General features: G+C 43.0%; 1 protein-coding gene across 1 annotated transcript; it reads left to right on the forward strand.

The window, feature by feature from the left end:
* The first annotated feature begins 18,219 nt into the window (after positions 1–18,219).
* Positions 18,220–24,937, forward strand: CCT5 (chaperonin containing TCP1 subunit 5). The gene is made up of 3 exons (XM_053779558.2): positions 18,220–19,245; positions 24,160–24,340; positions 24,538–24,937. Exons 1-3 carry the CDS (start codon positions 18,235–18,237, stop codon positions 24,666–24,668), a joined length of 1,323 nt encoding a protein of 440 aa, XP_053635533.1. The 5' UTR covers positions 18,220–18,234; the 3' UTR covers positions 24,669–24,937.
* Positions 24,938–52,724: the final 27,787 nt, after the last annotated feature.

Here is a 52,724-nt window from a genome sequence, read left to right on the forward strand (position 1 = left end):
TGGATACAAGCAAAAAGTCAAGATGCGACCTTCCTCCCTCAACTTTTTGTTAGACCTCCAGATCTTACAAAAATAAAAGTTAATAAATAATTGTAGTTCATTGTGATGTATTATGTTGTTTTTACTGCTTAAGACTGTAACTGCAACAGATACATTTCTCGCCTTAAATTGTGGGTGCTGGTGTTTGTCGATGATTGTGAAGAGTGTGGAGAGTTATGCTGTAGTTCTACTGGGCTGAGGTGGATCGTAGAGGTTCTGGTACTGAAGTCAATGGTTGTACTGGAGTGTGCATAAATTCTGTAGTGGATTTCTGTTCTGTTTTACCCTACAGTACATTATACAACCGACGGTAAGGTATCAGCTGCTCTAGACACAGTTTCAAGGTCCTCTTTAGTGAAAAAAGTCTTAACTTTGTCATTCAGTCAGTCAAGTCACTAAGATCAAAACACAATTTACAAACTCAACTAGCTTGTAGGAGAGAAGTGGAACTGAACACATTTCATGAAGCTGGGATAGTGGTGTCAGGGAATGGCAGGGGATGACGGGAGGTGTCTCCCACTGACCCACAAGACAGCTGCTTGAGGTAGGGAATGGCCGCCGCCACTTGTCACATAATGACATATTTTATTCATTCTAGAGTGTATATCAGGTTTTTATGTTATTTATATTGTTTATTATGCCACATTTGATGAATTGTGATAGATAAATAAGCCGTAGAGTTGATATTAGTGTCATATTGAAGTATTTTTGTCCTGCCTCCCAGAGCAGGAATTCCGCTGGAACGTATTAATGGCATTTCAATTACTAATTTAAATGAGGAAAATTGACTCTGCATATGAGCAGATCGTGATACGAGCAAGGTCACGGAACGGGTTAAACTCGTAGGCCGAGGTTCCACTGTATTATGCCTCGCTTCACAGCATTTCGCTTTATGGCGTTCCGCTAATACGGACATTTCAAATTATGGCCAAACCTCGCTATATGACTCCCCCCACCTGATTTTCTAATGTGGTCACTGCACCCTACCCGGTTTGTTTATTCTCCTTGAGCTCTGTGAGCACCACGTCTCTCCATTATGTCCGGAAACCCCAAAATTTCAAGGGGTTTTTAACCCCTTGACTGTCACAACCCCAAATCCTGGTGTCGCAAAATTTAAAAAAAAAAAAAAAATTCTTATGAAATGGTAGAGAATCTTTTCCCAACTGTAATGACACCAAAAGAATGAAATTTGATGGAAAACTGATGGAAATACGCTCTCGCGAAGTTAGCAACCTCGGCGATATTTACGAATCGGCGATTTCGTCCACTTTGAGCCCTATTATTGGCAAATTCCATTGTTCCAGTCGACTAAACTCATACCTATTTCTTTAGAACTCCATTTTTTCTATCGATTGAGTACAAGAAACTGCCCATTTACCGATTTCAAATACTCAATAACGTGGTCAGAAATTTGCAATTTAGTCAATTTCACGAAAATTAAAAATTGACAATTTCAGAATGAACAATGCAGACATTCCTGGCCCTAAAATAACATTTTCTTTGTTCATCAGTCACGTCTCCAGGCCCCTCTGATATTACTCTTTGCTTTCTATTTTGAATTTTTATTCAAACAAAAAATAGATTTATTGTTATGCAGACTACTGCAATACTGTAAAAATTGTATAAATAATGTCAACCCATTCATGACTGCATATTAGAATGGCTACTTGGACATTTATTGGAAAATGACATCATATGTTTACTTTTGAACATCAGCAAAAATCAAACATTTCCCCTACTTTGAGCTCCATTTCAAGGTTCTTTTCATAGTGAAACTAATCAAAAATCACCTCTATTTCTATAATATGTTTTCCATTCTATCAAATGAGACCAAGAAAACGAGAATACATCTATAAATACTATACAAAAATAGACCACAAAGTCTGCATTTTAATTAAAAAAACGGTCGAGTTTTTTTTTCTCGTTATGCACTGCGTGCTGCAGGATTTTTTTTATATGGTGCACACTGACCACACAGGCCCATTCTCTCATATGTGGGCCTACCAGCTTTCTCCTGCTTGATTTGAAGCCTCTAGAATTTGAGTATATATATGTCAAACACGGTGGCTCGTAAGACGTGTATATACGACCGAAACAGTCAAGGGTTAATGAGGAAACGTTTCGCCACACAGTGGCTTCATCAGTCCTTACAAAGGAGAATCATGAACAGGAGGAGTTTGAGGTAATCAGTCCCTCAGCATTGAGTCACTGTAATCAGTTCATCGATCTTGAAAAGAATAATGGACTGATTCTTTTCAAGATTGATGGACTGATTACATCGACTCAAGACTGAGGGACTGATTATCTCTAACTACTCCTGTTCTTCACGATTCTCCTTTGTATGGACTGATGAAGCCACTGTGTGGCAAAACGTTTCCTCAATCAAGATACCCAAACGTTGCACATGTATCTAATTTATCAACCTGTCAGTTCTCTGAACCATTCATCTACAAAGGCTACAATGCCAGCCAGTGATAAAGTGTAGCAAGTAAGTTAAGCGATTAATCAAGAGAGAAACGAAAGCACGAAACTAACTCTCCAATGTTATTGGAGGTATATAGGGCTGCTGACAACACCGTCGTCTCTGCTGCTGCATTCACCACCACTATGTAGGGCTTATGCTTTCAGTAGCCCTTATACACCCAACAACAACAACAACAACACAACACCACTCGTGACATACTTCATGATATTTTATTCATTTTAGTGTGTGTCATTTTCTATGTTATTAATATTGTTTATGTCATATTAGATGAATTGTGATAGATAAATAAGCCATAGAGTTGATATTAGTGTCATATTGAAGGATTATCTTGTTCTGTCTCCAAACACGCTCCCCTGCTGCCGCCACAATTCCTAACATACGTAATGACATAATGTATTTTATTCATACACCAACAAGTGACTTCAATAAAGGTAAGTGTGATGTTATTGTTTTATTCTTCATGTCTCATTATTTTCTGTGTTTATAAGTCTATATTTCATGTAAAAAAAATTTTTTAGCTTTTGGTCTGGAACGGATTAATTGGGTTTACATTATTTCTTATGGGGAAAATGGTTTTGCAAATCATCAATTTCGCCATTAGTCACGCTCTCTGGAACGGATTAATTACGAAAATGAGGGTCCACTGTACTCTGATAATTATACTTGTGTATACCTGTACCTAAATATACTTGCAGACTGTGCTGGCATGCAGGTACACATTAAAATCTATTAAGTGTTTTATGTCTCAAGACACCATATTAGTACTAATGATGATGATAATGCTCAGTAATAATCACCGAGTCTGATTAAATGTTGTATATTACATTAATACAGCCTTTCTTACAACAAATACTACTACTCACCCAACATTAAGGCTACAAATATTTTATGGTAAGTAGTGAGTGTACTGTGTGTGTGTGTTTAACTTTTTTTGTTGCTTTTTAATACCTAGTTCTATTGCAAACTTCATAAATGTTAGTGTAAGCTTGTTATCTAGTACACCTACCATCCGACTTACGACCTACTCGACTTACGACCACTCGACTTATGACCGTGTTTTTTATGCTAAATTTCTGGGAAATAAACAACTATTTGTGTAGTACACAGTGTTCATCCTAAACCTTACAGTATAAAATACAGTACTAACAACATAAAAAGTAAAGTAAAACATGAAATACCAAAATAAACAATAAAATAGTCATTACAAAAATATTTTGTTGATATTCAGTAGTAAAGTTCGACTTACGACCATTTCGACTTACGACCGGTTTCTCGGAACCGAACTTGGTCATAAGTCGGATGGTAGGTGTATTTATATGCATTTATAATTGGAGAAAAAGGGCGTTCCACTTTACGGCGATTTCCTCTTTACACCAATAGCCTGGAACCTAACCTGCCATATAAATGGGACCCTCCTGTATGCTTATTGTCGATATAAAAAAAATTTTTCCTCTGTATTCCTTGAACTGTGTATATCAAAATATAAAGATACTGGAAACAAAGGGCCAGTAACACGTTTTCTGCTTGCATGTAATAGAGAATTAAATTTTAAATAATTTTTTTTCCTGTATGTAGTACAGATGTTAACCCTTTTGATGTCTGTCATGGAGGCCAGGATCTCTGTAGTTTCATGTCCTGAGCTCAGCTCACTCTGATGAACTGTGAGTGGTACGTTTTGGCCTAGATATGAGAGTAGGGGTCTGTGTGGTGAGTGTGCACCATATAAAATGAGAAAATCCTGAATTCCTCCCCCCCCCCCCATGGTGAATGATGGGAAAAACAAAACTGAGACTGGTGTTTTTAATAGCTTGATATTGAGCTCAAAGCGGCAGAAATATTAGATTTTTGCCAATATTCCAGAGGACATGTCCTCTTCAAGGGGGGCTCCTTGGCGTAGTGAAGAGGCTCTTGGTCTGAGGAATTAGACCTATCGGTCTTCTTCCTCAGACCGAACCTAATTACCCCCCAATCTCCCCTCCCCTATCCCATCCTCCCCATCCTCCCCTTTTTCCTTTCCTCCTCCTCCTCCCCACTCCTCCCTTTTGCCCTTCCTCTTTTTGTCCTTTGGGATTTCTCCCACAGGCGCGCTAGTTCCTAGGTAGGAGAAAGGATACCGGGGTCCATCCCATTCCGTTGAGGTTCTTAGCGGTGGCGTAGTTTGCCGTGGAATCTGGATCGCCTGGGGATGTCCCGATCCCTCTCCGGTATCCCGGAGTAGCTTTGGGTGTCTTTCGGGCGACGAGTGTATCTCTGGAAGCCACCTTTCGGATTCCGGGGGTGATGGCCGAAGGAGGTATGCTTTGTGGCGGATATCCGGCCGCCCTCTCTTTTGTCCACCGAGGTAGCTCGGCAGATGTGAGGTTGCTATCCCGGATTGTTAGTTTACTAGCATGATGGGTAGGGTATGGCACGGGTTCCATGCTGCATCTGCGCTACTTGCGGTGCTGAGGTCCTCTTGGGCGCGGAGGGAGATTTCTGGCCCTTTCATTCCTCCTAGGACCTATCCCTCCCCGGTCCCCCCTTTTTTTTCTTTTTATTTTTATTTTCTTTTCTTTCTTTTTTTTCTTAAAAACAAAAAGAAAGAAGTAACCTAACCATGGCAGCCCTAGTCCATGAACCTGGTACCCCCGGGCCCCTTCTTGATACCGCACCCCGTTCTGACCCCGCCTCGTCTTTGGACCACTCTTCAGACATTCCTCATGCCTCTGTACCTATTGCCGGTGCTGTTTCCTCACCCGCTTCAGGTACTGAGGCCTCGACTGACTCCTTCGATTTATCGGACCTTCGCTCTCCTCTGACTATGCTTCCGGCCTCTCCCTCTACGGTGCGGCAATTTTCAAATCGCCGACCCGTTCCACGTCGGACCAACTCTGGTCCCACACCTAAACGTCGACGACAATTACCTGCTGATACTTCTCCACCTTCTCGTTCTTCTCAGAAACGATCGACACGTCCTTCACTACCTTTCCACGCTCAGTTTCAGACTGAACAGTGGACTAAATTCTTCACTTTACGACCAACTTCCTCTACTGCCTATCTTTCTGACCATAGTATTGGCAAGGCACTCCTACGCCATGTTGGTAAAGATATTTCTTTTCATGCTCTTAAGAACGGTACGCGCATCATTACCGTACAGAATGCTACCCAGGCTCATGAGCTCTCTCGTCTTTCCCATATCGATACTGTTCCTGTCACTCTTGAAAAACATCATTCCCTCAATTCTTGTAGTGGTACCGTCATTCTGCCCCATACCATAGTTCAACAAAATTTCCAGACATGTGGCACTGACATTCTAGAACAGCTGGAACTCCAAGATCTCCCAATCCTCAAGGTAGACACTTACGTTCTTCCTGCCCGTGGGCGGAGACGATACCCTAGCAATGTGGCTCGTTTAACTTTTGACAGCCGAGAACTCCCATCCTCAGTTTATATAGCAGGACATCGGTTACAAGTTCGAAAGGTGATCCCTACACCACAACAGTGTAGAAATTGCTGGCGATTTGGCCATCCAGCGAAATATTGCAGATCTATCGCCGAATGCCCAGTCTGTGGTGCCGATGACCATTCTAATACGTCTTGCAATCGATCTCCCTCTTGCCTTAACTGTCATGAGGCTCACCCTTCGTACTCTCGCCGTTGTCAGGTCTATTTAAACGAGCGGGAAATCCGTTACCTCAAAGAGACAGAAGGTCTCCCTTATGCCATGGCAGTTTCTCATCTCCGCCTCCAAGGGAGACTCCCACGTGTTTCTTATTCCCGTGTTTCAAAACGTCCCCCCACTTCTAGTATCCCATCTTCTACACCCACCTCTGTGGTTACCTCTCCCATAATCACTCCTGTATCTAATCCTTTTGCTGTCCTCAGCTCAGACGTCCCTACTTCAACGCCTCAGTCTAATCTCGCTTCTTCGAGTTCTCTCTCACAAGCCTCAGTATCGACGAGACCTCGTACGACACCACCTCCCAATCGTCCCTCTCCTTCTCAAAAGTCAAAAAAAAGGTTCGGTAACACCTCCTACCCATCTTCCACCTCCTCATTTTACCCTCCCTGTCTCTGTCCCTAGTTCTTCCCCTCTCACTGGCTCAGTTACAAGTGCAGAGGTTCACCCTCCTCCTCGTAATGTACCTTCCTCCCCTGTTCCCTCCCAAGTTTCTTCCTCTTCTGCCACCTCCCAGGTTCCTGCCTCTTCTGTCCCCTGCCACGCTTCTCCAGTTCCCTCCACCCTTTCGCCCCCCCCTACCTTGGTACAGTCCAATACAGTTCCAATCTTTACTCATCCTCCCCCTACCATTCCCAATATTGTCTCCCATACGACATCTCTGAATTCCGAAACACTTGAAGCAATCTCTGAATATATTGCAGAGACCAAACCATCAATGGACACTGATCCACCTTCCGCTCTTTCTCTCTCCTCTGCTCCATCTGCGCAACTCCTTTCTTCACAGCGCACCGTTCCTTCGCTGCTTGAACATTTTCCACTGCCTCCGCATGTGGACTTTTCTAACCCTTCTAGTCCGTAGGAACCCTTACCTGCGGATTTCAAGTATCTTTATCATTGCTAATCATGGCCTTTTTACAGTGGAATATACGCGGCCTCAGGGGTAATCGGGGTGAGCTTCAGATGTTACTCTCCCAGTTTGCCCCTGTTGGTGTTTGCTTACAGGAACCAAAATTACACTCTGCTGTTATTTCTCACATCTCAGGCTATAATTTATTGTATTCTTCAGATCCTTTTCCTGATGGGACCTTTAATGAAAGTGCCCTTCTTCTCCGCACTGATATTCCGTACCATCAGCTATTTGTTCATACTTCGCTGCATTACACAGCAGCCCGTATCCACTTACATAGGTGGTATACGCTCTGTTCTTTATATCTCTCTCCTTCTCGGGCATTATCTATTCCGGATTTTGCCTTCCTTGTTTCGTCATTACCGCCACCGATTCTGTTACTTGGAGATTTTAATGCCCACCATTTCCTCGGGGGGGGGGGTCTCACTGTGATTCCCGTGGAATTCAGTTAGAGGCTTTTCTTGCCACCCACCCCCTCCATGTTTTAAATACAGGTACTCACACTCATTTTGATCCTCGGGCTCATACTCTCTCTTGCATCGATCTCTCAGTTTGCTCTTCCTCCGCCGCATTAGACTTCACTTGGTCTGTTCTCCCGGACTTACATGACAGTGATCATTTCCCAATCATTCTTACTTCCCCTTCATATTCGCCACCTCTTCGCACCCCACGCTGGCAATTTAATCGGGCAAATTGGAACCTTTACTCACACCTAACTGTTTTTAAAGAGGTTCCTTCTTCGTCCTCCATCGATGAGCTTTTACACCTCTTCTCATCCTCCGTTTTCACCGCAGCTTCTCATTCTATACCCCAAACTTCGGGCAGGCATTCTCAGAAATGCGTGCCTTGGTGGTCTCCTGCTTGTGCTCGTGCAGTACGTTTGAAACGCGCTGCATGGGGCAGGTACCGGTACAATAGAACCACAGAGCGACTCCTTGATTTTAAACAGAAGCGTGCGATCGCTCGCCGTGTTATCTGTGACGCTAAACGCACTTGATGGCGAGATTATGTCTCCCATCACCTCTGCTTCCTCTATGAGTGCAGTCTGGAAAAAAGTACGAAAATTGAGTGGTAAATATTCTCCTGACCCGACTCCTGTTCTGCGGGTTGCCGGTGTTGATATAGCAAACCCACTAGATGTTGCCAATGAAATTGGCAATCATCTGGTCCGTATTTCTCAGGGACTCCAGCTATGCCCCTCATTTCTTTCCTCAAAGTCTGCCATAGAGTTAGCACCCTTGGACTTTTCTTCTCTCAGAGAAGAACAGTATAATGTGCCTTTTACACTTCAAAGAACTGGAGGCAACACTCTCAGCTTGTCGATCATCGGCAGCTGGGCCCGACGACATTCATATTCGTATGCTACAACATTTACATCAGTCAGCCCTTGCAGTCCTATTACGCCTTTACAATCTTATTTGGTCACAAGGAGTTCTTCCACAGCTGTGGAAATCTGCCATTGTTCTCCCTTTCCGCAAACCAGGCACTACGGGACATGAAACCTCCCACTATCGTCCCATTGCTCTTACCAGTGCAGTTTGCAAAGTAATGGAACGCCTAGTAAATAGACGTTTAGTGTGGTATTTAGAGACACACAACAGTCTCTCCACTCGTCAATATGGCTTTCGTAAGGGACGTTCTACCATAGACCCCTTACTACGCTTGGATACGTATGTTCGTAATGCCTTTGCGAATAACCACTCAGTTATTGCCATATTTTTTGACCTTGAGAAGGCATATGACACAACTTGGAGGTATAATATTTTAGCCCAAGCCCACTCCTTAGGCCTTCGAGGCAATCTACCATCCTTCCTTAAGAACTTTTTAACTGACAGGCATTTCCGTGTTCGGGTTAATAATGTGCTCTCCCCGGACTTTATCCAAGCTGAAGGTGTCCCCCAGGGATGTGTTCTGAGCACAACACTTTTTCTCCTTGCTATTAATGATTTGGCCTCTAGTCTTCCATCAAATATTTGGTCATCACTCTATGTTGATGACTTCGCTATTGCCTGTGCAGGCGCTGACTGTCACCTCCTTACAGTTTCTCTCCAACATGCAATCGACCGTGTTTCCAATTGGGCCACCACACGTGGGTTTAAATTTTCCAGCACTAAAACCCACCAAATCACTTTCACTAGACGCTTTGTCATCTCCGATCATCCTTTGTACCTCTATGGCTCCCGTATCCCTGAACGTGATAGTCAAGTTTCTGGGCCTCCTCTTTGATCGTAGGTTATCCTGGAAACCTCACATTACCGCTCTGAAGGCAACTTGTCACAGCCGGCTGAACCTTCTTAAAACCCTTGCTCATCTTTCGTGGGGAGCTGATCGTCGAACCCTCCTTCGCCTACATTCCACCCTTATTTTATCGAAACTTGATTATGGTGACCAGATCTATTCAGCGGCATCTCCTGCTACTCTCTCTAGCCTTAACCCCATTCATCACCAAGGATTACGTTTATGCCTTGGTGCTTTCCGCTCTTCCCCTGTCGAGAGCCTCTATGCAGAAGCGAACGTTCCATCCTTATCCGATCGCCGTGATGCCCATTGCCTGCGCTACTATGTACGCTCTCATGATCTCCGCAATCCTTCCATTTATAGAATGGTCACTGATATTAGTAGACATTCTTTATTTGTTCGCCGCCCCTGTTTACTCCGTCCCTTCTCTCTTCGCCTTCATTCGCTCTTGTCTTCTCTTCAACTACCACCTTTCTATGTACATGTAGCATCTCACTTTTCCCTACCCCCCTGGGAAGTTCCAGCTGTTCGAGTCTGTTCTTTCTCCCTCCCTTGCTCGAAAGCCCAACTGTCTACGGTCGCTTCCCGCTCTCTTTTTCTTGACCACTTTCACTCTCATTCTCATGCCATTGCTGTGTACACAGATGGCTCTAAGTCTTCTGACGGCGTAGGATTCGCAGCAGTGTTTCCGGACAGCGTCGTACAAGGGCATTTACTATCTTCGGCTAGTATTTTTACTGCTGAATTATATGCCATCCTTACAGCACTTATCCGTATTGCATCTATGCCTGTGTCATCATTTGTGGTTGTCTCAGACTCCCTTAGTGCTTTACAGGCTATACAAAAATTTGATACACCTCACCCCTTAGTCCTCCGTATCCAACTTTGGCTACGCCGCATCTTTACCAAGCATAAAGATATTGTTTTTTGTTGGGTCCCTGGTCATGTTGACGTACAGGGCAATGAACAGGCAGACACTGCTGCGCGGTCAGCAGTACATGACCTACCAGTTTCTTATAGAGGTATTCCGTTTACGGACTATTTTGCTGCAATATCTTCCCACCTTCACACCCGTTGGCAACAACGTTGGTCTACTATGCTCGGCAACAAACTTCAGTCTATTAAACCGAGTATAGGTTACTGGCCGTCTTCTTATCACCAGTGTCGAGGTTGGGAGACTACTCTCTCCCGTCTTCGCATTGGCCATACTCGTCTTACTCATGGATATCTCATGGAGAGGCGTCTTGCTCCTCTCTGTGAGAATTGCCAAGCTCCATTATCAGTCAGCCACATTCTGTTGGACTGCCCACTTTATCAACGAGCACGCAGAATTTACCTCTGTCGTCGTCTTCGCTCCGCTGCTCTCTCTTTACCTTCCCTTCTCGCTGATGGACCCACCTTTCATCCGGACTCTCTCATTGACTTTTTGACAACGACTGACTGACTTCACAAATTCTGATACCTTCAGCCCTTTCTACTTCAATCTCTTGCTACCCTCTACCCCCGTACTATCCCCTGCCCCGCTGTTTTCTGTAACCTGCTGATCATCCCCCCTCCCTTCTGCCATCCAATTCCCTTGCTTCCTTCCCTACCCTGCAGCGCTGTATAGCCCTTGTGGCTTAGCGCTTCTTTTTGATTATATTAATAATAATAATCCAGAGGACATGTAAGGACTCCCCTACAAACCCCAGTCTGTTTTATGGGATTTGAATAGGTTTGATTCAGTTATTGGGATGCTGTAAACCATGAGCAATCTTCCCTGGTTATATTTTATCTGAGACATAGAGTAAGTCTGAGAAATAGAATTTGTAAGCTAATTTTGATGGGTAGCCAAAGGTTAGCAGATTCTCCACACCCCCTCTCATCCACAGTGTAGCTTGTGTACAGCTGACTGACACATTTTAAGCTTGTCAAGGCTAACCTGTTGATCACCTGGTCAACAAGGATGTTGGTGCTAGTGGCCTGCAGGCACAAATCATATCTTGCCTGTAGAGATCTCTGATAGTTTTGATGGTAATAATTTAATGGAGATTTTAATGATGCTGGTTATTTTAACTTTGCATGGTAGTATTTAGTTTTGTTTTATTCTTGTTAGTTTTTGTTTGTATTTCTCCTTGCTTTTATATTTACACTCACCATCTGACTTACGACCTGTGCTACATACGACCACTCGACTTACAACCATGCGTCTAGCAGCAGGGCTGCCAGACACGTGGTCAGACACGGCAGTATAATGTGATCCTTTATTGACCACGTTTCACCCACACAAGTAGAAGTAGTAGTAGTAGTTGTACATGCGTGATAAATGGTTTTGAAAACCGACAAGTTGAAGATTGAGACACTTATGCAACACATGGGAATCTTTATTGAAGAAATGTCTTGCCACACAGTGGCTTCATTAGTCCAATACAAAGCAGAAAGGTGTAAGGAGATGAGGAGCTTGAGGTAATCAGTCCTTCAGCCTGGAATCGGTGTGTTCAGTCCATCGCTCTTGTAGAACACATCGATTCCAGGCTGAAAGACTAATTACCTCAAACTCCTCATCTCCTTACACCTTTCTGCTTTGTATTGGACTAATGAAGCCACTGTGTGGCAAAATGTTTCATCAATAAAGATTCCCATATGTTGCATAAGTGTCTGTCTTCAGTTATACATGTGTTGGAAAAGTCAGCTGGTACATGAGAAAGAAAGGTTACAAAAGTTATGGCTTGGGTAGCATAAAAAATAGGTTGGGCAAATGTGTATATGGATGGATTTGAGAAGTCTATTACATAAGAACATAAGAAAGGAGGAACACTGCAGCAGGCCTGTTCGCCCACACAAGTAGAGGTGGAAAAGTCAGTTGGTACATGAGAAAGAAAGGTTACAAAAGTTATGGCTTGGGTAGCATAAATAGGTTGGGCAAATGTAGAAAGGAGGGACACTGCAGCAGGCCGGTTGGCCCAAACTGGGCATGTCCTTTTGTAATGGCAATTATGCAATGGTAGGGTTTACCGTTTTCAGGAGGATTCTTGCTAAGACTTCAGATATGATGAAGCTGCCTTTGTTTTGTTTAATTGTGTTAGAAATGGCAATTAATGCTGAAGTATGTGAGATCACTTTTATTGGTAGGTTTCTGGTAAACTTGAAATCTCAGATTGTTATTTACATTGTGAATAAGAACATCCAGAAAAGGTAGCTTGTCATTGGACTCTTCTTCAGTAGAACAGAACAGAACAAAAGGCAGCTTCATCATCTCTGAAGTCTTAGTGAGAATCCTCCTGAAAACAGTAAACCCTGCCATCACACAATTGCTACTACATAAAGGACATGCCCAGTTTGGGCCAACAGGCCTTTTGCAGTGTTCCTCCTTTCTACATTTGCCCAAACTATTTTTTATGCTTCCAAGCCATCGCTTTTGTAACCTTTCTTTCTCATGTACCAGCTGACTTTCCCACCACGTGTATAACTACTACTATCCCTATCGGCAATTTCCTAAGGTTCGACTTGCGTCCATTTTGACTTGCGACCGGTTGGTTGGAACCAAGCTCAGTCGTAAGTTGAATGGTACTTGTATTTCCAAGAGCTGATTGAGCTACACAGAACTTTCTACAAATATCAAATCTACCTGTATACTCGTATCTGAATATCTTGAGTCCCTAAATTGAATAGAAATGACAATAAATGAATGAATAATAGGCTCAAATATCTTTCAGGGCAAAAACGAATTTATAGGTGCATCAAAAGAGGTGAAGGTCATCTTATGAATCAATATGTTGACATTAAGAGGGACATTAAAAAGGGGGATAAGAAAAGCTAAACGGGACTACAAAATTAAAGTTGCTAGGGATTCGAAAACTAACCAAAAGGTTTTTTCCAGGTTTATAGAACAAAAGTTAAAGAAAAGGTAGGTTTCCTTAAAAGTAACTGGGCATCTTACTAACAACGAGATCCAAATGTGCTCAAATTTCAATAATTATTTTCTGTTTTCACATGGGAAGACACTAGCAATATCCCAGTAATTAAATTTTATAGTGGACCTGAGGATAAATTATGTAATATCACAGTCACTAGCGAAATGGTTATGGGACAATTAGACTGACTGAAACAAAATAAATCGCCGGGCCCTGATGAGCTTTTTTTCAAGGGTTATTAACCCTTTGACTGTTTTCGACGTATAAATACGTCTTACGAGCCAATGTTTCTGACGTATATATACTCGATAATTCTAGCGGCTTCAAATCAAGTGGGAGAAAGCTGGTAGGCCCACATGTGAGAGAATGGGTCTGTGTGGTCAGTGTGCACCACATAAAAAAAAATCCTGCAGCACACATTGCGTAATGAGAAAAAAAAAAACTGATCGTTTTTTTGGAATAAAACGCCGACTTTGAGGTGTATTTTCGTATAGTATTTATCGTTGTATTCGCGTTTTCATGGTCTTAGGTGATAAAATGGAAAACATATTACAGAAATAGAGATGATTTTCATTACTTTTATGATGAAAACGACCTTGAAACTGAGCTCAAAGTAGCAGAAATGTTCGATTTTTACCAATGTTCAAGATTAAATAAATCACACCACACGTCCAATACACGTCAACTGGGGAGTCTAATATTCTTTCACTAGTGCACTGATATTATTTATACCATTTTGACAATGCAGTCGTCTGCATAACAGTAAATTTTGTATTTTTTTGTATGAATAAAAAATCAAAATAGAAAGCAATAATAATATAAGAGGGGCCTAGAGATGTGACTAATGAACAGAGCATATGTTATTTTAGTGCCACGAATGTCTACCTTGTTTATTCTGGACCCTATTTTGAAATTGGCATCTTTTTTATTTTGCGTGAAATTGGCCAAATTGCCAATTTCTGACCACCATATTGGGTAGTCCAAATTAGTAAATGGGAGGTTTCTTGTACTCAGCTGATAGATAAAATGGAGTTCTAAAGAAATAGCTATGAGTTTGGTCAACTGGAACAATGGAATTGGCTGAAAATTGGGCTCAAAGTCGGCGAAATCGCCGATACGCATATGTCGCCGAGACCGCTAACTTCGCGGGAGCATAATTCCACGAGTTTTCGACCAAATTTCGAACTTTTGGTGTCATTACCATCGGGAAAAGATTCTCTATCATTTCATAAGAAAAAATAATTTTTTTTTTTCAAAAATTGAGCGACAGAATGACAGTTTCAGAGAGGGGCCTGAAACAGTCAAAGGGTTAAGGAATGCAAAATGGAACTCTGTGTACCATTGACTAATATTTTTAGTTTACAATATCTCTTCAGTCAGGTGTAGTGTCTGATATGTGGAAGATGGCCAATGTAATTCCTATTTTTTAAGCAGGGGACAAGTCGTTACCGTCAAATTACCGCCCAATAAGCCTAACCTAAATTGTAGGCAAATTATTAGTCAATTATAGCTGATAATATAAGAAGCCATCTTCATAAGCATACATGTAATTTGATTAATGATACTCAGCATGGATTCACGAGGGGCCATTCCTGCCTAACTAATTTACTAACTTTCTTCAGTAAAGCTTTTGAGGCCGTTGATTACAATAAAGAATTCTATTGTTTATTTTGGAGTTTAGTAAGGATTTTGATAGAGTACCACATCAGCGACTTTAAGAAAGTGGCAGCTCATGTCATTGAAGGAAAAGTGCTGTCATGGATAGTCATGGCTCACCAATAGGAAGCAGTGTGTGCATAAATGGGGTTGTCTGAGTGGGGATCTGTAACAAGTGGCGTTCCACAGGAATCAGTTTTAGGCCCGTTGTTGTTTATGATGTATCACAATGACCTTGACGCAGGAATTACTAGTAATATGAGCAAGTTCGCTGATGACACAAAGATAGGATAATCGATTCAAACGTAGATGTCACAACTTCAGGAGGATTTAGATGAACTCGGTTTGTGGTCAGAAAAGTGGCAGACACAGTTCAATGTAGATAAGTGCAAAGTTCTAAAGCTTTAGAATGTTCATAACCCTAGCACTTACCAACTTAATTATGTAGAACTTAGCCGTACAGAATGCGAAAAGGACTGAGAGGTCGTGGTAAGCAGCAACCTTAAACTAAGACAGCAATGCCTAAGTGCGCGTAATAAGGCAAATAGATTATCGGGATTAATATCAAGAAGTGTAAGCAACAGAAGTCCAGCAGTTATACTACAGCTTTATACATCATTAGTAAGGCTTGGCTAGATAATGCAGCTCAATTCTGGTTTCCATATTACAGAATGGATATAAATTTGTTAGAAAACAGTTAGCGAAGAATGACAAAATTAATTCATAACATTAGAAATCTTCCGTATGAAGAAAGATTGAGGTCTCTTAACCCTTTTGAGGGTCGAGAGGCCCTCTCCTAAAACTTGTTCTCAGGGTCGAAAATTTTTCAGAAAAAAAAAAATTATTTTTTCTTTTGAAAAGATAGAGAATTTTTTCCTGATCATAATGACACCAAAAGTATGAAATTTGTTGGAAAACTTGCGGAATTATGCTCACGCGAAGTTAGCGGTCTCAATGATGTTTATATATCGGCGATATCGCCGAATTTGAGCCATATTTTCGGCCAATTCCAGTGTACTAGTCTACAAAAATCATAACTATTTCGCTAGAACTCCATTTTTTCTATCGAATGAGTACAAGAAACCACCCATTTACTGATTTCAACTATCCAATAAAGTGGTCAGAAATTAGCAATTTTGCCAATTTCACACACATTTCAAAAGATGCCAATTTCCAAATAGGGTCCAGAATAAACAAGACAGACATTCTTGGTACTAAAACATTTTCTCTGTTCATTAGTCATGTCCCCAGGCCCCTCTTACATTTCTTTTGCTTTCCACTTTGAATTTTTATTCTCACAAAAACTAGAAGATTTACTGTTATGCAGACTACTGCATTAGTGTAGAAATGGTATAAATAATATCAGCGCACTTGTGAAAGAATATTAGATTCACCAGTTGATGTGTATTGGACGTATGGCATGATTTGTTTACTTTTGAACTTTGGCAAAAAATCGAACATTTCTGCTACTTTGAGCTCAATTTCAAGGTACTTTTCATTGTGAAACCAATCAAAATCATCTCAATTTCTGTAATATGTCTTCCGTTCTATAAATTGAGACCAGGAAAACTAGAGCACAACCATAAATACCACATGAAAATACAGTGCAAAGTCGTCGTTTTAAACCAAAAAGTGTTTTTTTTTTTCATTGCGCACTGTGTGCTGCAGGATTTTTTTTATACTGTGCACACTGACCACATAGACCCATTCTTTCATATGTAGGTCTTCCAGCTCTCTCTCGCTAGATTTGAAGGTGCTAGAATTTAGGCGTACTAGTACGTTAATAACCCTGGTGCGCAAGCCATACTAGTACGTCAGAAACCCTGAAAGGGTTAAATTATTCACTTGCAAGACGAAAAATGAGGGGAGACGTGATGAAAGTGTTTAAGTGGAAGATGGGTATTAACAAAGGGAATATAAATGAGGGTTTGAGGATATCTGTCCAAGAGAGAACCCACAGTAATGGATTCAAATTAGATAAGTTTAGATTTAGAAAGGGTATAGGAAAGTATTGGTTTTGAAATAGTGTAGTTGATGAGTGGAATAGTCTGCCTAGTAGGGTTATTGAAGCTAAAACATTGAGTAGTTTCGAATTTAAGTTGGATAATTACATGTGAGAGGGGTTGGATTGGAGTGGGACTTACACACGAGGTAGTGCTTATTGTTAGGGTAGAACTTGCATGTGAGTTAGAGCTCATTGTTAAGGTAGAACTCAAGTGAGTTGGGCAAATATTCTCTTAGTGAGTTGGATTTGTGAAGGACCTGCCCAGTATGGGCCAACAGGCCTACTGCAGTGTTCCTCCTTTCTTATGTTCTTACTAAAGATTGGGAACCCTCATATGAGGAATAATAGATTAATTATATATGAATCTGATAACACGAGAACTAGGTATAAATGTTTAATTACAGGAGGGCCCCGCCTTACAGCGCTTTGTTTACAGTGTTTTTCAGTTCTACCCATTCTTCATTTATTCAGACTTCGCACAATAAATATATTCACAACTTACTATAAGTTAAGGAAAAAAAATTTTTAAGGTAAGTAACATGTGTACTGTGTATGCATTTTTAGGCTTCTCTTAATACATGATAGTGTAAACATGTTATCAGGCTTTTATATGTATTTGAAAGTTAAAAAAAAAAAAAACTTTACAGCAGTAGCCCAGAGCTTGACCTGATACATAAGCAGGGCCTGCCTGTATGGAGAGAGAAAAAAGTGGTATAAATGTTGGAATTAAAACCTGGTTAAGAATCAGTGGGTTTTTAGCGATAATACACCTGGAGGTGAGGAGAGAGAATGTTATGTAAAGTGAATGTTTAATGGATTTTGAACAAAGAATAATTGTTTTGAGGTACTTGATGCTGAAATGATAATGAAAATAGTAAGGGAAATGCCAAGAATGAAGGATATTGGGGTCTTTCAATATAGTGTCTAGAAAGATGTTTGACAAATGGCAATGTTCTAAAATGAATATTAAGAAGTATATGAGAGTGCTACATAAGTACATACCAGTAGTGTTGGAAATAAATGGTATAAAATACCGACAGAATGGAAATATGAACACATATGCAGTATAATGTGATCCTTTATTGACTATGTTTTGCCCACACAGTGGGCTTTTTCAAGTCACAAACAGGATCACATTATACTGCAAATGTGTTTATATTTCCATACCAGTAGTGTTACTGGTCAGCACTTCTCCAGTCCCTTCTTCTGGTCACCCTATTTGTCAACTTGTGTAAATTTTTTTTTGTGCACTGATAGAAGGGATCTCATTATTGTGTTAATGCAGTAAAATAATATGACTTGTAATAATATTTTCTGAATAATTGAAATAGTACTACTTCGAAATTATTAATGGTCTGTTTTATTTACTTTTCAGTGTTAGCTGGGGCATTGTTAGAAAAAGCAGAATACTTGTTGGACAAAGGCATTCACCCAATTCGAATTGCTGATGGTTATGAATTAGCTGCTAAGAAAGCCATTGACAATTTGGAAAAAATTGCTGATGAATTTACTGTTGACACAAATAACTTGGAACCCTTAATTTTGACTGCTATGACCACACTTGGCTCAAAGATAATTAATCGTTGCCATCGGCAGATGGCAGAAATTGCTGTGAATGCTGTAATGGCTGTTGCTGACATGGAAACCCGTGATGTGAATTTTGAGCTCATTAAGGTGGAAGGGAAAGTTGGTGGTAAACTGGAGGACACTATGCTTGTGAAGGGTGTTGTCATAGATAAAGACTTTTCTCATCCACAAATGCCAAAGGAATTAAAGGATGTAAAGATAGCAATTCTCACTTGTCCATTTGAACCTCCCAAGCCCAAGACAAAGCATAAGCTTGAAGTAAGTAGTGTAGAAGAGTACAATGCTCTTCATAAGTATGAGCAACAGCAGTTCATCGATATGGTGGATAAAGTAAAGGGAGCTGGAGCTAATCTTGCTATTTGTCAGTGGGGCTTTGATGATGAAGCCAACCATCTTCTTCTTCAAAAACAACTGCCTGCTGTACGTTGGGTAGGTGGACCAGAGATTGAACTCATTGCCATTGCAACCAATGGTCGAATTGTTCCTAGGTTTGAGGAATTGTCACCAGAAAAACTAGGGACCTGTGGAAAAGTGCGTGAATTGACATTTGGAACCACCAAAGATAAGATGTTGGTTATTGAAGAGTGCCCTAACACTAAGGCTGTGACTATCTTCATCCGTGGAGGAAACAAGATGATTATTGAGGAAGCTAAACGCAGTATTCACGATGCACTATGTGTGGTGAGAAATTTGGTGCGAAACAACAAAATTGTCTATGGAGGTGGTGCTTCAGAGGTTTCATGTGCCTTGGCAGTATCAGAGGAAGCTGATAAAGTAAGTAATTTTTTAATATGTGATAAATAATTTTCATTCACTTGGAAGTCTGGAGAAAATAAGTCATAATGGGACAGTATTTTCATAATTTTGTTTTCTATAAAATTGCTTTTACTGTCTACCTTGAAGTAATCATAAGTCTGACTACAGGGTAAATTAAGGTTGACAGTTGAATGCACTTTTAATGAAAATAAATGTCTTTGAAACCTAAAATAAAAGGGGGGGGGGAGGTTTTTGAAAATGTTCTTTTAGTGTGAGGAGAAAGGACTTGTGTATTGAAAATTGAGTAACCCTACTCAGTTTTGACATTACTCTTACAGTCGACCCCCCCTTTACCCCTCCAATTCTTGGAGGTTTTAGGAGGCCTAAATACACACGTAAATGATACAGTATAATTTAGTGTGCCCTATGCAAAATAATCCAAATGTTTCTCTTAGACACTTGAGATAATACAGTAGACCATTGGTTAGCACGCAACATGTTAACATGTTTTTGCGTCAGCATGATTACAAAATTGTGGCATATTTTCAGTGAACACGCTGCATTATACACAGTCGAGTCTCTCAGTTGCCACCCCCACATCCACAGCATAGATAAGGTGGCAGGGCCTGCCTAGCTCTTCTGTACCTGTTTGCAAGGGGCATGAGATTCCAGAGGGGTGTAGGTGTGGTGGTAGGGGGAAATGGTAGGATTCATAGGATAAGAAATTTCACTGCACTTTGCAAACTGTGCCAATCACAAATCTTTCTTTCAACACACCGGCCGTATCCCACCGAGGCGGGGTGGCCCAAAAGGAAAAACGAAAGTTTCTCCTTTTACATTTAGTAATATATACAGGAGAAGAGGTTACTAGCCCCTTGCTCCCAGCATTTTAGTTGCCTTCTACAACACGCATGGCTTACGGAGGAAGAATTCTGTTCCACTTCCCCATGGAGGTAAGAGAAAATAAACAAGAACTAGTAAGAAAATATTAGAAAACCCAGAGGTGTGTGTATATATATGCTTGTACATGTATGTGTAGTGTGACCTAAGTGTAAGTAGAAGTAGCAAGACATACCTGAAATCTTGCATGTTTATGAGACAGAAAAATGGACACCAGCAATTCTACCATCATGTAAAACAATTACAGGCTTCCAATCACAAATAACAACGGTTAATCCTTTGAGAGTCTAGACCCCCCAATCTTAAACTTGTTCTTGGTGTTTTTTTTTTTTCTAGTAATTACACCAAAATTTGATGGAAAACTTATGGGATTATGCTTTTTGCAAAGGTAGTCTCGACGGTATTTACACACTGGTGAATTCGCCCACTTTGAGTCTTGTTTTAGGCCAGTTCTATTATTCCATCTGACCAAACTTGTGTATTTTGTTGTATGCATTCCATTTTTTAATTTTTATTCACAAAAAATATTCTATTATTTGGGCTACGACATTATTGTAACTATAAATGTCAGTGCATTTGTGAATCCACATTAGATGGGCCAGTTAGACATGTATAAGATAGGTAACGTGATTAGTGTCCTCTGGAATATTGACAAAAATCAAACATTTTCACTAATTTCTCACTTTCAAGCTACTTCCTGTACTGAAACCAGTCAAAATCATCTCTATTTCTGTAATATCTTCCATTCTATCAAATGATACCAAGAAGCTGAGAATAAAACCATAAAGACCATCTGAAAATGCACTGCAAAGTTTCTATTTTAATCCTTTCAGGGTCCAGATCCCTAATCTCAATTGTGCTCAGGGTCAAAGAATGAAAAAAAAAAATCTTAAAGAATTAAGAGCATATTTTTGTGGAGGTAATAAAAAAAAAATTCCCATCAATATTTACTGACACAGGAGTGTGAGGTTGACAGTAAATGACCAGCTGACGGTAACATTGGTGACTGCCACACGTTCTGTATTAGTTTAATTTTATTATAGGTTTTTCTTTGCTTTTCTAATGTTTTTTCCAGTAACTATTGTGGCCCATGAGACCAGTATAATACACAGTGTATATACAGTAGAGCCCCATAATCCGCAGGTTTGGTTTTGTTATCCGTGGTTTACAGTGGCCCAACAATAACCTTTAATTTTGCTTAATGGCCACAAAGTGCATGCTGTAGATTGTCCATCCCAATTGTAACAACTTCATCACTTTCACTGTCTGTTTCTGCTGTAGGGCCACATGATTTACGCAGTCCCCTGGAAATAGAACATGGCACACTACCAGACCGCAAGTGGCATCATATAAATAGATGCTTCACTGATGAATATTCTTCACTTGCTACTCGAATGGTCATCAAGAGCTGGGAAATAACAATCAATATCACTCGTTAGCATTGCTCATGTGTGAGCATGGCAATGGGAAAATATAAGTTTACTCTTATGGCATGGTAAAACTGAACATGAAGTAAACAGACCAGTCCCAGAGGTGGATGGTGAGGGTCATTGGGGTTTTCAACACTGTCCAGCATTCTGAGTGTCGCTTTGTCACTAACTCCTCAAAACCATAGAAAACATCATTTCACCTCCATCAGTATTAGAACTATCTCTTGGGAAGAGAAGATTCCCAGTTTGCTGGGAAGTGAGGTTTTTGTTACTGTGAGGCAGGGTGAACATAGGGTACTGAAGATGACATTCCCACAATGCCATGCCAGCACCCCAATTTTCTGTTTACTTCTTACACTAACCATGCAGACCCATTCTCTTATATGTAGACCGACCAACCTTCTCCCCCTTAATTTGAAGCTACTAGAATTTAGGCATAGCTCAATGGCACAGACCCCTCACTTCAAAGCTGTAGTACCATGACACCCTAAAAGGGTTGAACCATACACATGGTCAGTTTTTTTTTTTTCCATCATGTACTGCATGTGGCAGGATTTTATTTTTATATGGTATTTGAAGCATGGACCAATTCTCTTATAGGCCATAATTTTGCCACTCACAGCTTCGAGTGAGCTGAGCTCGTGCTGTAGTTTTATGGCACATACCCTGAGCTCATGGCCATTCGTTTTCACTAGCCAGCATGCACAAAGAAGCTAGAAATTTTATTTGCACTTTAAATAATGCTGTTTTTGTGAATTTTGTAATGGTTTCAAGGGTTTTGTCTACCATTTTAATTACTTAACCCTTTGAGGGTCCATCCTGTAGTTCTATGGCTTTGAAGCCAGGGCCTAAGCCGTAGTACTACATCATGAGTTCAGCTCGCTCAAATAAGCTGTGAGTGGGAAAATTGGGCCTTGATATGAGGGAATGCATCTGTGGTAAGTGTGCACTATATATAACAAGTCCTGCAGAAGGCAGTGCATAATGAGGGAAAAAAAAGACTGCGACTTTTTGGATTAAAATAGATTTTGCAGTGTATTTTCGTATGGTTTTTATGGTTGTATTTGTGGTTTCTTGGTCTCATTTGATAGGATGGAAGATATATTACAGAAATAGAGATGATTTTCATTGGTTTTAATACTGGAAATAGCTTGAAATTGAGCAAAGTTGCGGAAATGTTCGATTTTTTGCCGATGTTCAAGAGTAAACAAATCATGTCATGTGTCCAATACACATCAGCTGGTGGGTCTAATGTGCATTCATGAATGCCCTGATGTGTATACAATTATTACAGTATTACGTAAGAGTAAATCTTAAATTTTTTGTGTGAATAAAAATTGTGAAAACAATAAAAATGTAATTCGTGTGTAAAGCCTGGAAACATGACTGATCAACAGAGGAAATGTTATTTTAGTACCAGGAATGCCTGCATCGTTTATTCTGGACCCTATTTTGAAATTGGAGTATTTTGAACTTTGTGTGAAATTGGCCAAATTACCAATTTCCGATCACTGTTGGGTAGTTGAAATAGCTGATTGGGAGATTTCAGTAGATAAAATAGAACACATACAAGCAAAATAGCTAGGAATTTGGTCTAATGGACCAGTGTAATTGGCTGAAAATAGGACTCGGTGGGCAAAATTGCCGGTCCATAAATATTGCTGACAGCAAAATTCGTGAGTGCAATTTTTTTTTTTTTTTTTTAACCCTGTTGGGAATTTTCAGGTTGGAGGTGTGGACCCTCAAAGGGTCCACACCCCTGAACTGGTGGTGGTGCAGCTCTTATTACTTCACTTTAAATATCCAGATATTTACAGCAAAACAAAATGCTGCACATGTTAGACATGTTGATACATTATGCATGAGGTTAGTGGCAAGTGGCTGTCACCCTGCCCTCATACAGTGGACCCCCACTTACCAACGTAGATATGAACAGAAGGAATGGTTCACTGAGCAAAAATTTTAGTGAATCATATATTCTCAAAAAAGCCCATGTTGTAACTTAGGATGGGAACCAGAACAGTATATTCAGTGTGCAATTCCCATTAATTTTTTCATTGAAATTTAAAGAATGTGTACTTGCTACCCAGCCCCCCATCACAATCACTCATCCCACCATGATGGTTGCACCAAACTAACATCCCCACCTATCCTCAGTGCTTATGCACCAAAATAACATCCCCTCCCCCTCCTATCCTCAGCACTTGCACCAAACTAACATCCCCTCTTCAGTTTCACTAAACCAACCAGAGCCTGAAAGTAGGTGCCTTGATGCATGTGAGGGCATATTGTTCTAAGGAATTGGACCTCTTTCTCTTCCTTAAATTGAACCTGATACCCTTCCATTTCCCTAGGCATTGTAGGCTCCCCCCCCCCCCCACACACACAGACATGCACAATCCACCACTCCAAACCTTCCTACCCCTCCACCTTCTTACTCCTGCCCCACCATTTCATCCACCCTCACTAGTATATGTCAGTGTGTTTTCTTTAGCATACAAAATGTTATTAGGCCTGATTGAAACTAGGCCATGGGATTGTTAATCCCTAGGACTACTGATATAAAATCAGTTTTCTCATTTTTTTTTTTTTGTTCGATCAGATCTCGACTCTGGAGCAGTATGCATTCCGTGCCTTTGCTGATGCTTTAGAGAGCATTCCACTAGCTCTTGCTGAAAACTCAGGTCTCTCCCCTATCCACACGCTAGCTGACTGCAAAGCCCGACAAGTTGCAGAAAAAAACCCATCTTTAGGCATAGACTGCAATAATAGGGGAACATGTGGTTAGTATTAATTCCCAAATGTTCAATTAGTTTTAACATTCATTTATGAATTGTCATTTTGTCGCTTGTTGTGCAATAGCATGTTGAATTTGCGTGGAAACAGAATATTAAATTTGTTGAATTTGATACATAAAATAATTTGATACAATGACAATTTAGTGTTTCGCAATCATGTATCTGGTATATGTATTTTTCAGATATGAAGGAACAGCATGTGATTGAGACCCTGCATAGCAAGAAACAACAGATTCTTCTGGCCACTCAGCTTGTGAAAATGATTCTTAAGATTGATGATATTCGCACTCCTGGTGAATCTCTACATGCTTGATTTATTTTTTTTTTTCTTGAATAATGTCCTTTACATCATAAGCTAATATTGTACATTAATTTTTCTTTTCTGTGATTTAATAATAATCACAAAGCACTAAACCCATGAGAATGCATTCACAAAATATCAAATGTAGGACACTGCAGTTACAGGAAAGCCTTAAAGTTTGGGGGTTCTTGGTCAAAACCATAAATGAGGCTGGAATTTTTTTTTTTATAGTTCTCATGCAATTTGCTTGTCACGAGCAATTTAATAAAACACTAAAATCACTTATTTTTTATGTACACCTAAGATTTTTTTTAACAATATTACCTTTGCAAATTAGAGGAAAAAAAAAATAGCCTACTTTGGTAAAGAGCTTAAAATCATATCTGTTTCTGTAATATATCTTCCATTCTACCAGACAAAAAAAAAAAAAAAAACATACAAAAATACACTGCAAAGTTGCTGTTTTACACCAAAAAAACATGCTGGATTTCTTTTATTCGTTGGAACCATGGGTAAGGCTAAAAGAGTTATAACAAATTAAAAAAAAAAAAAATTGGTATCACTTTTGCAACAAGTAGTGCCACCAAACAGTAGCAGCAGGTCGGTGTGGCAACCCTGGAAATTTGAAATTATGCTAGTCAAAATTAGCGCTGGATTAGTGATGGCTGGTCAACCTGTGGCAAGTTATTAAATGTTAGTTTTTTAATAGGATAGTGAGACTTAGGGTGTGTAGGAGAGGGAACATAAGAATGGAGGAACACTGCAGAAGGCCTACTGGCCCATGCAAGGTAGATCCTTATCAAAATGACCTCTACCTTAAGCTACCCAAGAAATAACTCCCGTACCCAATGACACCAATCAAACCCAGCCCCTCCCACTCATATTTGTCCAGTCTCTTCTTAAAGCTACCCAAGGTCCTAGCCTCTTATCACCCCATTGGGAAGACTGTTCCACGCACCTACAACTCTGTTAGAAAACCAGTACTTACCTATGTCCTTTCTAAATCTAAATTTATCCAACTTAAATCCATTATTTCTGGTTCTTACCTGGTTCGACACCCTCAGTACTTTATTAACATCTCCCTTGTTTATGCCCATCATCCACTTATACACTTCAATGATATCTCCCCTCATTCTACGCCTCTCCATCATTATTATTATTATTATAATAAAAAAGAAGCGCTAAGCCACAAGGGCTATACAGCGCTGCAGGGCAGGAAGGAAGCGAGGGCATCAGGTGGCAAAAGGGAGGTGGATGAGTAATAGGTTACGGATAACAGCGGAGCAGTGGATGGTGAAAGGGTAAAGGGCAGCAAGAGACTGAGCTAGAAAGGGCTGAGGGGAGTGCGTAAGGTATCATCATCAGAGTTTGTGGAGTAAATTAGTCGTTGTCAAGAAGTCAATGAGAGAGTCAGGATTAAAGGAGGGTCCATCAGCAAGAAGGGAAGGTAAAGAGAGAGTAGTAGAACGAAGACAGCGTTGGAGGTAAATTCTGCGTGCTCGTTGATAGAGAGGGCAGTCTAACAGAATGTGGCTAATCGATACAGGAACTTGACACTGCTCACAGAGAGGTACAGGGTGCCTCTCCATGAGATACCTGTGAGTAAGACGAGTAAGAGTTGACCAACGTTGTTGCCAACGGGCGTGAAGGTGGGTAGCTATTGCAGCAAAATAGTCCAGAAATGGAACACCTCTAGGAAATTGGTAGGTCATGTACTGCTGACCGTGCAGCAGTGTCTGCCTGTTCATTGCCCTGTACGTCGACATGACCAGAGACCCAACAAAAAATATCTTTATGCTTCGTAGAGATACGGCGTAGCCAATGTTGGATACAGAGAACTAGGGGGTGAGATGTATCAAATTTTCGTATAGCCTGTAGAGCACTAAGGGAGTCTGAGACTACCACAAATGATGACACAGGCATAGATTTGATACGAATAAGTGCTACAAGAATGGCATACAATTCAGCAGTAAAAATGCTAGCCAAAGATAGTAAATGCCCCCGCACAACGCTGTCCGGAAACACTGCTGCGAATCTGACGCCGTCTGAAGACTTGGAACCATCTGTGTACACAGCGATGGCATGAGAATGGGAGTGGAAGTGATCAAGAAAAAGAGAGCGGGAAGCCACCGTAGGCAGTTGAGCTTTCAAGCACGGGAGTGAGAAAGAACAGACCTGAACAGCTGGAACTTCCCAGAGGGGTAGGGAAAAGTGAGATGCTACATGAACATATAAAGGTGGTAATTGAAGAGAAGACGAGTGAATGTAGGCGAAGAGAAAAGGGACGGAGCAAACGGGCGGCGAACGAATAATGTCTACTAATATCGGTGACCATTCTATAAATGGAAGGATTGTGGAGATCGTGAGAGCGTACATAGTAGCAAAGGCAATGGGCATCATGGCGATCAGACAAGGATGGAACATTCGCTTCTGCATAGAGGCTCTCAACAGGGGAAGAGCGAAAAGCACCAAGGTACAAACGTAATCCTTGGTGATGGATAGGGTTAAGGCTAGAGAGAGTAGCAGGAGAGGCCGCTGAATAAATCTGGTCACCATAATCGAGTTTCTATAAAACGAGGGCTGAATGTAGGCGAAGCAGAGTTCGATGATCAGCTCCCCAGGAAAGATGAGCAAGGGTTTTAAGAAGGTTTAGCCGGCTGTGACAAGTTGCCTATAGAGAGGTAATGTGAGGTTTCCAGGATAACCTACGGTCAAAGAGAAGGCCTAGAAACCTGACTGTATCACGTTCGGGGATACGGGAGCCATAGAGATACAAAGGATGATCGGAGATGACAGAGCATCTAGTGAAAGTAATTTGGTGAGTTTTGGTACTTGAAAATTTAAACCCATGCGTGGTGGCCCAAGTGGAAACATGGTGGACCGCATGCTGGAGAGAAACTGCAATGAGTTGACAGTCAGCGCCTGCACAAGCAATAGCGAAGTCATCAACATAGTGATGACCAAATATTGGGTGGAAGAACAGAGGTCAAATCATTTATAGCAAGGAGAAAAAGTGTTGTGCTTAGAACACATCCCTGAGGGACACCTTCAGCTTGGACGAAGTCCAGGGAAAGAACATTATTGACTCGAACACGGAAATGTCTGTCAGTTAAAAAGTTCTTAAGAATGGTAGATTGCCTCGGAGGCCTAAGGAGAGGGCCTGGGCCAAAATATTATACCTCAAAGTTGTTATATGCCTTCTCAAGGTCAAAAAATATGGCAATAACAGTGATTATTTGCAAAGGCATTACGAACATACGTATCCAAGCGTAGTAAGGGGTCTATGGTAGAACGGCCCTTACGAAAGCCATATTGACTAGCGGAGAGACTGTTGTGTGTCTCTAAATACCACATTAAACGTCGATTTATGAGACGTTCCATCACTTTACAAACTGCACTAGTAAGAGCGATGGGACGATAGTGGGAGGCATCATGTCCTGTAGTACCCGGTTTGCGGAAAGGGAGAACAATGGCAGATTTCCACAGCTGGGGAAGAACTCCTTGTGCCCAAATAAGATTGAAGAGGTGTAAGAGGACTACAAGGGCTGACCGATGTAAATGTTGTAACATACGAATATGAATGTCGTCAGGCCCAGCTGCCGATGATCGGCAAGCTGAGAGTGTTGCCTCCAGTTCTTGAAGTGTAAAAGTCAAAGGGTACTAACTCTCTGGCAGACTTTGAGGAAAGAAACGAGGGGCATAGATGGAGCCCCCGTGAAATAAGAACCAGATGTGTGCCAAGTTCAATGGCAACGTCGAGAGGGTTTGCTACATCAACACCAGCGACCTGTAGAACAGGAGCTGGGTCAGGAGAGTATTTACCACTCAATTTCCTCACTTTTTTCCAGACTGCACTCATAGAAGAAGCAGAGGTGATGGTGGAAACATAGTCTCGCTAGCAAGTGCGTTTAGCTTCACAGATGACACGGCGAGCGATCGCACGCTTCTGCTTAAGATCAAGAAGTCTCTCAGCGGTTCTATTGTACCAGTACCTGCCCCATGCAGCGCGTTTCAAACGTACTGCACGAGCACAAGCAGACCACCAAGGCACGCTCTTCTGAGAATGCCTGCCTGAGGTTTGGGGTATAGAATGAGAAGCTGCGGTATAAACTGACGTCGAGAAGAGGTGTAGGAGCTCATCAATGGAGGATGAAGAAGGAACCTCACTAAAAGCAGTGAGTTGCAAGTAAATTTGCCCGATCAAATTGCCAGCGAGGGCTACGGAAAGGTGGTGAATAGGAAGGAGAAGTAAGAATGATTGGAAAATGATCGCTGTCATGTAAGTCCGGTAGAACAGACCAGGTGAAGTCTAGTGCAGTGGAGGAAGAGCAGGCTGATAGATCGATGCAAGAGAGTATGAGTATGAGGATCAAAATGGGTGGGAGTACCCGTATTTAAAACATGGAGGGGGTGAGAGGCGAGAAAAGCCTCCAACTGGATGCCACGTGAGTCACAATGAGAATCCCCCCCAGAGGAAATGGTGGGCGTTAAAATTCAAATTCAAAGTTTATTCTCTATAAAGATAACAATGTTGAATTTACAGAATTTGGTTGTTGTGTGGTTTACATGTAGTTAAATAATGATTACAGAGTGTACCACTAGAACGCCTAGCATGGCTAGGCATTTCGGGCAGACTTAGTTTAATTCTCTATTTTAAAATATTACAAATTATGAGGTAAGTCGGTATTATGGCTAAGTGACTAAATACTAGTTTGTGAGTTTAGCAATGTGAATGCTTTTGTTTTGGCACAGGACATAGTTTCAGTATTGGAGTATCACAGGATTCATTATTTTAAGATTGAGATTAATATTTCTGTTTATGGTCAAATGGGTGAGTGAAAGTGTGAACCACCAGGTGGTATTCGTGTAGTTAGTTGATGGGGTGTATCAGGGAGATAAGATGTTTTCTAATGGTAGTTTTGAAGGTTATGAATGTGTCTGCAGTTCTAGAGTTCTCAGGTAGGGTGTTCCAGATTTTAGGGCCTTTGACATACATTGAATTTTTGTAAAGGTTTAGTCGGACACGGGGAATGTCGTAGAGATGTTTGTGTCTGGTGTTATGCCTGTGGGTTCTGTCACAACTATCAAGAAAGCATTTTAGGTCAAGGTTGATATTGGAGTTTAAGGTCCTGTAGATGTAGATTGCACAGTAGTAAGTGTGGATGTACTGAACAGGGAGTAAATTTAGATCTGTGAAGAGTGGGGGGGGGGGGTGTTGCCAGGGATGGGATTTAGTGATTATTCTTACCGTAGCTTTTTGTTGGGTTATTATTGGCTTTAGGTGTGTTGCTGCAGTTGATCCCCAAGCACAAATAGCACAGGTGAGGTATGGATAAATAAGTGAGTGGTATAGTGTGAGAAGGGCATTTTGCGGCACGTAGTATCGTATCTTGGAGAGGATCCCAACTGTTTTGGATACTTTTTTGGTTGTGTGTTGGATATGGGTGCTGAAATTCAGGTTGTTGTCAAGGTATAGGCCTAGGAATTTGCCCTCATTATGTCTGGTAATTAGAGTGTTGTCGATCTTAATGTTAATTTGTGCATCTCCTGCTCTGCTACCAAACATAATATAGTAGGTTTCGTCAGTGTTAAGCGGAAGTTTATTGGCTGTCGTCCAAGTCGATATTTTGATCAGCTCCTCGTTAACAATGGTGTTGAGGGTGCCAAGATTAGGGTGAGAGATGACATAAGTCGTGTCGTCAGCAAAGAGAATGGGTTTCAGGTGTTGGGATACGTTTGGAAGATCATTGATGTATATGAGGAAGAGCAGGGGACCAAGGACACTTCCCTGCGGAACTCCAGTATCAAGTGGCCGTGTTGTTGATGCTGTGTCTTTAATGGTAACATACTGATACCTATTAGTAAGGCAAGATTTGAAATAAGCAAGCGCATGGCCTCTTATACCTTAATGGTCAAGTTTGTGGAGTAGGATGTCGTGGTCTACTGTGTCAAAAGCTTTTCTTAGGTCAATAAAAATTCCTAGTGGATATTCTTTATTTTCCAATGCTGTGTAAAGCAGATCTAGCATTTTGATGATTGCATCATTAGTGCTTTTATTTTTCCTAAATCCAAATTGGCAGGGGTTGAGTATGTTTTGTGCTGTTATAAATGAATATAATCTCCTGTGCACGAGTTTCTCAAAAATTTTGGATAGCAATGGTAAGTGATATTGGCCTACAGTTAAGTCTGTAGGGTCACCACCTTTATGTATTGGTGTAACCCTTGCCATCTTGAGTAGTTTCGGGAAGGTGCTGGTTTCTAGTGACTTGTTAAAAAGTAATGAAATAGCATGCGAAAGGATATGGGCCGCTCGCTTGTACAGTAATGTTGGGACATTAGACAGATTCCCCGAGTTGTTTTTAAGTGATTTTATAATCTCGGTGACTTCCGAGGGCTCAGTTGGTGCAAGATAGAAGGAATTTGGGAAATTCCCATCTAGGTGGTCCCCGGCATGGGCACTGGTATGTGGGATTTTATTGGCGAGATTAGATCCTATGGTTGAGAAGAAGTCGTTTATCTTGTTAGCTATGTCAGTGGGATGTAGTGGTGTTTCATTAGGTTTAGTTAGGACAATATTCTTGGTTTTTTTTCAGTTTGTGGGTCCCTAGAATCTGAGTGTGTGTTTTCCAGGTCTTTTTTATTTCTCCTCTAGTGTCTGTGAATCTACTGGAGTAGTATAGTTGTTTGGCTTTCTTTATTACTTTGGTGAGAACTGATGAATATTGTTTAAGAATATCTTTGTGTATTAAGCCCTGTCTATATTGCTTTTCATATTGGTGTTTCTTGTCAATGGATTTCAGAATGGTGCTGGTTAGCCATGGGCAACCAAGCCGTTTGTTTGTGATCCGTTTCGTTTTTATAGGACAATGTTTGTTGTATAGTCTAAGTAATTTGTTAAGAAAAATGTCTGTCCAGTCATCAATACCATTGGCCTTGGAGAATTCTGTAGGCCAGTCAACAATCTCTAGGTCAGCTGTGAACTTCCTTATTGAGGCCTCGTCATGGAGTCTAAATGAGACTTTGTTGTATTCAAGTGGTGGTTTACTAATGTTTGTCAGGAGGAAGGTAGGGTAGTGGTCTGTAGTGCTATCTGTGATTATCCCTGATTTAAGGGGGGCTAGTATATTGGTCCATATGTGGTCTATTATGGTTGCAATTGTCTCAGTGAGCCTGGTTGGTTTAGTTATTGTTGGTATGAGAAGTGTGTTGTTCATTTTGTTGATGAAATCAGTTACAGGCTGATCATCTAGTAAGCCAAGGTTGATGTTGAAGTCTCCAGCTAAGAGAAGGTGGTGCTTATTCATTTGTCTGTTTGTTATTAGTGCCTTTAATTTCTCACTGAAGTTTGGGATGTTTGTGTGGGGTATCCGGTAAATGGCACCGATTGTTATAGGTGTCTTAAGGTATTTTACAGTAAAATTAGCAAAAATGTATTCCCCATATTCATCACTAAAGCAAGTGGTGCTAATACAAGATAATTGGTTAGAGTAATAGATTGCAATACCACCCCCATTATTATTACAGTGGACCCCCGCATAACGATGGCATCGCATAGCGATTTTTCCGCATAACGATTACTTTTATCGCAAAATTTTTGCCGCGCATACCGATTAAAAACCCGCATACCGATTTTCGTCCGAGACGCGTCCAATGTGCCCTCAGCCAGCCTAACCCTGATTATTATTATTATAATCAAAAAGAAGCGCTAAGCCACAAGGGCTATACAGCGCTGCAGGGTAGGGAAGGAAGCAAGGGAATTGGATGGCAGAAGGGAGGGGGGATGATCAGCAGGTTACAGAAAACAGCGGGGCGGGGGATAGTACGGGGGTAGAGGGTAGCAAGAGATACAAGTAGAAAGGGCTGAAAGTATCAGAATTTGTGAAGTAAGTCAGTCGTTGTCAAAAAGTCAATGAGAGAGTCCGGATGAAAGGTGGGTCCATCAGCGAGAAGGGAAGGTAAAGAGAGAGCAGCGGGGCGAAGACGACGACAGAGGTAAATTCTGCGTGCTCGTTGATAAAGTGGGCAGTCCAACAGAATGTGGCTGACTGATAATGGAGCTTGGCAATTCTCACAGAGAGGAGCAAGACGCCTCTCCATGAGATATCCATGAGTAAGACGAGTATGGCCAATGCGAAGACGGGAGAGAGTAGTCTCCCAACCTCGACACTGGTGATAAGAAGACGGCCAGTAACCTATACTCGGTTTAATAGACTGAAGTTTGTTGCCGAGCATAGTAGACCAACGTTGTTGCCAACGGGTGTGAAGGTGGGAAGATATTACAGCAAAATAGTCCGTACATGGAATACCTCTATAAGAAACTGGTAGGTCATGTACTGCTGACCGCGCAGCAGTGTCTGCCTGTTCATTGCCCTGTACGTCAACATGACCAGGGACCCAACAAAAAACAATATCTTTATGCTTAGTAAAGATGCGGCGTAGCCAAAGTTGGATACGGAGGACTAAGGGGTGAGGTGTATCAAATTTTTGTATAGCCTGTAAAGCACTAAGGGAGTCTGAGACAACCACAAATGATGACACAGGCATAGATGCAATACGGATAAGTGCTGTAAGGATGGCATATAATTCAGCAGTAAAAATACTAGCTGAAGATAGTAAATGCCCTTGTACGACGCTGTCCGGAAACACTGCTGCGAATCCTACGCCGTCAGAAGACTTAGAGCCATCTGTGTACACAGCAATGGCATGAGAATGAGAGTGAAAGTGGTCAAGAAAAAGAGAGCGGGAAGCGACCGTAGACAGTTGGGCTTTCGAGCAAGGGAGGGAGAAAGAACAGACTCGAACAGCTGGAACTTCCCAGGGGGGTAGGGAAAAGTGAGATGCTACATGTACATAGAAAGGTGGTAGTTGAAGAGAAGACAAGAGCGAATGAAGGCGAAGAGAGAAGGGACGGAGTAAGCAGGGGCGGCGAACAAATAAAGAATGTCTACTAATATCAGTGACCATTCTATAAATGGAAGGATTGCGGAGATCATGAGAGCGTACATAGTAGCGCAGGCAATGGGCATCACGGCGATCGGATAAGGATGGAACGTTCGCTTCTGCATAGAGGCTTTCGACAGGGGAAGAGCGAAAAGCACCAAGGCATAAACGTAATCCTTGGTGATGAATGGGGTTAAGGCTAGAGAGAGTAGCAGGAGATGCCGCTGAATAGATCTGGTCACCATAATCAAGTTTCGATAAAATAAGGGTGGAATGTAGGTGAAGGAGGGTTCGACGATCAGCTCCCCACGAAAGATGAGCAAGGGTTTTAAGAAGGTTCAGCCGGCTGTGACAAGTTGCCTTCAGAGAGGTAATGTGAGGTTTCCAGGATAACCTACGATCAAAGAGGAGGCCCAGAAACTTGACTGTATCACGTTCAGGGATACGTGAGCCATAGAGGTACAAAGGATGATCAGAGATGACAGAGCGTCTAGTGAAAGTGATTTGGTGGGTTTTAGTGCTGGAAAATTTAAACCCATGTGTGGTGGCCCAATTGGAAACACGGTCGACTGCATGCTGGAGAGAATCTGTAAGGAGGTGACAGTCAGCGCCTGCACAGGCAATAGCGAAGTCATCAACATAGAGTGATGACCAAATATTTGATGGAAGACTAGAGGCCAAATCATTAATAGCAAGGAGAAAAAGTGTTGTGCTCAGAACACATCCCTGGGGGACACCTTCAGCTTGGACAAAGTCCGGGGAGAGCACATTATTAACCCGAACACGGAAATGCCTGTCAGTTAAAAAGTTCTTAAGGAAGGATGGTAGATTGCCTCGAAGGCCTAAGGAGTGGGCTTGGGCTAAAATATTATACCTCCAAGTTGTGTCATATGCCTTCTCAAGGTCAAAAAATATGGCAATAACTGAGTGGTTATTCGCAAAGGCATTACGAACATACGTATCCAAGCGCAGTAAGGGGTCTATGGTAGAACGTCCCTTACGAAAGCCATATTGACGAGTGGAGAGACTGTTGTGTGTCTCTAAATACCACACTAAACGTCTATTTACTAGACGTTCCATTACTTTGCAAACTGCACTGGTAAGAGCAATGGGACGATAGTGGGAGGTTTCATGTCCCGTAGTGCCTGGTTTGCGGAAAGGGAGAACAATGGCGGATTTCCACAGCTGTGGAAGAACTCCTTGTGACCAAATAAGATTGTAAAGGCGTAATAGGACTGCAAGGGCTGACTGATGTAAATGTTGTAGCATACGAATATGAATGTCGTCGGGCCCAGCTGCCGATGATCGACAAGCTGAGAGTGTTGCCTCCAGTTCTTGAAGTGTAAAAGGCACATTATACTGTTCTTCTCTGAGAGAAGAAAAGTCCAAAGGTGCTAACTCTCTGGCAGACTTTGAGGAAAGAAATGAGGGGCATAGATGGAGTCCCTGAGAAATACGGACCAGATGATTGCCAATTTCATTGGCAACATCTAGTGGGTTTGCTATATCAACACCGGCAACCCGCAGAACAGGAGCCGGGTCAGGAGAATATTTACCACTCAGTTTTCGTACTTTTTTCCAGACTGCACTCATAGAGGAAGCAGAGGTGATGTTGGAGACATAATCTCGCCAGCAAGTGCGTTTAGCGTCACGGATGACACGGCGAGCGATCGCACGCTTCTGTTTAAAATCAAGGAGTCGCTCTGTGGTTCTATTGTACCGGTACCTGCCCCATGCAGCGCGTTTCAAACGTACTGCACGAGCACAAGCAGGAGACCACCAAGGCACGCATTTCTGAGAATGCCTGCCCGAAGTTTGGGGTATAGAATGAGAAGCTGCGGTGAAAACGGAGGACGAGAAGAGGTGTAAAAGCTCATCGATGGAGGACGAAGAAGGAACCTCTTTAAAAACAGTCAGGTGTGAGTAAAGGTTCCAATTTGCCCGATTAAATTGCCAGCGTGGGGTGCGAAGAGGTGGCGAATATGAAGGGGAAGTAAGAATGATTGGGAAATGATCACTGTCATGTAAGTCCGGGAGAACAGACCAAGTAAAGTCTAATGCGGCGGAGGAAGAGCAAACTGAGAGATCTATGCAAGAGAGAGTATGAGTCCGAGGATCAAAATGGGTGTGAGTACCTGTATTTAAAACATGGAGGGGGTGGGTGGCAAGAAAAGCCTCTAACTGAATTCCACGGGAATCACAGTGAGACCCTCCCCAGAGGAAATGGTGGGCATTAAAATCACCAAGTAACAGAATCGGTGGCGGTAATGACGAAACAAGGAAGGCAAAATCCGGAATAGATAATGCCCGAGAAGGAGAGAGATATAAAGAACAGAGCGTATACCACCTATGTAAGTGGATACGGGCTGCTGTGTAATGCAGCGAAGTATGAATAAATAGCTGATGGTACGGAATATCAGTGCGGAGAAGAAGGGCACTTTCATTAAAGGTCCCATCAGGAAAAGGATCTGAAGAATACAATAAATTATAGCCTGAGATGTGAGAAATAACAGCAGAGTGTAATTTTGGTTCCTGTAAGCAAACACCAACAGGGGCAAACTGGGAGAGTAACATCTGAAGCTCACCCCGATTACCCCTGAGGCCGCGTATATTCCACTGTAAAAAGGCCATGATTGGCAATGATAAAGATACTTGAAATCCGCAGGTAAGGGTTCCTACGGACTAGAAGGGTTAGAAAAGTCCACATGCGGAGGCAGTGGAAAATGTTCAAGCAGCGAAGGAACGGTGCGCTGTGAAGAAAGGAGTTGCGCAGATGGAGCAGAGGAGAGAGAAAGAGCGGAAGGTGGATCAGTGTCCATTGATGGTTTGGTCTCTGCAATATATTCAGAGATTGCTTCAAGTGTTTCGGAATTCAAAGATGTCGTATGGGAGACAATATTGGGAATGGTAGGGGGAGGATGAGTAAAGATTGGAACTGTATTGGACTGTACCAAGGTAGGGGGGGGCGAAAGGGTGGAGGGAACTGGAGAAGCGTGGCAGGGGACAGAAGAGACAGGAACCTGGGAGGTGGCAGAAGAGGAAGAAACTTGGGAGGGAACAGGGGAGGAAGGTACATTACGAGGAGGAGGGTGAACCTCTGCACTTGTAACTGAGCCAGTGAGAGGGGAAGAACTAGGGACAGAGACAGGGAGGGTAAAATGAGGAGGTGGAAGATGGGTAGGAGGTGTTACCGGACCTTTTTTTGACTTTTGAGAAGTAGAGGGACGATTGGGAAGAGGTGTCGTACGAGGTCTCGTCGATACTGAGGCTTGTAAGAGAGAACTCGAAGAAGCGAGATTAGACTGAGGCGTTGAAGTAGGGACGTCTGAGCCGAGGACAGCAAAAGGATTAGATACAGGAGTGATTATGGGAGAGGTAACCACAGAGGTGGGTGTAGAAGATGGGATACCAGAAGTGGGGGGACGTTTTGAAACACGGGAATAAGAAACACGTGGGAGTCTCCCTTGGAGGCGGAGATGAGAAACTGCCATGGCATAAGGGAGACCTTCTGTCTCTTTGAGGTAACGGATTTCCCGCTCGTTTAAATAGACCTGACAACGGCGAGAGTACGAAGGGTGAGCCTCATGACAGTTAAGGCAAGAGGGAGATCGATTGCAAGACGTATTAGAATGGTCATCGGCACCACAGACTGGGCATTCGGCGATAGATCTGCAATATTTCGCTGGATGGCCAAATCGCCAGCAATTTCTACACTGTTGTGGTGTAGGGATCACCTTTCGAACTTGTAACCGATGTCCTGCTATATAAACGGAGGATGGGAGTTCTCGGCTGTCAAAAGTTAAACGAGCCACATTGCTAGGGTATCGTCTCCGCCCACGGGCAGGAAGAACGTAAGTGTCTACCTTGAGGATTGGGAGATCTTGGAGTTCCAGCTGTTCTAGAATGTCGGTGCCACATGTCTGGAAATTTTGTTGAACTATGGTATGGGGCAGAATAACGGTACCACTACAAGAATTGAGGGAATGATGTTTTTCAAGGGTGACAGGAACAGTATCTATATGGGAAAGACGAGAGAGCTCACGAGCCTGGGTAGCATTCTGTACGGTAATGATGCGCGTACCGCTCTTAAGAGCATGAAAAGAAATATCTTTACCAACATGGCGTAGGAGTGCCTTGCCAATACTATGGTCAGAAAGATAGGCAGTAGAGGAAGTTGGTCGTAAAGTGAAGAATTTAGTCCACTGTTCAGTCTGAAACTGAGCGTGGAAAGGTAGTGAAGGACGTGTCGATCGTTTCTGAGAAGAACGAGAAGGTGAAGGTGGAGAAGTATCATCAGCAGGTAATTGTCGTTGACGTTTAGGCGTGGGACCAGAGTTGGTCCGACGTGGAACGGGTCGGCGATTTGAAAATTGCCGCACCGTAGAGGGAGAGGCCGGAAGCATAGTCAGAGGAGAGCGAAGGTCTGATAAATCGAAGGAGTCAGTCGAGGCCTCAGTACCTGAAGCGGGTGAGGAAACAGCACCGGCAATAGGTACAGAGGCATGAGGAATGTCTGAAGAGTGGTCCAAAGACGAGGCGGGGTCAGAACGGGGTGCGGTATCAAGAAGGGGCCCGGGGGTACCAGGTTCATGGACTAGGGCTGCCATGGTTAGGTTACTTCTTTCTTTTTGTTTTTAAGAAAAAAAAAGAAAGAAGAAAAGAAAATAAAAATAAAAAAAAGAAAAAAAAAGGGGGGACCGGGGAGGGATAGTTCCTAGGAGGAATGAAAGGGCCAGAAATCTCCCTCCGCGCCCAAGAGGACTCGACACCGCTAGTAGCGCAGATGCAGCATGGAACCCGTGCCATACCCTACCCTTCATGCCAGTAAACCAGCAATCTGGGATAGCAACCTCACATCTGCCGAGCTACCTCGGTGGACAAAAGAGAGGGCGGCCGGATATCCGCCACAAAGCATACCTCCTTCAGCCACCACCCCCGGAATCCGAAAGGTGGCTTCCAGAGATACACCCGTCGCCCAAAAGACACCCAAAGCTACTCCGGGATACCGGAGAGGGATCGGGACATCCCTAGGCAATCCAGATTCCACGGCAAACTACGCCACCGCCAAGAAACCTCAACGGAATGGGATGGACCCCGGTGTCCTTTCCCCCACCTAGGAACTAGCGCGCCTGTGGGAGAAATCACGAAGGCTAAAAAGAGGAAGGGCAAAAGGGAGGGGTGAGGAGGAGGAGGAGGAATGGAAAAAGGGGAGGATGGGGAGGATGGGATAGGGGAGGGGAGAATGGGGGGTAATTAGGTTCGGTCTGAGGAAGAAGACCGACAGGGCTAATTCCTCAGACCAAGAGCCTCTTCACCACGCCAAGGAGCCCCCCTTGAAGAGGGGAGGAAAGTCTTGAAGGAACGGGAGGTACAGAGCTCTATGGACAGATTTGTTGTGCGACAGAGGTCCAGTGACTCTCAAGCTGGTCCTAGTGGCATTAAAAGAAGAAGGGAAGTAACCCCAGAAAAGGACTTGCTACCTCAAGTCCTAATGGAAGGGGATTCCCCTTCTAAACAGTAAGAAGATAATGCTCTCCCCTCCTCCCATCCCATCAATCATCACCAGATCTTCAATAAAAGTAAGTGTCATGTAATTGTGCATGCCTTTTTCAGTTTGTGTGTATTAAAATTAACATTTCATGTGGTAAAAAAAAATTTTTTTCATACTTTTGGGCGTCTTGCACGGATTAATTTTATTTCCATTATTTCTTATGGGGAAAATTCATTCGCATAACGATTATTTCGCATAACGATGAGCCCTCTTGCACGGATTAAAATCGTTAACCGGGGGTCCACTGTATTATTATAATCAAAAAGAAGCGCTAAGCCACAAGGACTATACAGCGCTGCAGGGCAGGAAGGAAGCGAGGGCATCAGGTGGCAAAAGGGAGATGGATGAGTAATAGGTTACGGATAACAGCGGGGTAGTGGATGGTGAAAGGGTAAAGGGCAGCAAGAGACTGAACTAGAAAGGGCTGAGGGGAGTGCGAAAAGTATCATCAGAGTTTGTGGAGTAAATCAGTCGTTGTCAAGAAGTCAATGAGAGAGTCAGGATTAAAGGAGGGTCCATCAGCAAGAAGGGAAGGTAAAGAGAGAGTAGTAGAACGAAGACGACGTTGGAGGTAAATTCTGCGTGCTCGTTGATAGAGAGGGCAGTCTAACAGAATGTGGCTAATTGATACTGGAACTTGATACTGCTCACAGAGAGGAACAGGGTGCCTCTCCATGAGATACCCATGAGTAAGATGAGTGTGGCCAATGCGAAGGCGGGAGAGAGTGGTCTCCCAACCTCGGCACTGATGACAAGAAGACGGCCAGTAACCTATGCTCGGTTTAATAGAATGAAGTTTGTTACCGAGCAGAGTTGACCAACGTTGTTGCCAACGGGTGCGAAGGTGGGTAGCTATTGCAGCAAAATAGTCCAGAAATGGAACACCTCGATAGGAAATTGGTAGGTCATGTACTGCTGACCGCGCAGCAGTGTCTGCCTGTTCATTGCCCTGTACGTCGACATGACCAGGGACCCAACAAAAAACAATATCTTTATGTTTGGTAGAGATACGGCGTAGCCAAAGTTGGATACGGAGAACTAGGGGATGAGATGTATCAAATTTTCGTATAGCCTGTAGAGCACTAAGGGAGTCTGAGACTACTACAAATGATGACACAGGCATAGATGCGATACGAATAAGTGCTGCAAGAATGGCATACAGTTCAGCAGTAAAAATGCTAGCTGAAGATAGTAAATGCCCCCGTACGACGCTGTCCGGAAACACTGCTGCGAATCCGACGCCGTCTGAAGACTTAGAGCCATCTGTGTACACAGCGGTGGCATGAGAATGGGAGTGGAAGTGATCAAGAAAAAGAGAGCGGGAAGCCACCGTAGGCAGTTGAGCTTTCGAGCAAGGGAGTGAGAAAGAACAGACCCGAACAGCTGGAACTTCCCAGGGGGGTAGGGAAAAGTGAGATGCTACATGAACATATAAAGGTGGTAACTGAAGGGAAGACAAGAGTGAATGTAGGCGAAGAGAAAAGGGACGGAGCAAACAGGGGCGGCGAACGAATAAAGAATGTCTACTAATATCGGTGACCATTCTATAAATGCAAGGATTGTGTAGATCGTGAGAGCGTACATAGTAACGAAGGCAATGGGCATCACGGCGATCAGACAAGGATGGAACATTTGCTTCTGTATAGAGGCTCTCAACAGGGGAAGAGCGAAAAGCACCAAGGCACAAACGTAAGCCTTGGTGATGGATAGAGTTAAGGCTAGAGAGAGTAGCAGGAGAGGCCGCGGAATAAATCTGGTCACCATAATCGAGTTTCGATAAAACGAGGGCTGAATGTAGGCGAAGCAGAGTGTGACGATCAGCTCCCCAGGAAAGATGAGCAAGGGTTTTAAGAAGGTTTAGCCGGCTGTGACAAGTTGCCTTCAGAGAGGTAATGTGAGGTTTCCAGGTTAACCGACGGTCAAAGAGAAGGCCTAGAAACCTGACTGTATCACGTTCGGGGATACGGGAGCCATAGAGATACAAAGGATGATCGGAGATAACAGAGCGTCTAGTGAAAGTAATTTGGTGAGTTTTGGTACTTGAAAATTTAAACCCATGTGTGGTGGCCCAAGTGGAAACACGGTCGACCGCATGCTGGAGAGAAACTGCAATAAGGTGACAGTCAGCGCCTGCACAAGCAATAGCGAAGTCATCAACATAGAGTGATGACCAAATATTGGGTGGAAGAACAGAGGCCAAATCATTTATAGCAAGGAGAAAAAGTGTTGTGCTGAGAACACATCCCTGAGGGACACCTTCAGCTTGGACGAAGTCCGGGGAAAGAACATTATTGACTCGAACACGGAAATGTCTGTCAGTTAAAAAGTTCTTAAGGAAGGATGGTAGATTGCCTCGGAGGCCTAAGGAATGGGCCTGGGCCAAAATATTATACCTCCAAGTTGTGTCATATGCCTTCTCAAGGTCAAAAAATATGGCAATAACTGAGTGATTATTCGCAAAGGCATTACGAACATACGTATCCAAGCGTAGTAAGGGGTCTATGGTAGAACGACCCTTACGAAAGCCATATTGACTAGCGGAGAGACTGTTGCGAGTCTCTAAATACCACATTAAACGTCGATTTACGAGGCGTTCCATCACTTTGCAAACTGCACTAGTAAGAGCGATGGGGCGATAGTGGGAGGCATCATGTCCTGTAGTACCCGGTTTGCGGAAAGGGAGAACAATGGCAGATTTCCACAGCTGGGGAAGAACTCCTTGTGCCCAAATAAGATTGAAGAGGTATAAGAGGACTACAAGGGCTGACCGATGTAAATGTTGTAACATACGAATATGAATGTCATCAGGCCCAGCTGCCGATGATCGGCAAGCTGAGAGCGTTGCCTCCAGTTCTTGAAGTGTAAAAGGCACATTATACTGTTCTTCTCCGAGAGAAGAAAAGTCCAAGGGTACTAACTCTCTGGCAGACTTTGAGGAAAGAAATGAGGGGCATAGATGGAGCCCTCGGGAAATACGGACCAGATGTGTGCCAAGTTCAATGGCAACGTCGAGAGGGTTTGCTATATCAACACCAGTGACCCGTAGAACAGGAGCCGGATCAGGAGAGTATTTACCACTCAATTTCCTCACTTTTTTCCAGACTGCACTCATAGAAGAAGCAGAGGTGATGGTGGAAACATAGTCTCGCCAACAAGTGCGTTTAGCTTCACGGATGACACGGCGAGCGATCGCACGCTTCTGCTTAAAATCAACAAGTCTCTCAGCGGTTCTATTGTACCGGTACCTGCCCCATGCAGCACGTTTCAAACGTACTGCACGAGCACAAGCAGGAGACCACCAAGGCACGCACTTCTGAGAATGCCTGCCTGAGGTTTGGGGTATAGAATGAGAAGCTGCGGTATAAACTGATGTCGAGAAGATGTGTAGGAGCTCATCAATGGAGGATGAAGAAGGAACCTCACTAAAAGCAGTGAGGTGTGAGTAAAGATCCCAATTTGCCCGATCAAATTGCCAGCGAGGGCTACGGAAAGGTGGTGAATAGGAAGGAGAAGTAAGAATGATCGGAAAATGATCGCTGTCATGTAAGTCTGGTAGAACAGACCAGGTGAAGTCTAGTGCAGTGGAGGAAGAGCAGACTGATAGATCGATGCAAGAGAGAGTATGAGTACGAGGATCAAAATGGGTGGGAGTACCCGTATTTAAAACATGGAGGGGGTGAGAGGCAAGAAAAGCCTCCAACTGAATGCCACGTGAGTCACAATGAGACCCCCCCCAGAGGAAATGGTGGGCATTAAAATCACCAAGTAACAGAAGTGGTGGTGGTAAGGATGAAACAAGAAAGGCAAAGTCTGGGATAGAAAATGCTCGAGAAGGAGAGAGATATAAAGAACATATTGTAAACCACTTATTCAAGTGGATACGGGCTGCAGTGTAATGCAGCGAGGTATGGACAAATAGTTGACAGTATGGAATATCATTGCGTAGAAGAAGGGCGCTTTCATTAAAGGTCCCATCTGAGAAAGGATCCGAAGAATACAATAAATTATAGCCTGAGATAGGTTGGAAAACAGCCGAGTGTAATTTTGGTTCTTGTAAGCAAGCACCAACAGGGGAAAACCTGGAAAGCAACATCTGAAGCTCACCCCGATTACCCCTGAGGCCGCGGATATTCCACTGTAAATAGGCCATGATTGGCGATGAAGAAAATATCAGGAATCTGTAGGTAAAGGCACCTACGGACTAGAGGGGTTAGAAAAGTCAACGTGTGGTGGCATTGGAAGATGTTCAAGTAGCGAAGGAACGGAGCGTTGCGAAGAATGGGGTTGTGAAGATGGAGGAGAGGGAAGAGAAGGAACAGGAAGTGAATCAGTGTCCATTGAAGGTTTAGTCTCTGCAATATATTCTGAAATGGCTTCAAGTGTTTCTGAATTCAAAGATGTATGGGAGACCATATTGGAGATAGGAGGAGGAGGGTGAGTAAAGATTGGGACAGTAATGGACTGTACCAAAGTAGAGGGGGAGGGAAAAGTGTAAGGGACTGGAGATGAAGTGTGGGGGGGGACAGAAGAGGCAGAAACCTGGGAGGTGACAGAAGAGGGAGAAACTTGGGAGGGGACGGGGGTGGAAGGCATAGTACGAGGAGGAGGGTGAATCTCCACACTTGTAATAGAGCCAGAGAGAGGGGAAGAACTAGGTACAGAGACTGGAAAGGTAAAGTGTGGAGGTGGAAGAAGGGAAGGAAGGGGCAAAGAAGATTTGAGCAATGTGGATTTTTTGGACTTCTGAGTAGAGGGGCGATTGGTATTAGGTGTCGTACGAGGTCTTGTCGATACTGGGGCTTGTGAGGAAGGACGCGAAGATGTGAGAACAGACTGAGTTGTAGTCGGGACGTCAGAGCCAAGGACAGCAAAAGGATTAGATGCCGTAGTGGCTATGGGAGGGGTAACAACAGAGGAGGCTGCAGAAGATGGGACCCCAGAAGTGGGGGGACGTTTGGAAACACGAGAATAAGAAACACGGGGTAGTCTCCCTTGGAGGCGGAGATGAGTAACTGCCATAGCATAAGGGAGACCTTCTGCCTCTTTGAGGCAACGGATTTCACGTTCATTTAAGTAGACCTGGCAACGGCGGGAGTACGAAGGGTGAGCTTCATTACAATTAAGGCAAGATGGAGGTTGACTGCAAGATGTATTAGAATGGTCGTCGGCACCACAGACTGGGCATTCGGCCATAGATCTGCAATATTTCGCTGGGTGACCAAAACGCCAGCAATTTCTACATTGTTGCGGTGTAGGTATCACCTTTCGAACTTGTAACCGATGTCCCGCGACATATACAGAGGACGGGAGTTCTCGGCTGTCAAAAGTTAAACGAGCCACATTGCAAGGGTAACGTCTCCGCCCCCGGGCAGGAAGGACATAAGTGTCTACTTTGAGGATTGGGAGATCCTGGAGTTCCAGCTGTTCAAAAATGTCATTGCCACATGACTGGAAATTCTGTTGGACTATGGTATGGGGCAGAATGACAGTACCACTACAAGAATTGAGAGAAAGATGTTTTTCAATAGTGATAGGAGTAGTATCGATATTCGAAAGGAGAGAAAGATCATGAGCTTGGGTAGCATTCTGGACAGTGACGATGCGCGTACCGCTCTTGAGAGCGTGAAATGAAATATCTCTGCCAACATGACGCAGGAGCGCTTTGGCAATACTATGGTCAGAAAGGTAGGCAGAAGAAGAAGTTGGTCTTAAAGTAAAGAATTTAGTCCATTGTGTGGTCCGAAACTGAGCGTGGAGAGGGAGTGCTTGACGTGTCGGTCTTTTCCGAGTAGAATGGGAAGGTAACGAAGAAGCATCATCAGGAGATTGACGTTGGCGTTTAGGAGTTGGTCCGGCATGAAATGGGTGGGCGATTTGAAAATTGCCGTACCGTAGAGGGAGAAGCCGGAAGCATAGTCAAAGGAGAGCGGAGTTCAGACAAATCGAAGGAGTCAGTCGAAGCCCCGGTACCTGAAGCGGGTGAGGAAACAGCACCAGCAAGAGGTACAGGGGCATCAGGAGTGTCCGAAGAGTGGTCTAAACACAAGGCAGGGTCAGAATGGGGTGCGGTATCAAGAAGGGGCCCGGGGGTAGTGGTTTCATGGACTAGGGCTGCCATGGTTAGGTTACTCCTTTGCTTTTTGTTTTTAAGAAAAAAAAAGAAAGAAGAAAAGAAAATAAAAATAAAAAAAAGAATAAAAAAAGGGGGGAGCGGGGAGGAATAGTTCCCAGGAGGAATGAAAGGGCCGGAAATCTCCCTCCGCGCCCAAGAGGACTCGACACCGCTAGTAGCGCAGATGCAGCATGGAACCCGTGCCATACCCTACCCTTCATGCCAGTAAACCAGCAATCCGGGATAGCAACCTCACATCTGCCGAGCTACCTCGGTGGACAAAAGAGAGGGCGGCCGGATATCCGCCACAAAGCATACCTCCTTCAGCCACCACCCCCGGAATCCGAAAGGTGGCTTCCAGAGATACACCCGTCGCCCAAAAGACACCCAAAGCTACTCCGGGATACCGGAGAGGGATCGGGACATCCCCAGGCAATCCAGATTCCACGGCAAACTACGCCACCGCCAAGAACCTCAACGGAATGGGATGGACCCCGGTGTCCTTTCCCCTACCTAGGAACTAGCGCGCCTGTGGGAGAAATCACGAAGGCCAAAAAGAGGAAGGGCAAAAGGGAGGGGTGAGGAGGAGGAGGAGGAATGGAAAATGGGGAGGATGGGATAGGGGAGGGGAGAATGGGGGGTAATTAGGTTCGGTCTGAGGAAGAAGACCGACAGGGCTAATTCCTCAGACCAAGAGCCTCTTCACCACGCCAAGGAGCCCCCCTTGAAGAGGATACCACCCCCAACTTGGTTTGGTCTGCAGTTGCGAATTGCTGTGTATCCTGGTAGAGGGTAGATATCTATTGTCCTGCTTAAGCCAGGTCTCAGTAAGAATAACGCAGGAGAAGGGTGTCTTTAGTGATTCAAGGAGTGCCAGGAGGTCATCATAGTGTTTGCTTAAGGACCTGATGTTGTAGTTAAGTACTGATAGACTTTTAGCATTGTTTAGGATAGTGCTGGCTTGTGATGCTGTGTAATAAAGGCAGTTACTTTCCAATAGGTTTTGATTGGGTGTCAGATTATGGAGGTTTAGATCAGGGTCAATGTGATCAATCATCTTCTAGGTTTAAATTATGGTTATTTATATCCTGAGTTATGTGTTGAGTTCTAGTACTGATATCTGTAGTGGTGGGAAGTTTGGATAAGTATATAGCTAGAGTATTTTGGTCATATAGAGTATAGTCACTACTACACATAATGAAGTTGATGTTGTCTATGTGTTGTGCTGGAATGAACTAAAGTACAACTAGGTATAAACTAGTAATATAAAAATACAAATTTAAAATAGAACAAGACTCTCACTTGTAATTGCACTAAGGTCTAATATAATGACTTTTGTGGAGTCTATGTTTTGAGCTAGAATGAGCTATAGTACAACTAGATTTAATCTAATAATATAAAAATACAAATTAAAAATAGCACCAGTCTCTCACTAGTAATTGCACTATGGTCTAATATAATGAATTTGGTATTGACTATAGTACAACTGAGTTTAATCTAATAATATAAAAAAGGCACAAGACTCTCAATTGTAATTGCACTAAGGTCTTATATAAGTTGTTTACAAGACTTAGAGTATAACTAGATTTAAATTGACAGGATAAAATACACAAGGTAGCAAAAGAATAATAATAAAAAAAATGATAAAAATAAAAATGGCAATGACTTGGTTATAATATGCTAGTAAGATGGTAGACAGGATAGTATAAAAGTTGTAGTTGAAAATACTAGTTTAAAAAAGTATAGAATAAAATGGTCAATAAAAGAAGTTTACAATAAGTTTGGTCAATATAGTTTAAAGCAAAAATGGGCAATAATAGGGATTTTAGAATAAAATTGGGCAATTGAGTATTTCTTAAAGTGAGGTAGAATTATTGAGGACAAGTTATGGTTAGTTTATAATAAAATAAGATGGAACAGTGATGCGATAAGTTGTAAAAAAATGAGATAGATTCTGTAGATATTAAACACAATTAAGACTATGAGGTAGAATGGTCGTTGAATACAACAATGACAATCAAAAGTAGTTGGGGTATTAGAATTTTAGGGGGGCACAAACTTATGACAATATAACACTAACGGTGGACTATGGGTATTATCTACACTTTACTCTGATTCTATTAGTCCAGCCTTACTTAGGAATGTTTTAAGGTCATGTTCTGTAGAGATGAAGTATCTCTTCCCAGTGGGCTGTTTCCTAACTGCGATTTTTCCATCCCTCACAAAGTACTGGTGGATTTTTTGGGCATAGCGTAATTTTCTTAGCCGATAAAGGAGGTTTTGTCTTATTTTGGTAAGGCACTCATTGACGTAAACATCAGTTTTCATAGAAATAGACATTTTTAGTAGGTTGTTTCTTTGTAGGCTAGTTTGGAATTTTAACAGCACTGTTTTTTTACCTGCTTGGTAGCCCATCAGTTTGCAATCCTTTAGGTCATCACTACGTATGTTAAGGCAAAGGTGGTCCTTGATAAGCTGCAGGGTGGTCTCCATGCAGGTCTCCTGGGTGACAGTGGCTGGGAGATGTTTGCTGTTAACTACAACAGTGTTGGTGGTAAGGATGAATCAAGAAAGGTAAAGTCTGGGATAGAAAATGCTCGAGGAGGAGAGAGATATAAAGAACATATTGTATTATTATTATTATAATCAAGGGGAAGCGCTAAACCCGTAGGATTATACAGCGCCTGGGAGGGATGTGGAAGGCATTCAGGCTTAATTCGGGGAACTGGAGCACAGATCCAATTCCCTAAATCAAGAGCCCCTCACCAACATCAAGGAACCTTCCCTGAGGGAAGAACATATTGTAAACCACTTATTCAAGTGGATACGGGCTGCAGTGTAATGCAGCGAGGTATGGACAAATAGTTGACAGTATGGAATATCATTGCGTAGAAGAAGGGCACTTTCATTAAAGGTCCCATCTGAGAAAGGATCCGAAGAATACAATAAATTATAGCCTGAGATAGGTTGGAAAACAGCCGAGTGTAATTTTGGTTCTTGTAAGCAAGCACCAACAGGAAAAAACCTGGAAAGCAACATCTGAAGCTCACCCTGATTACCCGAGGCCGTGGATATTCCACTGTAAATAGGCCATGATTGGTGATGAAGAAAATACCAGGAATCCGTAGGGAAGGGCACCTACGGACTAGAGGGGTTAGAAAAGTCAACGTGTGGTGGCATTGGAAGACGTTCAAGCAGCGAAGGAACGGAGCGTTGCGAAGAATGGGGTTGTGAAGATGGAGGAGAGGGAAGAGAAGGAACAGGAAGTGAATCAGTGTCCATTGAAGGTTTAGTCTCTGCAATATATTCTGAAATGGCTTCAAGTGTTTCTGAATTCAAAGATGTATGGGAGACCATATTGGAGATAGAAGGGGGAGGGTGAGTAAAGATTGGGACAGTAATGGACTGTACCAAAGTAGAGGGGGAGGAAAGAGTGTAAGAGACTAGAGATGAAGTGTGGGGGGACATTATTATTATTATTATAATCAAAAAGAAGCGCTAAGCCACAAGGACTATACAGCGCTGCAGGGCAGGAAGGAAGCGAGGGCATCAGGTGGCAAAAGTGAGATGGATGAGTAATAGGTTACGGATAACAGCGGGGCAGTGGATGGTGAAAGGGTAAAGGGCAGCAAGAGACTGAACTAGAAAGGGCTGAGGGGAGTGCGAAAAGTATCATCAGAGTTTGTGGAGTAAATCAGTCGTCAAGAAGTCAATGAGAGAGTCAGGATTAAAGGAGGGTCCATCAGCAAGAAGGGAAGGTAAAGAGAGAGTAGTAGAAGGAAGACGACGTTGGAGGTAAATTCTGAGTGCTCGTTGATAGAGAGGGCAGTTTAACAGAATGTGGCTAATCGATACTGGAACTTGACACTGCTCACAGAGAGGAACAGGGTGCCTCTCCATGAGATACCCATGAGTAAGACGAGTGTGGCCAATGCGAAGGCGGGAGAGAGTGGTCTCTCAACCTCGGCACTGATGACAAGAAGACGGCCAGTAACCTATGCTCGGTTTAATAGAATGAAGTTTGTTACCGAGCAGAGTTGACCAACGTTGTTGCCAACGGGTGTGAAGGTGGGTAGCTATTGCAGCAAAATAGTCCAGAAATGGAACACCTCTATAGGAAATTGGTAGGTCATGTACTGCTGACACAGAAGAGGCAGAAACCTGGGAGGTGGCAGAAGAGGGAGAAACTTGGGAGGGGACGGGGGTGGAAGGCATAGTACGAGGAGGAGGGTGAATCAACACACTTGTAATAGAGCCAAAGAGAGGGGAAGAACTAGGCACAGAGACTGGAAAGGTAAAGTGTGGAGGTGGAAGAAGGGAAGGAAGGGGCAAAGAAGATTTGAGCAATGTGGATTTTTTGGACTTCTGAGAAGTAGAGGGGCGATTGGTATTAGGTGTCGTACGAGGTCTTGTCGATACTGGGGCTTGTGAGGAAGGACGCGAAGATGTGAGAACAGACTGAGTTGTAGTCGGGACATCAGAGCCAAGGACAGCAAAAGGATTAGATGCCGGAGTGGCTATGGGAGGGGTAACAACAGAGGAGGCTGCAGAAGATAGGACCCCAGAAGTGGGGGGATGTTTTGAAACATGAGAATAAGAAACACGGGGTAGTCTCCCTTGGAGGCGGAGATGAGTAACTGCCATAGCATAAGGGAGACCTGCCTCTTTGAGGCAATGGATTTCACGTTCATTTAAGTAGACCTGGCAATGGCGGGAGTACGAAGGGTGAGCTTCATTACAATTAAGGCAAGATGGAGGTTGACTGCAAGATGTATTAGAATGGTCGTCGGCACCACAGACTGGGCATTCGGCCATAGATCTGCAATATTTCGCTGGGTGACCAAAACGCCAGCAATTTCTACACTGTTGCGGTGTATCACCTTTCGAACTTGTAACCGATGTCCCGCGACATATACAGAGGACGGGAGTTCTCGGTTGTCATAAGTTAAAAGAGCTACATTGCAAGGGTAACGTCTCCACCCATGGGCAGGAAGGACATAAGTTTCTACTTTGAGGATTGGGAGATCCTGGAGTTCCAGCTGTTCAAGAATGTCATTGCCACATGACTGGAAATTCTGTTGGACTATGGTATGGGGCAGAATGACAGTACCACTACAAGAATTGAGAGAAAGATGTTTTTCAATAGTGATAGGAGTAGTATCTATATGCGAAAGGAGAGAAAGATCATGAACTTGGGTAGCATTCTGGACAGTGACGATGCACGTACCTCTCTTGAGAGCATGAAATGAAATATCTCTACCAACATGATGCAGGAGCGCTTTGCCAATACTATGGTCAGAAAGGTAGGCAGAAGAAGAAGTCGGTCCTAAAGTAAAGAATTTAGTCCATTGTGTGGTCCGAAACTGAGCGTGGAGAGGGAGTGCATGATGTGTCGGTCTTTTCCCAGGAGAATGGGAAGGTAACGAAGGAGCATCATCAGGAGATTGACGTTGGCGTTTAGGAGTAGGACCGGAGTTGGTCCGGTGTGAAATGGGCGGGCGATTCGAAAATTGCCGTACCCTAGAGGGAGAAGCCGGAAGCATAGTCAAAGGAGAGCGGAGTTCAGACAAATCGAAGGAGTCAGTCGAAGGCCCAGTACCTGAAGCGGGTGAGGAAACAGCACCAGCAAGAGGTACAGGGGCATCAGGAGTGTCCGAAGAGTGGTCTAAAAACAAGGCAGGGTCAGAATGGGGTGCAGTATCAAGAAGGGGCCCGGGGGTAGTGGGTTCATGGATTGAGTTCTCCATGGTTAGGTTACTCCTTTGCTTTTTGTTTTTAAGAAAAAAAAAGAAAAAAGAAAATAAAAATGAAAAAAAGAATAAAAAAAGGGGGGAGCGGGGAGGAATAGTTCCCAGGAGGAATGAAAGGGCTGGAAATCTCCCTCCGTGCCCAAGAGGACCTCAGCACTGCTAGTAGCGCAGATAAGCATGGAACCCGTGCCATACCCTACCCTTCATGCCAGTAAACCAGCAATCCGGGATAGCAACCTCACATCTGCCGAGCTACCTCGGTGGACAAAAGAGAGGGCGGCCGGATATCCGCCACAAAGCATACCTCCTTCGGCCACCACCCCCGGAATCCGAAAGGTGGCTTCCAGAGATACACCCCGTTGCCCGAAAGACACCCAAAGCTACTCTGGGGATACCGGAGAGGGATCGGTACTTACCGAGATACAGTGCCAAGAAGTTTGTCAAAAATGATGTGGTGGCGGCAACATCGACGAATTCCACAGACGCACATGACGTTATTTTGTGGTTTTAGTTGTTTTTTTTCTTTTCCAATTTTTTTCTATTCCTACTAACATTTGGGGCCTGAGAGACCAATACTGTATATAATGTATATAAATAAACTCACTGTATTGAACACAATAACCGCACTAAAGTTATTATCATATTATTGTTTACCACTGTTGTTTATTACAATAAACATGCACAAATATTGTATAATACTAATGTTCTATCATATATTTACATATTTACAATCACTGGACATGGTTTTAAAACTGCTGGAGCTTGTGGAACTCCTTGAAACAAGGCACCATGCACAGAAGCACCTTACATTCCTCACACATAAACCGAGTGTCTTTGCGTCTTTGTTGCCGTCGTTTTGTTTGTGCACAGACAATGCATCTCTTCTGAGCAAATTTCTTCTTAGTTGAAGGAAGCTGTATTATGAAATGATCACCTTCTCTCCTCAAACGCTTGGGTATATCCTGAGGAATTCGAGGACCATGTTGTATAGCAGGTGTTGTTACCTGGTACTTCATTATGAGTTGTCTGACAACAGACAAACAAAATTCACCATACGGTGGTCTGTTGCCAGTCTTTATTTGGTACATATTATATGCATTGAGCATTGAAATGTCCATGAGATGGAAGAAAAGTTTCATATACCACTTGTAACTCTTACGAACACAGTCAACAAAACCAATCTGCATGTCACACTTGTCAACCAAGCGCATGTTTTGTGTATAATCAATCACTGACACTGGTTTTCGAATACGTTCATTAGTCACTCGATCAACTTTGCCACTGTCTTGCATTTCATTACGGTGAATGGTTGTCAACTATGTGACATCTCGTTCGTCATGCCACCGTAATGCCATGATGTCATTGGCAGTAAACACCTGCACGTCATCACCACGAGCACCTGCGTTGAGCCTGGGCATATGTTTACGATTAGAACGCACTGTGCCACACACATCTGTCTTGTTCACTCGCATGAAATCACTGAGTAATGGGCTTGTGTACCAGTTATCGGTATATAATGTATGCCCCTTACCAAGATAAGGTGCCATCATGTTTCTCACTACGTCACCTGATACCCAATAACATCTTGGTATCTTTCAATGTTTTACTACCCGTGTATACAACAATATCCAACACCAGGCCACTGTCACAATCACAGAGTACAAACAGTTTTATACCAAAGCGGTTCCTCTTGCTCGGTATATACTGCTTGAATG

The sequence above is a fragment of the Cherax quadricarinatus genome, chromosome 24, assembly GCF_038502225.1.
Source record: "Cherax quadricarinatus isolate ZL_2023a chromosome 24, ASM3850222v1, whole genome shotgun sequence".
NCBI lineage: Eukaryota > Metazoa > Arthropoda > Malacostraca > Decapoda > Parastacidae > Cherax > Cherax quadricarinatus.

Coding starts and splice junctions, on each gene's coding strand:
- CCT5 (XM_053779558.2), top strand. CDS start 18,235: ATGGTCTGTTTTATTTACTTTTCAGTGTTAGCTGGGGCATTGTTAGAA. Junction 19,246..24,159: donor TATCAGAGGAAGCTGATAAA/GTAAGTAATTTT, acceptor TTGTTCGATCAG/ATCTCGACTCTGGAGCAGTA. Junction 24,341..24,537: donor CAATAATAGGGGAACATGTG/GTTAGTATTAAT, acceptor TGTATTTTTCAG/ATATGAAGGAACAGCATGTG.